Source organism: Medicago sativa, chromosome 5, assembly GCF_051527215.1.
Source record: "Medicago sativa cultivar Bolivia chromosome 5, Bolivia_mono, whole genome shotgun sequence".
NCBI classification, from domain to species: Eukaryota; Viridiplantae; Streptophyta; class Magnoliopsida; order Fabales; family Fabaceae; genus Medicago; species Medicago sativa.
The window spans coordinates 45,110,358-45,182,446 of NC_140753.1; the positions used below are offsets into that span (position 1 = coordinate 45,110,358).

General features: G+C 32.5%; 1 protein-coding gene, 2 long non-coding RNA genes and 1 pseudogene across 16 annotated transcripts; 1 reads left to right on the forward strand and 3 right to left on the reverse strand.

Moving 5' to 3' along the window:
• Window positions 1-4,360: 4,360 nt before the first annotated feature.
• On the reverse strand, window positions 4,361-5,842 carry LOC146922380 (uncharacterized). The gene is made up of 2 exons (XM_085715353.1): window positions 5,054-5,842; window positions 4,361-4,958 (listed from the first exon to the last, which is right to left on the reverse strand). Exons 1-2 carry the CDS (start codon window positions 5,747-5,749, stop codon window positions 4,815-4,817), a joined length of 840 nt encoding a protein of 279 aa, XP_085571479.1. The 5' UTR covers window positions 5,750-5,842; the 3' UTR covers window positions 4,361-4,814.
• Window positions 5,843-30,962: 25,120 nt separating this feature from the next.
• LOC146922381 (uncharacterized) lies at window positions 30,963-35,153 on the reverse strand. Of its 13 annotated transcripts, none has more exons than XR_015012449.1 (7): window positions 34,547-35,153; window positions 33,894-33,998; window positions 33,667-33,809; window positions 33,489-33,577; window positions 33,003-33,086; window positions 31,331-31,421; window positions 30,963-31,258 (listed from the first exon to the last, which is right to left on the reverse strand). It is a non-coding gene; the product is annotated as an uncharacterized LOC146922381 (long non-coding RNA). The 13 variants fall into 13 exon arrangements; XR_015012447.1 differs by having other exon boundaries at window positions 31,331-31,499; XR_015012443.1 differs by having other exon boundaries at window positions 33,003-33,090.
• A 21,679-nt stretch (window positions 35,154-56,832) lies between these two features.
• On the forward strand, window positions 56,833-58,649 carry LOC146922382 (uncharacterized). Its single transcript, XR_015010850.1, has 3 exons — window positions 56,833-56,901; window positions 57,896-58,066; window positions 58,408-58,649. It is a non-coding gene; the product is annotated as an uncharacterized LOC146922382 (long non-coding RNA).
• A 4,765-nt stretch (window positions 58,650-63,414) lies between these two features.
• Window positions 63,415-64,497, reverse strand: LOC146922383 (uncharacterized; annotated as a pseudogene). Its single transcript, XR_015010851.1, has 2 exons — window positions 63,781-64,497; window positions 63,415-63,685 (listed from the first exon to the last, which is right to left on the reverse strand). The product of XR_015010851.1 is annotated as an uncharacterized LOC146922383 (transcript).
• Between the last annotated feature and the right edge of the window lie 7,592 nt (window positions 64,498-72,089).

Below are 72,089 nucleotides of genomic sequence, written 5' to 3' on the forward strand. Positions count from 1 at the left end.
GGTCAATTATGGATGGTAATGTTTTTGAAGAAGCCACACAGTCAACAAATGTGGAAATATCTGAAGAAGATATTTTAGCTGCTGCTCCTAATGTTGGTGAGGAATTAAATAGTGAACCTTGTAAGGGGATGGAATTCAAATCTGTGGAAAAGGTTAGAGAATTTTACAATTCATTTGCAAAAAGGATGGGTTTTGGAGTACGTGTTCGCTCAACTAAACCAAAGAGAGCTGTCTTTGTATGTTGTAATGAAGGTCATCATATAGTGAAAAGTTCAATAAACAAAGAAATCCAAGATGACACAAATCAAACTAAAAGAAAGTGTTCTACTTCTCGAACTGGTTGTCTAGCCACACTTGTTGTTAAAAGAGGTACATTAGAAGGAAATTGGATTATATGTTCATTTAAGAATGATCATAACCATCCCATGGTTAGCCCTAAAAGTGTGTCTTATATGCGGTGTCATAAAAGCATGAATGGTGCTGCAAAAAGTCTTGTTGAACATTTTAAGGAAGAAGGTATACCGACAGGAAAGGTTGCTACAATGTTCAGTGAAGGGGACTTGGCTTTCTCTAATAGGGATTGTTGGAATCATGTCAGAAGTCTTCGAAGAAAGAATTTAGACGTTGGAGATGCTCAAGCTGTTTTCAATTATTGCAAACAAAAACAGGTAGAAAATTCAAACTTTTTCTATGAAATCCAATGTGATGAAGATTCTCGGATGATAAACTTTTTTTGGGTTGATGCTAGATCAAGATTAGCTTACCAACAATTTGGAGATGTAATATCTTTTGACACCACATATAAGACTAACAAGTATAGTATGCCATTTGCCCCGTTTGTTGGATTGGCAACACAAATAAAATATAAAATAAAGCATAATTAGCAAGTTGATTACCTCTATATTGAAAAGAAGGGCATGTGCTTAACAATGGATGTAGCAGGTGGAGGTGATAAAGCACATTGACAAATGACGATAACTGATGTGTTTTGTCGGAAAGATAATTGTGAATTGTTGTGTATTGGAAGATAAATGTGTGTAGATGTGGAGAGAGGAAAACACCCCACCTTAACAATTAAATTGAATTAATCACAGCCATTAATTATAATTAAAATGAATGGTCATGATTTGGAGTAAGTGTTTAGACTTACTCTTGGAGTCAATGGATCCCCACTCTTTAATCTATTCGAAATTTTAATAAACTTTTTACTTTTACAAATTTAACACCTTCAATTCAATTATTTCTTATACTTATTTTTCATATATCTGCCAATTCTTATTTGCCTTGCTGAATTATAATATATTTTTTTAATTGGGAAGGTTCAATTAATCATTAAAACTTTAGAATAATGTTACATTGACCCCCTTTATTTTCATACACACTTATACACCCCATGCACTAGGGAAAAAGAAGAGAATATGAAAGAGAAAATATGTTTTTATGGGGTCCACGTAGTTACGTGTTAGATTTTTATGTGGGTATCAAGGGGTGAATTGCCACCTAAGCATGTCTACGTATCATAGCTCAAAACTTTATGCTTAAGCACAAACTCACCGATTGGAAGATTATTTTTCTAACATTAAATGTCAAATTCGACACCCAATTATAATATCAAACTCGACACCCAATTATATGATATACCACATCTCGTAGCTGACCCCGCACATATCAAAGTCTAAGGGGGCGTTTGTTTCGAGAGATTCATAAATTAATCCGTTACTCGGCAATAAAGTAGTGGGAAGTTTATTCCCGAGTATTTTGAAAAAAAGTGTTTGGTTAGTATTCTAAATCCCCGTGAATCTTTTTAAAATAGTTCACATAAATAGCTGATTGATGTTTGGTTTGGAATATATATATTCGTAGAAAAACATGTTACGTATACCAAAATACCCCTACCTTGTTTCTAAATCAATTTGAATTTATTTTATTATATATCTTTATCATTATAATAACTTGAAGCATTTCGAGATACACCATAAAATAAAATTATGTTTTCATGTAGTTGATTGATAGAATAGAAAAATATTGTTGAAAAGTTGAATAGATATAAAGAAATATTATAACCGGGAAAGTGCATTCTCATTCTCATATTCCCATAAATAAATTTTATAACTGGGAAACAAACGCCCCCCAAAACAAATTTTACGATAAGGTAATTTTGAAGCTTTTATTTTATAAAGCAAACAAAAGACTAAAAACATAGAAGAGGCTTGAATCAAATACAAAGAGTTACATTTTAAGCTAATCTAATGGAAGGTAACCTAAACTATATCTCTCAAGCAAGGGCAAAATTAAACAAATAGAGGAGGCTTATCCCACCATTGAGAAGCACAATTAGCTAGACCTTGATCATTTTTAGCCAAGGCATCAGCTGCAATTTTTTTTTTCTATAATTTTGAAGCTTATAATAGTATTTTAGTAAAACTACTTGATTCTAATTTTAATTAAATTTTCATACATTTTAGTTACAAAATCATACGTTGAGCTAAAGTGCTCATTTTCATTTGATATTTCTTTTTCTACGGATAACAAAATCAACTTATTTAGTTTTTGTTGAGACAATATTTATTTAGTAGAACATGAGGTCTTTTTATAAAGTAATTTTTTATCAATATTAGAAATTGAGGCTTTTTATCAAGTAATTTATGAATTTTTTAAGGCCCGGACAATTTTTTTTGTTAACCTTCCAATTGATAGAGGAAGAGGGTTCTGATAATTCTAAGTTTGACCGAGAACTAAATATAGTCTCGATCAAGAATTAAACTCAACTCATTTCATTAATAATAATCGATTTAATACATAATGACATATAATCATAAACTAATTTTTTTTTTGACAATAATGTAATCATAAACTTAGTGATTAACATGCAACACTAATCACCTTACCGACAAATGAACGATATTGTTTACTTGTCTCCTACCGGAATTTATCCTATAATTTTAAAAAGTTTGAAACGTTTTATGGTGCAAAACAATAACACCAACTTCGAACCGAGAGTTAAGTTTACCGTATACATCGTCTAGAACTGGTTTATAATCTAGTTTGATAGACACATTGGTATTCTTAACTCACCAAAACGACATCATTTTAAAGCCACGCCTACCTTTGAAGAGGTCCTCCCATGGTAACGCCGCAATTAAATACACCACATCATCGTCACAAAGCCGAAAAAGCAATGGTGGATCTCCTTGGAGACCCGCGAGGTGCCACTTTGCATCCCCCAAATTTCCTATCGACATCATTTTAAAGCCACGCCTACCTTTGAAGAGGTCCTCCCATGGTAACGCTGCAATAAAATACACCACATCATCGTCACAAAGCTGAAAAAGCAATGGTGGATCTCCTTGGAGACCCGCAAGTAGGTGCCACCGCATCCCCCAAATTTCCTATAATTATCATATTATGCAAATTATTTTATACGTTACATTGGTGTCGCGGTGAATTGACGAACTTTGAAACCCTCATAGGGCGTTGGTTTGGTCCTCGGTACCTTCTTTTTTTATATTTTCTATTGTATTGATAATATTTTATGCAAAGAAAGAGGTCCAGTAGGGACTTGAACCATTGTTCTCTATAGTAGTTCCAAGAAATTAAACCACTACACCAATCCATAATTTTGTTAATTTCTTAAAACTCGTTTAATATATATTCTGAAAATATTTGGCACCCCCATTAAAAAAATTCAAGATCCGCCACAGTGAACAAGCAGTCACAAAGTCGTACGCACATATCAGAACAGTTTTTTTAGGGAACATATCACAGCTTTTGGCATAATAGCTTGAATTTTGTAACATCTGTGCTGGTACTAGGATTAAGGAATAATTCAAACTTCTTAGTACTTACTCAATAATAATCGACCATAGTAAACATTTATCTCAACAAAAATAAGAAAGAATATACCATTGAAATTCAAAAAGGCACGGTGGCACTCTCGATTTGAAAAATAACGAATACCGTAAAACAAAGCATTTTGTAACATAGCATACGTTTCAAAGACAGTAGGTATAGAAGACTTGATGGACTGGGAGATAAACATAGAAAATGTTACAATATACGTCATCTTCAGAATTCAGCAATCAATAACCCTTTGCCACAATGAACCTTTGTTGATATAAAAGGTTACACATTCAACACATTATAGAGGTGAAACTCATGAAGAGAAAAATTGTACTTGTAACTCTAATCCAAAACATTCCCAAAAATGTACTTGTAACTATAAAAGAGATCTAAAAACAATATTTTCACATAAAGAAAGTTTTAACCCGACACACATTTCTCATTGTGTAAGGTGAGCCAAACCAGTACAAATTAAGATAAAACAGTACTATTTATTACACGATGCAAGGGCTCAATGCAATTCACAAGTACCAGATTTAGCATTAAAGAACTAAGGAGTACTATTGTAACCAAAGTCAAATTTACACCAAACTTAGCAATACTAAGAAAAACTCATCAGTCATCAGTGAACAGAGTCATTGAGTCACAGACCAAACTTACACCAAATAGCAACATTAAGCATTAAAGGACTAAGGACTAAGGCACGTGCACATTGTGCATCATTGAAACATCAAACTTCAAAATTGTGACGCATTTGAACTGCATCATTGAACAGGGTCACCCACCAAAAAACTTGATATGCAAAGTACTAAAAAGTTAGCTTAACTAAATTCTAAAGCTATCTCATTTGTCACCAAATTTTTCAGTAGAGCACTATTCTTATAAACAAAAAGAATGAACTAAACCATATAATATCTATAAAAAAAACCCTAATATTAGCACCATCTCAGAGATTTAGAACCCAAAAAACAGTCTCAATCTGATTCATCATCATCATCATCATCATCCAACCAATTCCTTATCCCTTTCCTCTTCCCAGATTTCCCATTCTGATTTGTATCTTGAACCTCATACATTTCAGCATTAACCTCTCTTAACCACAATCCAGGAAAAACATTCTGCAAAAAAAAAAAAATCAAAACAAGGATTTATAATTAAACAAAATCAAATCAAGGATTAATGAATAATTTAAAAGGAAGAACATGCAACTTACATTTATCTGTCTCTGAACATTTCTGGGCCTCTTAGTGGGCCTTTTCCGAGGCCCACGGCCCATAAACGCCACGAAATCTTCCTCGATTTCCTTCGTTAATAGCTGAACAGAAAATTTTCGTCTTTCAATCTTATTACTGTTAATATTGATGTTACTTCTCAACCTCGACGATACATACTCGCCGCCGGGGACAGCGACGGTGACGGTGCTTTCAACCTTCGCCGGAGAACATGAATCACGTTGTTTCGCATTACCGGAGAAGGTAATCGGAGTTTTCATCTCTGTTTTTCGCCTCGTTCTCATACTCCACGACTTGAGAGTTTCTCTTTCTTCATCGCTTTCTTCTTCGATTATCCCTTTTCTCAAAATCGTGTCTTTCAATCTATCAGTATCGATTTTCAGATCATGCAACAGTTTCTTCCTCACAACCGCGATCCCTTCTTCATCATCATCATCATCGCCGCCAAAGCCGATGAAGACTCTTCGTCGTTGTACTGAACCACGATCGGCGGCGCCGCCGCTGGTTGAAGAAACGTTGCCGTCATGAATGGCGGCGTTAGAACATCTAAGGCTGCGTTGAGTACCCCACTTCAAGATTGGTAAGGTGAAATTGTGAAGGGGTTTACGTGGTTTGGGAATGGGTGAGATAGGTTCGGTTTCTTCGTCTTCTTCTTCTTCAATACCTCGTAAAACCATTTCGAAGAAGAAAGAAAAACGGTGGTTTTTGAGAAATTGGGTTTTTGTGTTGATGATGGTGAATTGTGAAGTGGCCGGAAAATGTAAAGTATATATAGTAGTGAAGAAATAAAGAGTCGAAGCGGTTTTAAACTTCGGGTTTGGGTTTTGGGTTTGGATCCTTTTTGTTGGGTTTGGATTAGTAAATTGAAGGAAGTTCTATAATCTGAGTTAATTCATATATATATTTTTTTCCTTCCATAAATGGACAAGCTGAGTTGAATTTAAAATATAAAATCCAACCTGTTGAATCTAAAACTTTTTTTCTTTTCTAAAGGTTAGATTCAATTACAATAATAGAGTTTAAAAAGAAAGGGTCTTGCTTACAAGTTGTTTTTTTTTTTTTTTTTTTTTTTTTTTATATGTTTCAAACTTTCAATGTGTTGAATATACAAATTTTAGGATAAAATTTTTATTTTAAATTTTTTATCAAGTGTCCCTTAAGGTATTTGTTAACATTTTTCAAAGAGAAAATAATGTTTGTTGATAAAATTTGCTATTGCCACTAGACAAGTAGCTTAATAGATATCCGCGAATAAAATAGACTGATATTTTAATACTTATTTTTTTGGTGTAAATTAGGTATTTTCGCATGCGCAATTATGAAGACTAATCTCTCAAATCATGTGAAACCTAAATGAGCAGCCAAACAAACTTCTAACTCATCCATCATTAAATTCAAAGTGCATATTTTCTTTTAAAGGGGAATTCAACTTCCATATTAGTATTTGATTAAATAGCCTTAATTTTCATCTAATTCATGCTCAAGGCTATAGCCTTTACTTTGTCGTTTTCCTTTCTAGCAAGGTATTTAGTTTCACATAAAGTAGAGTTCACAAGAAGGACAAGACAAAAACTTAATAAAATAGTGGTCTCAAGATTAGAACTTAATGAAACATACATGAAAATAATTACAAGGAACATCTAGTAAGAGCCTTGTGTCAAAAAAAATCTAGTAAGAGCCTTACACAAGTTTGGGTGAAAATAATGGCTTAAGATAAAGCTTGATGATCCCTTGAATGATGAGAAAGTCGAAGTGGAGGCTGTTTATTGTTTGTATGTTTGTGAAATAAGTACAAACAAAGGACCTAGGGTTTCAATGAGTGAAATCACTACAAATTATTTAACTTGGGTCAAGAGTTGGGTTCTATCTTATTTTATTTGTACTTATTTAACTTGAAATAAGTACAAACAAAGGACCTAGAGTTTCAATGAGTGAAATCACTACAAATTATTCTATCTTATTTTATTTTACCACTTATATAATTATTTTACCAAATCATTTTATTTTACACAAAGCATTCAATCTATAAAAAATTTCAAATATAAAAATTGCACAATCAAAGAAATCATCAATTAATTCAATTAATTTAGGGTTAAATATGTTTTTGGTCCCTATAAATATATCAAATTTTCGTCTTAATCCCTCTAAATTTTTCCTTCGATTTTTAGTCCCTATAAAATTTTCAATCACTACTTTTGGTCTCTATTTTTAAGTCAACTTTTATATTTTTTTAATGAAATTTTTCAGAAATGTGTAGAATCTTGTAAAAATCTCTCCCAAATTTTTTTACAAATTTTTAAAAAAGCATGCATAAAATATAAATTTTTAACCGCAAAACATATAAAAATTCATATTTAATTCATGTTTTGTTAGAAAATTCTAATTTTTTTGGGAGAGATTTTTATAATATTATAAATTTTTCTGCAAAAATTATTAAAAAAATGTGAATTCTACATATGAGTTTACTTTAAATGAGGGACCAAAAATGAAAATGAAAAACTTTTAGAGGACTAAAAGTCGAAGAAAAAAATTATAAGGATTAAAATTAAAATTAGGTATATTTATAAGGACTTAAAACATATTTAACCCATTAATTTAAGATGAGGATCTTATTTAAACTTTAAAAGTCGAAGAAAAAAATTATAAGGATTAAAATTAAAATTAGGTATATTTATAAGGACTTAAAACATATTTAACCCATTAATTTAAGATGAGGATCTTATTTAAACTTTAGAAGATGAGAACTAAAGAAGTTAGGATAAACGTTCGTAACGTATCCTATGGAATGGACATACTATCCGGATGATTATTAGTGTTGAGAATTGGTCTGATATACTAGATTGTATAGTGGATCCAGCCAAAAACAAGATTCAGCCAATAAACCTAAATAATCTAATTACTCACATCTGGGCAATCTAGATTGTATAGTGGATCCAGCCGAAAACAAGATTCTTTGAAGGTACACAATTGGTCTGCTATACTTTCAAGTTTCAAAGCTTTAAGCCTCCTATCCTCCAGATCAACATAATTTTCTTTTGAATATAACATCACATAACAAGAATTAACTAGTTAATTACGTCGTGAAGCCAATAACAACCGTCATATTGGCTGAACTACGAAGACATATACCCACCGAAGACTATCTTGATTGCATAATATATTACTATTGAGAATTGTCTCAAAATTGATGATTGAAGATTCGACAAAATCGTCTTCTTCATGTTTTGTGTATGCTTTAAGAGAGAGAAACTTGGAAAATCAAAGGAGGTAAGTTTAGGGTTGAGAGTATTTGGTGAAGGTTCTCTTGAGAGGTTTTGTTGGGTTGATAAACATTTGTAAACACCTTGGTGAGTGAAATCATTGAGTCTGTTGTTCTTGGGAAGAAATTGGGAAATGGTAGAAATTAGGTTTTGTTCTTGGAAAGGTTGTTGAAGGTGATTTGTTGTAACTCGAGTTGTACCTCTTTGTAAAGAACTAACTGACAGTGGATTAGAGAGATCAAACTCTCCCACAAAGTAGGTCATTGTTGGACCGAAATGGAAAACATTTCTTAGTGTGTTTGTTTCTCTCCTCTCTTTATCTTTTGCTTGTCATTTTGTGCTTTACACTTGATTCCTAGATTAGATCTATGTTTGTTATTGTTGTTGTTGCTTGATGTTATTTTGGTTACTACTTTCCTTTTACTCCACACATCTAAGTTTATTGGTGTGATTTTTTGAGTTTGTATTCACAACAATTACAGCCAAAAAACCACATCTTAGTGGTGAAATTTGTGATTTTTTTTCCTTTTTACTATGGTATCTCTAAAAAAATTTAAACAAAAAGCACTTGGGAGAAATGAAAGATGGAATGATAGAGATCGCGAGAGCCATTTAAATAATTATCACGGATCCTAAAAAATGAAGACGTAATTGGATACATATAGGATACCGATACTCCTACTCTTAGAAACGCATCCTAGAGGCGGGGCGGATCGAGTGCATGACGGGGGTGTGCACCTCGCACACCTTGAACTTGTAAAATTTTCATTGGTAACCCCCGGATCCGGGCAATACTTTCAAGTTTCAAAGCTTTAAGCCTCCTATCCTCCAGATCAACATAATTTTCTTTTGAATATAACATCACATAACAAGAATTAACTAGTTAATTTCGTCGTGAAGCCAATAACAACCGTCATATTGGCTGAACTACGAAGACATATACCCACGAGAAGACTATCTTGATTGCATAATATATTACTATTGAGAATTGTCTCAAAATTGATGATTGAAGATTCGACAAAATCGTCTTCTTCATGTTTTGTGTATGCTTTAAGAGAGAGAAACTTGGAAAATCAAAGGAGGTAAGTTTAGGGTTGAGAGTATTTGGTGAAGGTTCTCTTGAGAGGTTTTGTTGGGTTGATAAACATTTGTAAACACCTTGGTGAGTGAAATCATTGAGTCCGTTGTTCTTGGGAAGAAATTGGGAAATGGTAGAAATTAGGTTTTGTTCTTGGAAAGGTTGTTGAAGGTGATTTGTTGTAACTCGGTTGTACCTCTTTGTAAAGAACTAATCGACAAGGATTAGAGAGATCAAACTCTCCCACAAAGTAGGTCATTGTTGGACTGAAATGGAAAACATTTCTTAGTGTGTTTGTTTCTCTCCTCTCTTTATCTTTTGCTTGTCATTTTGTGCTTTACACTTGATTCCTAGATTAGATCTATGTTTGTTATTGTTGTTGTTGCTTGATGTTATTTTGGTTACTACTTTCCTTTTACTCCACACATCTAAGTTTATTGGTGTGATTTTTTGAGTTTGTATTCACAACAATTACAGCCAAAAAAACCACATCTTAGTGGTGAAATTTGTGATTTTTTTTCCTTTTTACTATGGTATCTCTAAAAAAAATTTAAACAAAAAGCACTTGGGAGAAATGAAAGATGGAATGATAGAGATCGCGAGAGCCATTTAAATAATTATCACGGATCCTAAAAAATGAAGACGTAATTGGATACATATAGGATACCGATACTCCTACTCTTAGAAACGCATCCTGTGAGCGGGGGCGGATCCGGTGCATGACGGGGGTGTGCACCTGCACACCTTGAACTTGTAAAATTTTCATTGGTAACCCCCCCGGATCCGGGCAATACTTTCAAGTTTCAAAGCTTTAAGCCTCCTATCCTCCAGATCAACATAATTTTCTTTTGAATATAACATCACATAACAAGAATTAACTAGTTAATTACGTCGTGAAGCCAATAACAACCGTCATATTGGCTGAACTACGAAGACATATACCCACCGAAGACTATCTTGATTGCATAATATATTACTATTGAGAATTGTCTCAAAATTGATGATTGAAGATTCGACAAAATCGTCTTCTTCATGTTTTGTGTATGCTTTAAGAGAGAGAAACTTGGAAAATCAAAGGAGGTAAGTTTAGGGTTGAGAGTATTTGGTGAAGGTTCTCTTGAGAGGTTTTGTTGGGTTGATAAACATTTGTAAACACCTTGGTGAGTGAAATCATTGAGTCCGTTGTTCTTGGGAAGAAATTGGGAAATGGTAGAAATTAGGTTTTGTTCTTGGAAAGGTTGTTGAAGGTGATTTGTTGTAACTCGGTTGTACCTCTTTGTAAAGAACTAATCGACAAGGATTAGAGAGATCAAACTCTCCCACAAAGTAGGTCATTGTTGGACCGAAATGGAAAACATTTCTTAGTGTGTTTGTTTCTCTCCTCTCTTTATCTTTTGCTTGTCATTTTGTGCTTTACACTTGATTCCTAGATTAGATCTATGTTTGTTATTGTTGTTGTTGCTTGATGTTATTTTGGTTACTACTTTCCTTTTACTCCACACATCTAAGTTTATTGGTGTGATTTTTTGAGTTTGTATTCACAACAATTACAGCCAAAAAACCACATCTTAGTGGTGAAATTTGTGATTTTTTTTCCTTTTTACTATGGTATCTCTAAAAAAAATTTAAACAAAAAGCACTTGGGAGAAATGAAAGATGGAATGATAGAGATCGCGAGAGCCATTTAAATAATTATCACGGATCCTAAAAAATGAAGACGTAATTGGATACATATAGGATACCGATACTCCTACTCTTAGAAACGCATCCTAGAGGCGAGGGCGGATCGAGTGCATGACGGGGGTGTGCACCTGCACACCTTGAACTTGTAAAATTTTCATTGGTAACCCCCCCCGTATCTGGGCAATACTTTCAAGTTTCAAAGCTTTAAGCCTCCTATCCTCCAGATCAACATAATTTTCTTTTGAATATAACATCACATAACAAGAATTAACTAGTTAATTTCGTCGTGAAGCCAATAACAACCGTCATATTGGCTGAACTACGAAGACATATACCCACCGAAGACTATCTTGATTGCATAATATATTACTATTGAGAATTGTCTCAAAATTGATGATTGAAGATTCGACAAAATCGTCTTCTTCATGTTTTGTGTATGCTTTAAGAGAGAGAAACTTGGAAAATCAAAGGAGGTAAGTTTAGGGTTGAGAGTATTTGGTGAAGGTTCTCTTGAGAGGTTTTGTTGGGTTGATAAACATTTGTAAACACCTTGGTGAGTGAAATCATTGAGTCTGTTGTTCTTGGGAAGAAATTGGGAAATGGTAGAAATTAGGTTTTGTTCTTGGAAAGGTTGTTGAAGGTGATTTGTTGTAACTCAGTTGTACCTCTTTGTAAAGAACTAACTGACGGTGGATTAGAGAGATCAAACTCTCCCACAAAGTAGGTCATTGTTGGACCGAAATGGAAAACATTTCTTAGTGTGTTTGTTTCTCTCCTCTCTTTATCTTTTGCTTGTCATTTTGTGCTTTACACTTGATTCCTAGATTAGATCTATGTTTGTTATTGTTGTTGTTGCTTGATGTTATTTTGGTTACTACTTTCCTTTTACTCCACACATCTAAGTTTATTGGTGTGATTTTTTGAGTTTGTATTCACAACAATTACAGCCAAAAAACCACATCTTAGTGGTGAAATTTGTGATTTTTTTTCCTTTTTACTATGGTATCTCTAAAAAAAATTTAAACAAAAAGCACTTGGGAGAAATGAAAGATGGAATGATAGAGATCGCGAGAGCCATTTAAATAATTATCACGGATCCTAAAAAATGAAGACGTAATTGGATACATATAGGATACCGATACTCCTACTCTTAGAAACGCATCCTAGAGGCGAGGGGCGGATCCAAAGGTGCATGACGGGGGTGTGCACCCGCACACCTTGAACTTGTAAAATTTTCATTGGTAACCCCCCCGGATCTGGGCAATACTTTCAAGTTTCAAAGCTTTAAGCCTCCTATCCTCCAGATCAACATAATTTTCTTTTGAATATAACATCACATAACAAGAATTAACTAGTTAATTACGTCGTGAAGCCAATAACAACCGTCATATTGGCTGAACTACGAAGACATATACCCACCGAAGACTATCTTGATTGCATAATATATTACTATTGAGAATTGTCTCAAAATTGATGATTGAAGATTCGACAAAATCGTCTTCTTCATGTTTTGTGTATGCTTTAAGAGAGAGAAACTTGGAAAATCAAAGGAGGTAAGTTTAGGGTTGAGAGTATTTGGTGAAGGTTCTCTTGAGAGGTTTTGTTGGGTTGATAAACATTTGTAAACACCTTGGTGAGTGAAATCATTGAGTCCGTTGTTCTTGGGAAGAAATTGGGAAATGGTAGAAATTAGGTTTTGTTCTTGGAAAGGTTGTTGAAGGTGATTTGTTGTAACTCGGTTGTACCTCTTTGTAAAGAACTAACTGACAAGGATTAGAGAGATCAAACTCTCCCACAAAGTAGGTCATTGTTGGACCGAAATGGAAAACATTTCTTAGTGTGTTTGTTTCTCTCCTCTCTTTATCTTTTGCTTGTCATTTTGTGCTTTACACTTGATTCCTAGATTAGATCTATGTTTGTTATTGTTGTTGTTGCTTGATGTTATTTTGGTTACTACTTTCCTTTTACTCCACACATCTAAGTTTATTGGTGTGATTTTTTGAGTTTGTATTCACAACAATTACAGCCAAAAAACCACATCTTAGTGGTGAAATTTGTGATTTTTTTTCCTTTTTACTATGGTATCTCTAAAAAAAATTTAAACAAAAAGCACTTGGGAGAAATGAAAGATGGAATGATAGAGATCGCGAGAGCCATTTAAATAATTATCACGGATCCTAAAAAATGAAGACGTAATTGGATACATATAGGATACCGATACTCCTACTCTTAGAAACGCATCCTAGAGGCAGGGGCGGATCGAGTGCATGACGGGGGTGTGCACTCGCACACCTTGAACTTGTAAAATTTTCATTGGTAACCCCCCGAGATCTGGGCAATACTTTCAAGTTTCAAAGCTTTAAGCCTCCTATCCTCCGGATCAACATAATTTTCTTTTGAATATAACATCACATAACAAGAATTAACTAGTTAATTACGTCGTGAAGCCAATAACAAGCTCGTCATATTGGCTGAACTACGAAGACATATACCCACCGAAGACTATCTTGATTGCATAATATATTACTATTGAGAATTGTCTCAAAATTGATGATTGAAGATTCGACAAAATCGTCTTCTTCATGTTTTGTGTATGCTTTAAGAGAGAGAAACTTGGAAAATCAAAGGAGGTAAGTTTAGGGTTGAGAGTATTTGGTGAAGGTTCTCTTGAGAGGTTTTGTTGGGTTGATAAACATTTGTAAACACCTTGGTGAGTGAAATCATTGAGTCTGTTGTTCTTGGGAAGAAATTGGGAAATGGTAGAAATTAGGTTTTGTTCTTGGAAAGGTTGTTGAAGGTGATTTGTTGTAACTCGAGTTGTACCTCTTTGTAAAGAACTAATCGACAAGTGGATTAGAGAGATCAAACTCTCCCACAAAGTAGGTCATTGTTGGACCGAAATGGAAAACATTTCTTAGTGTGTTTGTTTCTCTCCTCTCTTTATCTTTTGCTTGTCATTTTGTGCTTTACACTTGATTCCTAGATTAGATCTATGTTTGTTATTGTTGTTGTTGCTTGATGTTATTTTGGTTACTACTTTCCTTTTACTCCACACATCTAAGTTTATTGGTGTGATTTTTTGAGTTTGTATTCACAACAATTACGGCCAAAAAACCACATCTTAGTGGTGAAATTTGTGATTTTTTTCCTTTTTACTATGGTATCTCTAAAAAAAATTTAAACAAAAAGCACTTGGGAGAAATGAAAGATGGAATGATAGAGATCGCGAGAGCCATTTAAATAATTATCACGGATCCTAAAAAATGAAGACGTAATTGGATACATATAGGATACCGATACTCCTACTCTTAGAAACGCATCCTAGAGGCAGGGGCGGATCCGGTGCATGACGGGGGTGTGCACCCGCACACCTTGAACTTGTAAAATTTTCATTGGTAACCCCCCCCCCCCCCCCCCCCCCCTCCTTTTCTTGCATTCTTCACGCCACCGAATATTTTTGTTTGCACTTTGGAAAACACGGCCTAAGTCCGAAAAACTATTTTTACAATTTAATTACCGACTTCTCTCTAACTTCTCACTCTAATATTTCTCTCCTTTCATCTCCAAATTCTATACGATCCACACCACCGCAAGACTGGGTGGCCGCGCCACCACCGTTCACAACACTCCACCGGTCTCTCTCCTATCCCTTCACCGCACGAATCTTCTCCCCTTCTCGCATCTCACGGTGACAACAACAAGGGGCAATTTTTCGTGAGTGAATATTCTCTCCTATATCTCTTCGCAACTCGCGAGTCACTTTGGATCAAGGTAGCGAACCTTGATTTTAGGGTTTTCGAAACTTTCAATTGAGATTTTAGGATTTGGGGTTCAATTGATTAATTTGGGATTTTATGATTTAGGGGTCATTGTGTTCGTTAGTAATTGAAGTAATTGGAAGAGTAGTGATATTTGTACAACTATTTGTGACAACTTTCTTTTTCTCTCTTATTTTTGGTCAAACACAATGGAGAGAAAAAAGGATAGAAAGAATAAAATCATAATGTAAGTATGAGAGAGATGATTATTCAAAAGTTGTCACAAAATGAATGTTCAAATATCATTTCTCTAATTGAAAATTGGTTTTATTGTTTTGCTTTGATGTTGAAATATGAAGTGAGGGATCTTCCAAATTCTTGTTCATGGGAAAAGAAGATGATTATAATGCAAAGTAACTTAAGCTAAAGTTCTTATAAAATTTAACAAGATAATAAATATGAAAGGACTTAGCGTAATTCTATGAATGCTTTTAAAAAAAAATAATGGTAGCAAGTTAAGTCAATCACATTACATTACATTACGCTAAGTAATGTGAAAGGACTTCTCATTGTTTTTGTTATATAGAATATGTACATTGTTATTCCACAGAAGAGTTTTCCGCCTAAAATGTACATTGTATAGAGTTTCTCCGCCTAAAATGTCATATCCAGCTATTCTTCTCTTAATCATGATACTAAATAAATTTCACAACACACAAAAGTTTGAGTATTCTCCATAAAGCCTTCAATCTATACAAAAGTTCAAATAGAAAAATCATACAATCAAAGAAAGCATCAGTTAATTAATTTAAATAAGGGTCTTTATTAAACTTTAGAAGATGAGAACTAGAGAAGTTAGGATAAAGGTTCTTCCACCTGGTATTTGCAAAAAAATCTATCAAGCTTAGATGTAATGGACATACTATCCGGATGATTATTGGCCCAGGTGAAAGGGGAACCTTTAAAACCTAAATAATATGTTGTTTTTTGATTCCCAAACTGTTATATTTGGATTTCCAAATTCTATTATCTACCGAAGTTGTTACTAGGTTGAGTCACGACCAGGTCGCTCTCTTTAAGACGTTTCGTGGCACCGCCCAAAATTGTGCAAGACGAGACTATCAACCACGCCGCCTCCAAGATAAAACAAACACGGCTACAACTCGTTCGATTAACTACCGCACTATAGAAAACCGTTCGAGAATTACACCTCTAATATGGTACCAAGACCACTCTTTTAATACCGAAACAACTTTAATATGGTATTGTTACCACTCTATTATGGTGCCGAGACCACTCAAATATGGTGTTACCACCATTCTAATTATTGACTTCTCCAACTATGATACTATGATCATTCAAATATGGTTTTACACCATTCTAACGTTTAATTTCTTCAAGAGTTGAAGAATATATTTTAAGATCATTCATAATTTTGAAGGGACATTATACCGTAAAAGGGATTATGATATTAAATTATTATTTATTCCGAAGGACATAAAAATATCGAAGGGACTATGAAGTTAAGACCATTCTTAATTCCAAAGGGACATTAAACCGAAAAGAGACTATGGTCTTAAGAACACTATTAATTCCGAAGGGACAGAAAAAGGAGATGAAGAGAAGAAAGACTCGTCAACACAAGTCAAGAAAGGGAGAAGAGAGAAAGAGTTCCCGACAACTCAATGAAACTCTTTGGAATGATTTTTGAACTATGTGATCTCTCCTTTTATAGGGAGAGTTTGTAACTAATTTGGAGAAACTTAAGAATTAAGTAAACTTAAAAATTAAGCAACCCACAGATCAGCTCAAGTAAGAAACTAATCGGATAAGTTCAAAAAGAAACAAACCCACAAGATTAAGTTTGAAACAAACTAATGAAAGAAAGATAGGAAATTCAGTTGGATTCTACATATGGGAAGTGATATTCATGAATAAAGAATAATAATTATCATTATTTTCATCATTATCAGGTATTTAAAATTAAATACCACTATTTAAACACTACTAATGTGTGTGTTCTATTTTATGTGGACCCCCACACTCTATTTTTTCAATTCACACAACACTAGATCAAAGTTTAATTACTTCGTGTTTAATCTTCCAACCTTCCAATTTCTTTCCATATTCACACCAATGTTCCAACATAATCTAACTCACATCTGGCCAATCTAGATTGTATAGTAGTTCCAGCCAAAAACATAATTCTTTGAATATACACAATTGATCGGCTGTACTTTCAAAGCTTTAAGCCTCCTGTCCTCCAGATTAACATAATTTTCTTTTGAACATAACGTCACATAACAAGATTTAACTAGTTAATTCTGCCATGAACCCAATAACAACTATCATATTGGCTGAACTACGGATACATACCAACCGTAAGACTATCTTGATTGCATAATATACTTGCATCTTAGTGGCGAAATTCGTGTATTTTTTTTTCTTTCCTTTTTTACCGTAATATCTCTAAGTAATTAGAAACAGGAATCACTTGAGCAAAATGAAAGATGGAATAAGAGAGATCAGGAGAACCATATAAGATGAAGCCCGGATCCTAAAAAGTAAGACATATCCGACATATCCCGTATACGTATAATATGATACCGATACTCCTACTCTTGGAAACACGCCCTAGAGGTATCGATTTTTTTCTTTTTCTTTTCGTTTTTAAGAAGTATTTTATCAGATATTTATAAAATACTTCATAGATACACACATACGATTTATAAAATACTTCATAGATACACACATACATATAGAAAAACATAAAGGGTGTAAAAAGAAAAGTGAAACAATATTGTGAGATTTCAATGATGTAGATGATTCAATTCAAGATGACACTAAATTTTTAAAATTAATAGGAGTTGTCTCTTGAATTGAATGTCATATTTTATGGATGGTGGTAATGAGAGAGAGAAGATAATTTACATATCTATGATGATTTGGTAATGATGATTTTGTTGATATTCTAACACAGGGATGAAATAGATTATGAATTCTATGAAAACTCTACTCTTCATGTTTGATCGCAAGTATTTGTAACTGAATAATATTCTCACAAATAGCAAGTAAATTGTAACAGACACTTCAATTCGTTATGGCCAAAATCGGAAGTTGAATTTGTGGGCGTTAAAACAACCACAAATGATTTTGCAAGAATTTTTTTCATCTGTGTCCAGATATTTCGTCACAAATAATGATGAAATTTTTAGTAACCATTGAATTTATGGCAGTTTAATCGGACACAAATACTTAAGATTAACCCTTTAACTTCTTAATACAAATGTGAGAAAGAAAAAAAAAACCGATAAGTAGAGAAGAGTTATAGAAGACAAACATATATATAGCAGAAATTCCAATGTATCAGAGCCAAAAAAATATGGCAACATAAAAAAATTGTCAGGTGCAATGATAAAGTACAACTTGTAAAGCCTAGTTACAAAATAAACTTAAGGTTTAAGCGTGGAAAGTATCTCCAAAATCAGGGCTAACTGCTGGTTGTTCATTTTTTTGTAGTCCTCAAAGTCTTTTTGTAGGCCTCATAGTCTTCCTTAGTCACAAACTGCTGTGAAGTAGAAGGAGAGGCAACGTATGCAACTTCGTTCACACACTGAGAGGGAAGATATCCACACTTATTCTTACACTGAGAAATTTCTGTTAAAACTTGTTGCATTTCTGGTCTGAAGGGAGTAACTACAGTTTCCCTTAGAACAAACTCAGGAATGGGTGTTGTCCTGGAAGAATTTCCTTCAGAAGGGAAAAATCCAGAAGTGTCTTTAAGCATTTTTGCATTCTTTCTTTCTTGTGCTTCCTTTACATTTAACGCCAAATTATAAAGAGTTTCCATTGTTTGCTTAAATGTTGCAGTGTTTTTATTAGCTGCATAAGAGCCATATGCCTTATTTTCCTCAATCCACTTTTCAACATAAGACAAACATTCAGCCCATTCGACGTCAACTTCTTCAAGATTGAGGGTGCTCAGGTTATGATTCCTGATCCTATTGACTTTTTTAATAAAAACGTGAATAAATTCATCTAGATTAGGAAAGCCAATGGAAACAGATGGAATTGATGGTGTAATAGTTGATTGAGTTGCAAAGGTAAGTTCAGGTTCATATTCTGTTTGAAGAGGGGAGTATGGTATACCAATTGGTGTCTCGTCCATTTCTTCACCTATTTCACGATTAGCAATAGTTCCGTTACTAATTTGATTGGCTATGGCAATGGGGTCAGGTGAAGATGGATCACTTGAAGAGGAAGTAAAGGGGTTAGATTGTTCAGGTTGAGGTTGTTGTTCATGAAGTTGAACTTCAAGTGGATGGGGTTTGAGTGTATAATTTAGGGTTTCCCTCCTTTGTTCAAATCCCTCAAAATTAGATGGTTCATAAGTGTGAGATGATGAGAGTTCAGAGATTTGAGTGGTTTCGAGAAGGTGGTAAGATGAAACAGTTTCACCGGAAGAATTTTTAACAAGAGTATCACCTCTTATCCTTAATAGCTTTGACAAGGTCATATCATCTTCATTATTGACCACCAATACGTCTTCCATGAGAGCTTTCTTGCCTTTCCCTTTATTCTTGCACTCTTTTTCGTTGACAACTATATTTTCTTCTTGTCTACTCATAGCCTTCTTAGTTGCATTTACAAATCAATAAATAAATTATTATTTTTAACTAAATCAAAGAAAATAATTATCAATCAAAAGGAAAACATTCAACCAACCATTAACGGTTTCTCCGAGCTTTAGGCATCTTTGTAGACCTTTGACTTGGTTGACAACCCTCCGGGAGCCTCTTCTTGCCGCCAGCAACGGCACCATCAATTCTAGTAGGAGAGGTGAAATTGTGTTTCACATTACCAAAGGTTGTAATCGGTGCTTTCATATTTGTTTTTGTAGAAGGGCTGATTGAAGCGCCAGCTGGTATTGATAATGGTGGTGTTGCAGCATGTGAGATTGCGTTGAACACCCCACTTCGGTAATGGTAAAGTGAAATTGTGAAAGGGTGTACGTCTTTTGGGACTCGAAGACATAGGTTTGGTGGTGTGAGAAACTATTTGGAGGATGCAGAAGAAGAATAGGGTTTGGTACTTGTGTTAAAAAAAGATTAGGGTTTGGTGGTGGTTATGCAAAGTGGCTGTGTGTATTTTATAAATGATATTAGATGTGATATTGCATGTGGTATAATGATTAGATTGAGTATATAGACTCATGATTTCAATGTTGATTATTTGAATGAACAATCATGTATTCTAAAATATCTAAAAAGTAATTTGGATATTATATTTTGACGATTGTTTATCTTAGAAGGAATTTATATTGTAAATTGGATCTCCAATAAGGATGAGGCGAGTTCCATTGCGAAACACTTATTTATTTCATGATGATGTGGTATTTCTTGGAAATAAATAAGCAAAATATGCATGGTGAAATTTACTAATGGAATCAAAATCACGAGCTCTTGAATTTGCAGGTCAAGAAGCATAGTAGATGAAAAACTTGGTGTTAATGAGATACCTTTGTTGAGGAGATCCACACCTACTAAATATTTTGTGTTCACAAGCTATAAGTTATGTGACTAATAATAGTGTCTACAAGAGACGACACAAATTCTTTTGTGAAAAGAATTAAAATAATCTTATCTCACTATATGATAAGTGAGAAAAGGGAAGAAAAAAAAAACTTAAGATCCTTATATGAAAGGATTAACCAGGAAAGTTGTCCCTGGATACGTCGAGGGGGATGAATTAAAGCCTTGAGTGGAGGAAAATATGGTTGATACCCAATTTGTGGTCAAACGAAGCTATATGAATACTCCTATATGCACTACATTTTTCATCCCTATGGCGTGTGGTAGTGCTTAATGTGAGGTTGAGCTTTTAGCTCTTAAATGAGTTCATAGCCCTAATTTTTGGGTGGTCCTTATGAGACGGACTTGATGAACTCGCCACTGTTTAAATTTGAGGTTGAACATTTTCTTATGTTCTTAATAAATTCATAGCCTTTTATGGTGGTGCTTTTGAGACGCACTTGATGAATTTACCTACTTGAGTGTGAAGGCTTAGACCACCTTCTATGAAAGACTTGGGCAATCTTTCTAGAGCACTCATGAGCGACCCAAGGTGTTGAAGGTCTTAATTATGATGAAAATAATTATCGCGGAGCTATCACAATTTTAAAGGTAAAAGTGCGTGTTGTGGGGGTCTCATCTAAAATCTATTAAGTTCAAGAGTAATTTCACTTAATAGATTTAAGGTGTTGCCTCACTTCACTACGTGTTAATTCAATCCTCGTGACATTAACACTTAAGCATGAAAAAAACCTTTCTTTGCCCAAGATTTCAATCTCTTTTCTTTGTCAAGTTTTCGATTCCTTTTCTTTGATTGTCATTAGTGGGGGATTGTAGGATTTAATGACAATCAAGTGTCCTTTACTACTACAAATGTGTGTCTCATTAAAACTATATAACTATTTGGTTTTATGGCTTACCGTTGTAAAACAAATATTCAACCGTTCTTGGGTGTTTATGGCCATCAATATATGTCATTGATTGTGCTGTGAGAATGTGGCAACGGTAATATGAGGATATTCTTCACTATGTGGCCACTTGCACAAGATATATATAGCAATATATATGGAAACAATGGCGCAAGGAAAATAGGGGAGAATATCAGGTTCACTATATATTCTCAATTCAATCTCTTCTTTCCTTTGTTCTTCAGTAATTATGGGCATTGTTTGTGAGGCTCCAACGTGTTGGCCTCGAGTGCACGAGTTCTCGACACGTAGTTGTGTAAACATTGGGGAGCAAAACCGGACATTGGGTTGCACCGGAGGTCCACCGGAAATTTGCTTTCGGGCGGTGATTTTTGTCACGGCACAACAACTCTCTTCTATCTTTTTTAACTCTCTCAATTCTAGTTTACTCTTAATATTTCCAACAAGTACTACGAGTTAAAACTCTATAAATTAATAATGTCGGGACGGGAGAAATTTATTAATTTAGAGAGTTATTAATTTATCGATAAATTAATAATTATTAATTTAAAGAGTTTTTAAATAATTATACTGTACATACCAAACAAAAAGGCAAATTAGTCTATGCCTCTTAGAATTACGTTGCAGTGAACCTTGAGACTCAACGTAAATTAGTAACTACCGTGTTCATATGCATTAGAAATCAATAATGACTTTTGAAGTACGGTAAATGTAAATAAGAGGAACAAATGTGTTCAATGTATTCTTAATATATTTTTTTTTTCAGTTTCTATGAATTATTAATTTATGATTTTCTTGGGACCGAAAATTATAAAGGGATCTCCCGAAAAATTATTATCTTATTATTTTATCGAGTTTTTCAATTTTTTACATTGACCCAAGTCGGGACCGGACAAATTTATTATTTTAGAGAGTTTATTAATTTACCGAGTATTAATTCAAAGAGTTTCTACCGTATATATAATACCGAGGACGCTGATTTATTGATTTTGACATTTTAGGCAAGTTTTCCGTTTTCTTCGCAAACTATTTTCTGCCTTAATCAAAATTGTGCACATTTCAGGAAACTTTTATTTATTTTGCACGGTATAATAATTTTACAGCCTTTAAAAACCTGACTTATATGAAAGAGGTTTAATAATCACTGCTTACGTGTTTTTTCTAGTACATAATAAAAAATGTGTACATATTTCAGGCAATTTTTAAATTTTCTAGTATTAATTTTACAGCATTTAAAAACTTGACTTATAAGTTATATGAAAAGGTTGAATAATTACTGCATTTATAAACTTACTGAATAAGCATCCCATATATCACACGTGTTTTTTTAATATACCAATATCACATCATCTATATGATGTAAAACTAATTTTAAATCACACAATGCTAATACATCTTTTTAATTCATAAAGAAATAAAATCATACTGTATAACGTTTCGAATGTAATTTTGACTGCTTTTTAATGAATTTAGGTTTTTTGTTATTTATAAAAAACTTTTATATGATATAAACTTTTCAAATAAGCAAAGAATCTCATAATATATGTATGAATTTTAATGACAATAATGTACATTAACTGAACGAATTCAATTCCAATTATTAATGATTAACCAAAAATCTGATTTCTCCAAAGTGGCAAGGAGCTCCTTCCAAGGACGTACCCGGGGAATCCGGGTTCGATTCCCAGGAGGAACAACGCTTGGCCAGTGCGCATGCCTCTACGCATGAGCCGGATTAGTCGTCCACTTTTGGTGGGTCGGAAACCGGTGCGAAAGCCAAAAAAAAATCTGATTTCGTTAACCAAACAAGAGTTTAAGTGGGAAATGAGTTTCATCAACGACGAGAACCGAGTTTGATTTTTTAGTGGAACAATTTTTGATCATATTCAATTCTTATCTTACAGTCGAACTTCAAATTACTAGAGGCACTTCTCTAAGATCCGAGGGTTAACGCAAAAAAAATGATTTCGTTTTTTTTCTATTCATTTTTTCACTAGTTTTTTTTTTTTTAAGTTCTTCCTGCTAAACCTAGTGATGAAAAAGTTAAAACCAGTTAATATATTAGTACATAATTATTTTTATATCAGAGTATAAATGGGTCAATTTCTATAGGGTAATTCGAGTTTTCATCTACGTTTAAATGGGCTATCGACAAGTGAATCGCGGATCGGTCTCTCCAATTAGTCGCTCTTTATATCGAATACCGATTTTCCAAAAAAATAAATAATTGTTATTTTAAATTTTTTATTTTAAATGCTAATGATATATTCATACAATAACTATATTTAGTTTAAAAAAGGCTTAATACATGCTTTGGTCCCTTAACTTATTTTCGGATTTCATTTTGGTCCATTAACTTTAAAGCTCTGTCTCAATTTGATCCCTTAAATCTTACACCGTTTACTATTATGGTCCTCTCCGTTAGTTTTTTTGTAAAAACGGTTAACCTTTGCCACATGTCGGTTTTGATTGGTGATCAATGGTTGGATTTGAAAAGCACACACTAGCATACCGTGGACTCACATCATATGATCATTCTTACTTTTTTAAAAAACACAAGGATTCTCGCTCTCTCTCTCAAAAGTCACGTTCTGGAAAAGGAAGATGAAAGTTCATCTTCAAGCTCAACTCCGGCGAGCTACTTGAACGCCGGTGCGGCGGCCGCCGGCCTAACGGGGCGGCGCCACCGCGCCGGAAAATCCAAACGCCTCCCTTTTCAAAAATAACTTCGGATCTAGAAATCCTTTTTTACGTACGGTCGAATCCGGCCTTAGTTTTTCAAAATCAAAGTAAAACTCCCTAGATCTACATTTTATTTTTGATTTTTTTTTTTACAAAGATGAACAAAAACAAATAACAAACACGGCGGTGTAAGAGGGAAAAAAAGAAAGGGGAAGCGGCGAAACAACAAAGTGGCTTGATGGTGCTAGATCCGGTTTTGCTACCGAGTGTTTGTACCTTTGTGTTGTTGAATATCTTGGATCCAAAAATGGATTACTAGAAAAGAAAGGGGAAGCGGCGAAACAACAAAGTGGCGGTATCACAGGTGATACCAATGGGTTGTGGAAATGGGCTTGGACGGATGATGGAAATAGTGTTGGTAGAAGCAGTTGTGGCTACATTGATATTAACGGCTAAACACTTCATTCCACAAGCGAGACAACATCGGGATACATATTATTATTGTTGCCGGAAACAACCACAAAATTGCGTTGTTGTTATTAATGCAAAGATCATATAATTATCATTGCATTGTTTGGTGTCACACAAATCAATGGTTGAAGGTTGCAGCAACACATAAACAACTAGAGATGAATCAAATTAATTTTTCAAATTTTTTAGATTTTTTAGAATTTTTTTAATTTTTGAAAATTAATTTTGTTATTGATTGTTGTTGTTGATGATTGTAGTTGTTGATTGTTTCGATATTGTGGTGATGATGATGAATTTCTGGATTTTGGATTGTTGTTGATGATTTTGTTGTTGATTGTGATGAAGATGAAGTTGATGTTTTTTCTTTTAATGAAATAATAATAATAATAATAATAATAATAATAATAATAATAATAATAATAATAATAAGAATGATCATATGATGTGAGTCCACGGTATACTAGTGTGTGTGCTTTTCAAATCCAACCATTGATCACCAATCAAAACCGACATGTGGCAAAAGTTAACAGCTTTTTACAAAAAAACTAACGGAGAGGACCATAATAGTAAACGGTGTAAGATTTAAGGGACCAAATTGAGACAGTTTAAAGTTAAGGGACCAAAATGAAATCCGAAAATAAGTTAAGGGACCAAAGCATGTATTAAGCCTTTAAAAAAAATGTGTTTTCAATCTTTAATTTTTGCATTGTAACTTTTTTTTCATGCGGTGTAACTTGTGTCGGCTATTGACAAAAACAAAACAATATTCATTCATTCAAATTGATAAAGTATATCATTCAACACCGCTAAAAACGTAAATGATGAATCTCGCAGACAAACTCACAACATCCAAATTAATAACATACTAGTATAGTGACCCGTGCCAAGCACGGGAAATAAAAAATTTAGATCAAATGAATAGATTTTATATTATGTTATCTTAAAGTTATAAGTGTGGTTATAATTTAAATTTGATATGGAAAAAATATCATCTTAATTTTGTTAATTTTGTATATATTTTGAAATATCTAAACATTACACATAACGATTAAAGTATTTGGATTTATACTTATACTAATTATTTGTAGTATAAGATGTACTCATTGTTAAACTTAACATATGTAATATTTTTGAAAAAATACGCCGACGTGTTGTATATTATTATTTGTTGACATAATGTATTTTATTAATCATAAAAACTAAAAAATTTGTATTTTTTTATATAATAGTCGGTGTCGGATGTATACACCTAGTCCGTGAATGCAAAAGTTAAATTTTTTACGGGTGTGGATAAATATAGTACGGGCTACGTAAACGCCGATTGTTATTAGTTTTTATTTTTTACAAAACAAATGGTCTAATGTAAATATTGTATTTTAGGGTAACAACGATGTAAAAAAAAAAAAATCCCGCGTATTGTTATACCTGAAAAGTGCATCAATTAAAAAGTCAATGGCGGGAGGATCTCGCTTTATATAGAAATTGCATGTCCCGTAATGACCGATACGCATTACAAAGAAATTAAAAAAAACGACTTCCAAACAATATGCAACTTTAGTTTTCTAAATTATAGCAACAACAATTCTAAAACATAACCAATGATCATACTTTTTGAAAAACTTCACGATACACAACATTTGTTGTCTCCTTGCAAACATTATTATCTTCATCCAAGATGAGTAGCTTCAAACCTTTTCTAGAAGTAACTCGAGAGACAACGACATTGAGTTGTCCATGCGTGAACACGGGCTTAGGAAGATAAACTCTCACTCGAGATAAAGATTGACCCGGACTTTTATTTATTGTCATTGCAAAACAATGCGTCAATGGAAATTGCTTGCGCCCGAATTTGAAGGGTAGTCCTAGATCACTCGGAATAAGATTCATCCTAGGAATGACTACCTCGGTACCTGCCCTTTTTCCCGTAATTACGGTAGCAGCTATCGTGCTCTTCCCTTGATGTGTAGCTGTCGGCCTCGTACAATTACACGGTCCATTGGCTGATCGATGTTTCTCATCGGCATAACCGGACATCCCACCCTTAGTTTCAACCGGTGATTTAGAATTCCGAGACTCTTAATACCATTAAGAAATTCCCGTGAACCACTCGCTCTGGACATCATAATTTTTGCCCGATCGACAAACAGAATCGGGGCTTAAATACTCTTTCTCTTCACTGGAATAAGTGACATCATATATTCGTTAACATGCTCAACCGAATCAAGCGTTGGTGCGAGTATTCCCCTTTCTTGGAAAAATAGCGGGTCACCAAGGTTATCATTCAAATTGAGATACACAAAGTCTATAAGTGACATCAACGGATTTGTTGTGTACGATATGAGCAAATCTTTAGGAATTTCTACCTTCATTTCTTCTACCTTTCTGCAGTACCGAAGATGCACCCAATCTCATATTAACGGTAAGCCCCGACACATTACAATAAGCCCATATCTTTGATGAATTGAGTGAGGCATCAACAATATCCTACCTCATTCCTTTTCGTACAACAGGCAATATACGCCCGAAATCACCACCTAAAACTACCGTCATTCCACCAAAAGGTCTAAACTCGTTTAGGGGATCATTCTTGGACATGATATCACACAATGATCGGTCAACTGCACTCAAAACACCATTGGTGCATCATTGGAGCCTCATCCCAAATTATCAACTTTGCGGCACGCACCAGGTCTTCCCTAGGACTATCCTTTTCCATCGTAAGCGATGATGCCTCATTAATCTCAATAGGACTGTCGGCGTCAAGTGTGCGGTTCTTCCACACAGTAATAGAAGAGCCGCTATATCGTTTGATGGAGCATTCAATACAATTAACCCCTTCGATCTAATAACGGTCGACAATGTTTTCCATATGAAGGTTTTTCCGGTACTAACGTAACCATATAAGAAAAAGAAACCAACGTCGTCGGAGAACCAACGGACTCCATGATCTTGTCATGCACACATCTTTGTTCTTCGGTAACATATCGGTGTGTGTCTTTTCCAGTTCATCTTTGTTGTAATTTAGCTCATCAACGATATGCTTGTTTGTGAAAGTTGGCACGTCTGCTGCGTTTGGCCCGGGCATAGATTTGAAGTCGGTAAGCGACCGTCCATTTTCCTGAAGCGGCATTTCAATTTCAATCAAACACGGTGTTCTTCAAGTCATCGTCACCGATACGCAGATTTGCATATTAAATGTAAAGTCACGAAATTAATATTAACACCGAAGAAAAATGATAGCAAGAAATATATGCAATGCAACCTTTTCAATGAAATATCAATGAACTTTATATTATTTTCCTAGTGTGATACCCGTGCAAAGCACGGGAAATAAGCGTACTTATTTTTTATTTTACTCAAGAAATTAATTTATTGATTAATGTTTAATAAAATTTGTTTTAAATTGAAAATTAATTTACTCAAAGTTAGTGAATATTTAAGTTGTTTGATATATAAATCGGTATAAATTATAAAGTTTTTTTGACAAAAAATATAACTTGTTATATTGTGTAGTTTTTGTAAAAAAATATATACTATATAGTTGTATTAAGATATTTGTGTTTACAAATATAAAGTATATATGTAGTTTACAACTATATTTTATTTTTAATTATTATTTTTATCCTAACTAATAAATTGTTTTGGGGGTTGAGTAGTTCAAATGATTTGAGTTAAGGAATAAGGACTTGGAGGTACTGGGTCAAACTCAAATGAATGAGTAAATATTAATCTAACAACTAATTACTATTAGTTGTCATCAAAAAAAAGGACAATTGTTTTGATCTCTCCAACATAATATAATATTTGCCCCAAGAATATATTACATTGACATTAAAAAAAAAAACTTAGATTTACTATTGTCAAATTCACCTTTTGAAAATGGTTTTTTGATAATATCTATGGTAGCCCATGTTCCTATTATGATTGGCAAGTCTCTAAAGATATAGATACTCACTTTGAACTTGTACCGAATGTAGAAATATATTGATATGTAATATGCAAGACTCTAAATATTATCCATACTTTTGAGATATTCTTGAACTTTTAATCACCGTAATCTTACCCTAGTTTGAAATTGAGCAATTACCTTATGGAGATGTCCGTTTGATATCAAATATGGTGTTGTATGTTTTCCTAACTAAATGGATTAGATTAATAAAAAAAATGGTGGATATTAATTTACGGTAATATGTTTGGGTTTGGGGAAAATTTTAAGTTTGGGGCGGGTTCAGGTTTGAGGACGAAATTTCCCAAAGAATTTTTCATACTTCAATAGGTATCTATATTCAAGCCCAACTTTGCCTTATTGTTTACTCATCTGTTTCAACACTTCTTTTACCCCGTGTTCTTGAATCCGATGATAGTAGTTATATTTTTTATACTCCTCTCTAATGTATATCATGTTTGAGTATGGTTATATATATATATATATATATATATATATATATATATATATATATATATATATATATATAACCTTCATTAAATACTACTTCTATTTACCATTTATATCTCTTTTCTTCGAACAATAAATTCACTATCTCCTTTTTAATACACTTCACTTGATCCATATATCTTTTCTTTCTTTCTTGTCCCTTAACAAAAATATATATATAAACTTTCTTCGTCGTTGGTGTGTAAGGATTATTATAACCCATCAAAAGCTTGTGTTCTTGCATGCCTTCTTGCCCCTTTTCTTAGCTCTCTTTAAATATTTATACTTTTACACCTATACCACACTTAAAAATATCCCCTTTTGATTCTCATTTTAATTTGAACATGTTAGTTTCACCAAGATTCTTTACTTCTATCTAGGTCCAAAATCAAAATTCTTTGCTTCTTTTCTAATCTCATATGTCATCTTGTTCCACATGTCATTTTCACTTCTATGTAGCTTCACGCAGCCTTCCTTTAAAATATTTTGTAGGAAAACACTTTGTTTTTCATCCTTTAAATGTCACCACTTGATCCTTGTATCCCAACTGGGGCATATCCTTTCACTCTTTTCTTAACTCTTGCATCCATAACCAATATTATATGTTGGATAGTCAAACTCTCTCTATGTAAAACTTTAAGTTCAAACAAATCTTTCGTCAGTAATTACTAATAAGAAAGAGATCTATTTGAAAATATGACATCTCACTCTTGTATGTAATAAGATTCTCTTTTGTTTTCTTAAAGTAAGATCAAAAGACAACAAAAAATCTATGATGATGTTACCCTTTGCATTTATCTCCCCGAGGCTATACCCTCGTTTACGCCTTCAAAACTTATCAAACACTCCTTACATGCCCATTTAGATCCACTCCTAAAAAATATTTTCTTCTTGTGGTATATATTGAATTAAGTCTTTTAAATCCTTTCAAAATTTTACTTAAGGATATTCTTCCAACCCTACCTAAGGTGCGTAAACACTAATACCATTAAAGTCGTCTTACTCCCTCCGGTCCTTAATATAAGCAACTTTTCAAAAAAATGTTTGGTCCTTAATATAAGAAAAAGTACAATTTTGAGTCCATATTTATTGACTAAATACCACTTTTACCCTTATTTAAATCCTACTATTAAATGACGTTTGGTCCTTAATATAAGAAAAAGTACAATTTTGAGTCCATATTTATTGACTAAATACCACTTTTACCCTTATTTAAATCCTACTATTAAATGTCATATTTATTGATTCAATTTGTTTTAAATTTTAGTGTGTTGATCTAATTTAATCCACTACAAGAAAAACATTGATTTGGGACGGAATTTTCCGTCGCACAATAATGTAAATTTCCGTCCCAATTAAAATCTGGGACGGAATTTGCGACAAAATTCTTTAGTCGCAAAATCGACTGTCGCAAATTGATGGGGACGGAATTTTATCATCTGTCACAGATTTGGGACGGAATTTGGGACGGAAATAATTATTTGTTTTAATACAACTTTTTAATTCCGTCCCAATATTGTGACGAAATTCTATGATTCCGTCCCATTGTGGTGACGAATTTTGTGACGGAATTCGTTAATTTTCAATTTGATTTATATTTTAAAATAATTGTTGGGACAAATTTATATAAAATATTTCTCACAAATATATTATGTGTGACAGATGTTATTTATAATATTCTGCCAAAATTTTAATATTTTTATATCATGCTAATTAAATTGTGTGATATCCAATTCAAAAATTCATTCCAAATTACAAATCAATGTGTAAACATCAATTGTTACATAAAGAACATATAATATCTAATATCTAAGTATCTCGAATAACAAAATGTATTATCAACATATCCAACTTCCAAATGTTGAAGTTCTAATCACTTGTATGTCTACAAAATATCAAACTCAATATTTTGTAAATTCCAAAGCCATCAATTAACTCATCTGCATCTATACCATCATTTCCATTGTTTCCACGAGTAGCATTACCAATAGAAGGATCATCATCCAAATACACACCACACGACAAAAAAAAAATAAACAAGCAGCAAATCCATAAAACTAAACTAAGACCAGTAATGCAGCAACAAAAAACCATAAGGCCAAAACTTGATTCTAAAACTTCCTCTTCAACCCTCTATTAACACCTATAAGATTTTTTTTGATGAACCTATAATTTTATTTTACCAAGCCTATGTGTAATTTTGTCATACCATAGTTGGATTACCAAGCTTATGCAGTATAAGAAAATCCGTTAAGTTGGATAGTAGCTCATTTGAAGAAAGCTTGAAGAAGAACACCCAAATTACAGCCAAACATGCAAACTACAAAAGAATTTGGATTCAGTATAAACTCTGCCTTAATTGAAGTGGCATAAAATTACAATATAAACTCACAATTAAGATGTTACACTATACGCTTCCAGTCAATCGATTCCACTGTTTCCAATTTCGTAAGAAAACTCCTTTCAGCCTTGCTTCTTGGTTTCTGCAACGTTAATGAAAAACTCAAGTAATTTCAATAGTACTTGAGGTTGCTGCAGCTCTAACAAGTGGAATCAAAAACCTAAATTTAGAAAACTGTAAAGATCAGTAGAACGTAGTAAACAAACAAATAGTGACCTTCATTTCATACAACAAAAAATCCTTTTAAGTTCTTTACTCAAGAATATGAAAATTTCAAGTAAAGTGTGTGAGTTATGCTAATGGAATACTTTATATTCAAGTTTAATCAGATCTAAGAGTAACTAAAGCAGGCAAAACATGATTTGGTACACCCTAGTAGAAAAAGATCATGCATAAATCATTCTCAACCCAAATAATCCCTGCATAAACCAGTCCCAAAATCCTACACATTAGCTATGTCCAAAGCACTGTTGATACACCCCAGTAGCAACCAAAGAAGTAAAAATTCAACGTGCCTAATGAAACTATTGAATAGTAATTATGTGCCAACTTAACAAGCAGCAACCTTGTCAAAATTTTCAAATTCAAGGTAACAAACCCCTTCACATTATTTATTGTAATGTTACTTATTATGTCATAAAATACATCATAATCACCCACACTACCTCATACACAACCACAGATAGAAGCTTAGTTAAAATTCAAACAAACTATCACATTTGGAATGACAAATCACAACTGATAAACAAAGTTTCATATGATTATACCTTCTCAACAAGCAAATGAAATTAAGTCTTAGCAAAAAAAACATCACAACAACATAAGAGATTTGAGGGAAAAAAATAGGAGTGAGGATGAAAGTAACATATGTCAAAATTACTATCATTATCTAGTAAGTTGTCAATTTGTTCAACTTTAGGAGTAACCGGTAACACTTGCACGTTCTCAACTTTTTGGAAAGCATTTGTCTAACTTATTTCACAGCCTCTTGCATTGATTGTGCTTCTTGCCTTTGTCTTGATAACCACCAACCAGTTTGTATTATCACGTTCTTTAGGAGTAACCAGATTGTAGCTCACAACATTTACTTTTATCTTCTTTGTTTCAAACTAATATCAGCTACCAAGAAGAAGCAAAAAGAAAGCAGGCACTAAACTAAAACTATCATCCTTTTTGAAATGGCAGGTCTAATTTATCATTCTCAAAAATCCTAGACAAACTTGTAAATTATATAACAAAACTTTGGTCATCATGACAAGAGAATCGAAGAACCATTGCAGTCAGTTCACCTATTTTCATTACATTTCATTTGGTCATTTGTATTCACTATTTATGTCATGAATGGTTACAAAAACAACCCTACAACTTGTATATAATTTACAACTATATTTGTAATTGAATAAAGTTAACCAAAACTCATAGTGTCGTATCTACGTCAATTCAGCTCAAATGAAAAAAACAGAAGCACAAATAGATTTGGGGCGTCATGGAACAACATTAAACACCAAATATAAACCTCCTACACATACTAAACACCCAAGACACTTGAAAAAATGCAGCAGAGGCAGAAACATAGAGAAATCAAAACAAAGAAAACAAAACTAATATGAAAAAATTATCATAATAAAAGAGGTGAAAGTAAAGAATGAAAAAGTTGGAAGACCTGGGTTTAGAGCTTCCATCACCGGTCGTGTTTAGCTAGATTAGGAGCTTTAAATCTTTCTCCTTTCTATTGGATTTAGACGGTCTTCCTTGAACTCAAAACAAACGAAAACAAACGAAAATTAGTGGCAGAAAAGTGACACTTAATTTCAACAAATTAATAAACAAACAATCAATATTGACTAGTGACTCGAGTATGCAAACAAAGCTACCCAAATTCATCATTGTACAACCCATATTCAATGCTACCATTTTATCTAGTTAAAGCTCTAATGGTAATATTGTTATTGATGTTACTCTGTTCAAAACCTTATTGACGTTACTCTGTTCAACATTTGAATTAGCACGTATATTAATTCAAAACAGGCCCCCGCACAAGCAAACATAAAAGATTGGCTAAGTATATAACTGATTTGAAGGATTTAAAAGTATATAATCACAATTAACTTGGCAAAAATACAATCGTGATTCTCAGACTAGTCAATACCTCAAGCTTGTTTTCCCAATCAGAGCTAAATCGATTGCTTAAAATTGGATCAGCCTTGACAACAAACCGAGGAAGTTCTTTGAAAAAATCTGCAATGTTGTTCAATACAAGATAAACATAACAGTTAATAAAAGACCAAACTACAAACTCTAATACTAGATAAAGGTCAGAAAAATACTTAAGCTTTGCTGTTCTCAGTATTCGACACAAGGTAAGACCAGTATTCTCAATCTCATCTTTTTCACTCTCCTCATTTTTCTGAGTCAGCCTCTTGATAGAGTATAAAATAAAAGCAAACCAGCACTGCTCTGCTTCTTCTGTCTGAAAAGATTTATAAACCTCATGACTTCAAATAAAAACTTCAACGACAAGTGGATTTCGTACGAGAGTTATGTACATACGTACCGTTCCATTTCCGATTGATGAAACATTTGCCATGAGAAGATGTTTGGTTTCTCCAAACAGATCCATTGCTTCTTTACAGGTTTTCTCCTCCAATGCTAGCTCATTCTGCTACAAAAAAAGAGAGAAAGTCACAATATATAAAAATTATCCTGTCACAAAAATATTATATTATCTCGTAGGATTATCTCGTAACACCAAAACAACCTAACAGCACAAAACTGAAACACCAAAAGGCCAAACAGCAGAAGCATCAAAAGCCAGTCGAGAGCTATAACAGCAGAAAACTTAAAACTGCTAAGCTGCCACTAAAACACCAAAAACCTGCCACTGTCCACAAACACAAATGCAGTCTATATCCTCAAATTACGTCCTGAGCAACCCATCAAAGTAAAAATTAATATCATGAAAGGGAAAGATACAAGAAACTTACATGAATCAAAATGAAGTAACTAACTTTGTGAAAAATAAATTTTTTGATTAACCCACTAACCAAACTCTAATTTTCAACAAATTCGTTTATCAAAAACCAAAATTTCAACAAACCCATTTCATTAAAAACAAAAATTTCAATACAGAGCATACAAATAACAAATAGAAAATTGAACATCTCCTATATTGGGGAACAAAGCTGACAAAGAGAGGAAATGACGAACCTGAGATTGCACAGAACAAATATGTCAAACATGAAACGGAGAGAACGAATAAACCGTGAAATGGCGGAGAAGGGAACGATGTGGTCAGAGATGAGAAGGAGATAGCGATGGAGACAAGAGAGCCTTCAGTGGAGTAGATTGAGAGAGTGAGATGGAAGTTGGGGATATTAGGGTTTCAATGGGAGAGAGATGAACGATACAGAGAGAGAAAGTTAAATGAATTGGTATTGAGTTTTTTGATACTTTTATCTTAAAGGATTTTTTTTTCATTTAAATTAATAATTAATATATCAATTGTGACAGAAAATAAAATAACATTCCGTCACAACAGTGGCGCCAATATTCCCGCTTCCGATTTCCACTAAATTTTGAATTAAAATAGCCTCGGTTGAGACGGAAATACAAATTCCGTCCCAAATTTGCGACTAAAACTTCAATCCGTCTTAAATTGGGGACGGAATTTTGATTCCGTCTCAAATAAAGTAAATAAATTAAAATAAAATATTTGTAATAGAAAGGCGTCGCAAATTCCGTCCCGATTTAATTAATTTGGGACGGAAAATAAATTCCGTCACGAAGTTTCGTCTCAATTTGACAGTTTTCTTGTAGTGATCCTATAAGCGTGTTTTTTAAGTTGGAATATGAAAAGAATATGGCTAGCCACTTATAAATCAAATTGCTCTAGATTGTTCCGCAATTTAATTAAACTACGTACAATGTGTAGTTAATAATGTCTATCCCTTTTTTAAGTGTTGCTTATTTGGATTTGGTAACATTATATATTTAATGAGGACATATCCGGAAATTTGTTAACAAAATTACATTAGTTAATGTGCTCTTTGGTCTTGATGATTTTTGGTTTTCTTTATTATATCAAGGACCGAAGGGAGTATTTCCTTTCAATTTTTTAAAGATGTTTTATTCAACCGCAAATTTGTAGGCTACAATTCAATCTCATATCATCTTTACATCCACAATATCCTTTTTCATTCTTTATCCACAATAATGTCTACACCATTTCTCTATTTAATGTTTCCGGTGTACGAATGTTTAAATCTTGAATTATCTAATTCTTCCATGTACCAATGGTGAGAGAGCGATAGTTTGGGGACTAATTTCACTGTTTATTCCTCGAAAAATGGTCATAGATAACTCGTTGAAAACCAAAATTGTGACGACATAGTGATTGATTATAAGATGTTTCTCAACATCAATATAATATTATAAAGCTAAGGTTTGTAATTTGTCATTTGATTTGCATGTTTGATGAGTAAATCTCTTAGTTTGTCATTTGAAATCGTTAACACTTAATATTGTATATTATGTATTTAATGTTTTGGAAAAGAAAAAAAAATTTGGACGGTGAAGTGTCATGTCACTAAGCTCTTGTTGAAAGAATGTCACCAAGCTTTGTTGTGATCGAAAGTTGAGATAAAATACATTGAATATTTTGCTTTGTTAAAAAAATCTAATTCATTAATAGCTTAGATGATAGCAAATTGAGTTAACTTTTCACTATTAACAATTTCTTCACTTTTTCTTTTGCTATTATTAATAATAGCTTAGATGATAGCAAATTGAGTTAACTTTTCACTATCAACAATTTCTCCACTTTTTATTTAGCTATTGTTTCAAATAAAATGGTTGAAAGAGAATATCAAATTACCAACAATTGCACTACATCAATGTTGTTACCTCCACATTGAAATTGCCATTAATGATTTTTATTCATTTAAAACATAATTAACATTTTTTTAATGACACACTTCTTAGTTCCTTTATAATGACATTATGAAGATGATACAATTGATGTACAATTAAGTGGAAAAATCATTTCATTACCCATATATGTAAAATAATATATTCTTTTTCCTAAAAAAAATATATATTCTTTTCACTTTTTTTATTACTTTCTTTCTTTTCACCTTTTCTCTTTTATATGATAGAAAATAATGTTACAATTTCTCTAGGTGCTTGGGTATTCAACCGAGTTTCTCATGTTGAAGAGAGAAACTCTCTACCAAGTGACTTCTTGGGAGACAATATTACAATTTAAAAATGACATTAATGATTTTAAAATGATATATTCTTTTCACTTTTAACTTTTTATCCGTAATTTTTTTTTTGATGAAACTTTAAAATATCACTTTATGATTTATTACAAAATATTCATGAATGACTATTATACATTTAAAGTGAAAATAACACAATTTTTGTTGCATTTTTTCCACAAACAATGTCAATTTGGATTAGAAAGAGAACATCAAGTTTGAATTCGGATTAAAAAACGTAATATTTAAATAAAAAAGTTACCATATTGATTTATGGGGTTTTCAACCTCAATATTTTGATTTGTGAGTTAATGGTAATAATTAACATTAATATGCTAATTAAAAAGAATTTAATGGTAATTTATAAATAATCATATATTTTGATATTTTTTTCTTTGACAAAATGCAAATAAATATTTTAATATTTTCACGATTCAATGACAATTAAAAAATGAAAAATAGACATAAATCATGACAATTCATAATGGCTCCTAATCTATAAAAAAATTGCATAATTAAAAATCACGAAAATAACAAAAAATTGCATATGATTAGTTTATATCACAAAAGTAGCCATGAAATTCTTGTGTTTGTTTAAAAAACGACTTAATCGTAAAAAATATAAATATAAATAAATCATATACACTTTTTTCTTAGAAAACATGACATTAAAAAAATGCTTTTTTTTTAAAAAATAATGGAAAAAATATGACTAACGTTAAATCAATAAAAAAATAATGGAAAAAATATGACTAACGTTAGATCAAAAAATTAACATGCTAATAAATCATAAATTAACCTTGTTATCCGTCAAAAAACCATTACCAAAGAATAGGAAAGTTTGTCTTGTACATGTCTCTCACAACAATAAGCAAACATTTTTTTTTTTTGAAGAAAAACGATTTGAACCATGATATTCCAATTTTCTTTAAAATGGAATACATTAGAACATAATCACACTTGATGTCATTTGGTTTTACAAAGCAACAAACAACAAATAATGAAAAACAAAGAGGTGAAAAAAAGTAGGATAGAAGCATGTGATGTGCAATGTTGTTGATATGGATATCTAATTTATACACATATATTGTGGGGTAGTTTAGACATTATTATTTTTATTTTATGCATATTAGGTAATTACGAACTAAAATAAAACTTTTGGACAAACATTAAAATGCGTTTAAAGTGCATTATTTTCTATTGAATGTATTGATGTGTTGACCTGCATTTTTTTGTAGACACAAAAAAAAAAAAACTCATTTAAAGTACATATTAATGTACGGATTCTCACAAACCAAAGACGAATAATTCGAATCCCGATATTCCAACTTTCTTTGGAAGGGGATGCATCGAAACCTAGTCGATCTTTAGGGCCATTTTGATTTGATAGAGAGATACGAAGTTGACAAAAAGAAAAAGAAATAAAATAGAAAAACAATCGACGTTTTCTTGATAAACTAATTGTGGTATACTTTTTAGTCCAATAAAAATAGTCACTATTAATTTACGTATCCGACATTAACAAAATAATCTTTTTTTCGGTGCCAAAAAAAATGGTTCTATTTACTTAAAAAAAATGGTTCTATTTGAAAGTAACTAATGCACCTATTCAATTTAGAAAAAAAAAAAACTTAGGTACAATTTCTTAGGTGCTTTTCGTACGGTTCTTAACTAAATATAATTCACTTTGATTTCTTTAAATTCATAATTTTCTCAGAGTTTATTATATCCAAAAAATTTGTAGTTTTATTTAAGAACCATACCAAAGGCACCAAAAAATTGTACCTAAGTTTTCCGCGGGCTTCTTCGATTTGTAGTAAAAAAATCATTTTTTTCTAAGAATGTCTAACAAACTTGTTGCCGTCACAAAAAATTAAAAATATTTAATCTATTTAATGTCATTATTAATAATATATTAAACAACCATTATAAGATGACTATTTATTCTCAATCTCCATTTATAATTGAATTAACATATTTTTTATAATATAAATTATAATATAAATGATATATATGGTTACAAATATAAATATAGAAAGTTATTGAAATCCAAATGCTTGAGGATGCTTGGTTTCTCAAGAGTGTTTTTTAAGAGTGCCACATGTCAATACCATATTGAAACTTGAAAAAAGGGTCCTAAATTTATATAACTAGTATGGACACCCGTGCCAAGCACGGGCTAGAATTTAGTCATACTTAAGGGAAATGATATTGTGATGTATCAAATTTCATTTAAAGCTCAATATTGAATGAAAGAGTGCACGTTGAACCACAAATAAGCGACAAAATACATACTTAAGTCTTAATTTTTTTTATGAAGATGTGGTATCACTCTTAATTGTGTGGTTGTTCTTTCTCAAATGTGTCAATCCACACCAGCTGTTGGCTCCCTAAGGCCCAACAGGTGTATGATGTCCGGTTTAACATTGTGGGGTAGCAGGATTGGTTCTTAGTGGCAATGGTGGAGCCCTTCATGGGCTAGGGTGGGCCACGGCCCACTCGAAAAAATTAAAAAATTATCTATCATAGGTCTATTTTGTGAGATTTTATACAATTTTGTGTCGGTTTTAGGTTTCGGCTGATCCAAATTTCCACAAAATGGTGTAGTGGCCCACCCGAAAAATTTAAATAATTGAATTATAGATCTATTTTGCGAGACTTTAAATAATTTTTCAACGGTTATAGTTTTCCACGGTTTCAAAAGTGGCGTATGTTATTTTTGTGATGCTTATCCTTGGCATGTTAGCGGAGACTTATAGAACTTCAAATTTGCATGAGTTTCAAATCTCCCGCATATTGTCTGTCAATTGAAAATTCTCTCGGTTAAAAGTTGTAATGTACAAAAAAAGTTTCATAATTTATAGTAGTTTTTAAATATGTAATTATTTAAGTATCCATCCTAACTTTTTAGTCATACTCCGTCATTTCAACTTCGTAATTAATGCTTATTACAACTTTAATTTGTGTTAAAATATTGTAATTAATTTTAGTGGCCCACCCGAGCTTTTTTCGGCTCGCACATCGCTTGGTGGTGGATCACGACCACGAAGAGTCGACACTTAATGGAGAGATGTTAGTGTGTCAAGTGAGTTAAAATTATAGTGTAAGAAGATTAGATGTTGAAAAACATATAAGTAAGTTGACTCATATACTTAATGCCTTAAGATTTTATAGGAAGATACGATGTCAATCTCACTTGTGTGGTTGCTCTCTGCCTAATATCATGATATAATTTATTTTAGGCTCCCTCAAAACATTAAGATGAATTATTTGGTTAGTTTTTTGATGTCATTTGTTTAATTTTTATATTCAATTAAATATTTTGGATTTGAATCGTTTTCATGCAACATTTTTTTAATCAATCTCTATTTTTTAAATTCCTTCACTTTTGGTCTTTGTTAGAATTTGACCAAATAAAAACGCACTTTTGGTCTTTTTTTATATTCAAAATTATATATGCGCTTATTATATATTTTTAAATGTTGTGCCATTTTTTGAATTCGTCTATTTTTTTTAGTAAATTAATCATCAAAAAATCTTCACTTGTTCAATAAACCCATAAAATTACCAGCAACTCACTCAATCTCTCAATTTAAAGTTTCTTTTTCATTAGACATATTTCTCAATCCCCAGTTTCTTTTTCATCTTCTTTCTTTTTCTAGTTTTCATTTTCTTTTCTCACGAAAGAGAAGAACATAAACCCCTTATATTAAATTAAAATCAAATCACCATTTTGACCATGTTGTGCCTTCGTTTTATTTTATTTGGCTATGTCACATAATTACGTACACGGAAAGTCGTACACTTGAGGGAGATATGTTAATGTGTCAAATTTGAGTTAAATTTCTACAATGGATGAAATAGTAGATGTTGAATAACATATAAGTGAGATGATCATATACATGTACATAAAAAATTTAAATGAAAATGTGATGTCAATCTAAAATTTGATAAAATATGTGTTATGTTGAGTCAACAAAATACATGTTTATTAGACATTTGAAATTGATGTCATATTTGTATAATGAGTCTTATATTTTGGTATCATTATTATCCAACAATCTCCAACTCCTTCAACAAACTCATAAAATTATCGGTAACTCATTGTTTTTCCCTTATCATTTCTTTATTGTTCAAATTCCTTTTTCATTTTATTTTCTTTTCTAATTTACTTTCTCTTTTCTTATGAAAGAAAAGAGCAAAAACATCCTCTATGAAACCGCCACCAACCCATATTTTTTTACCATTTGTACCTACGACACCTTATTCGAGATATTTCACCAAATCATAAACACAGAGAGTCTCACATTTAAGGGAGAGGTGTAAATGTGTTATGTGTAATTTAAACTTCTTTATTAGATGCAATAGTAGATATTGAGTGACATATAAGTGAGATGACCAATAAACCAAATGTGTTAAGTTTTTGGTTGAAGATGTGTTGTCAGTCTAATTTACGGGGTTTCTCTTAGCTAAATACAATGACCAACCAATTGTAGACTCCCTAAGAGCTTCGGACTTTGTATGGACTGATTTGTTGGTTTTTGAATTACACATGTGCTTAATTTTTTTTTATTAAATATAAAAAATTATTTCAAATTAGTTCACATTTGGTCTTTTGTTGTGATATAACCATGAAAAATGTTAATTTGTTATGTTGAGTTGACAAAATGAGTGCTTATTAGACTTCTTAATGATTGATAAATTTCGAAAATAATTTGATGGTGTGTACGAAAAAAAATTGTCTTCGTTAGATGAAATATGTGGAAATACAAATGAAGAAAATAATGGTTATTATTTCAAATAAAAAAGTTTAAAGTCGAGAGGTTCCGCGTTTGATCCATGAAATCTAACATTTTCCCCTCCCCTCGAACAACCTACTAATAATCAATATTTTTCTATCAAAAACAAAGGAAAAAATATCACAAAGGTGAAATGGATAAGTGGAACAAAAAATTTCTCTACAAATCGGTTGTTATTAGTTAAGAACTAATTACTAATTTTAAAGTTTGTTTATAAGACTAATTATTTGAGTAGAAAAATAAATTTTTGGAAGTATATGAGGAAAATAAACATTGAAGTTATTTCAGTAATTTATTTTCACATAAATGGAAATGGGATATAGAATAGGCTAAACTGCACTTTTCGCACCCTAAGTTTCAAAATGTTGCGATTTTGGCCCCTATTAAAAAAAAAGGCAAAAGTGACCCCCCATGTTTAGGGAAATATGTTATTTTTACCCTCTAACATAAGAGAAATATGCTTTTTGACCCCTTATCTTTACAAAAAGTGGCAATTATGACCCCTTTTTTGGGACATGTGGCGTCTTCTTAGCAATTTTGGGACGAAATGGGCCAAAATCGCATTTTTAAATAGAGAACCAAAATCGCTACATTTTAAAACTTAGGAGGCGAAAAGTGCAATTTAGCCTATACAATAATCTAATTGTAGCCAATACAATTTGCTGATTTTCTTTATGTATATCATTTTTTTAGAAATTTTTCTATGTATATAATAAATTAAATAAATAAAAATGCATTAATTGAGATGGGGAATGTGAATATGTTGCATATACTTTTGAATTGAATCAAGACAAATGTTTATCATAAATACATAGATATAGGAATTCACCAAAAAAATCTTGATTTAACCAAAAAAGAAAATAGCGTATATCGGTTCTAGTTTTTGTTCATAAAGTGTCAACGTAGTAGTAGAAATTTGACTACAAATTCATTATTTAAGAATTGTAAAATGACAATTAATATATAACGTAACAGAAAAATGACAATATCAAAGACATTGTTATTAATAATAGTAATTTCCCATTATCCAAACTTTTTACTATAAAAATCTATTTTGATCATCAACTCATCTAATAAAATTTATCAACAATAGTATCAATTTTGATTATAATTACAACTATAATATGGTTTGTTTTAATGCATGTAAAGAAATTAAATTTTGAATCAATTTAAACATAGATTTTGAAATTGCTTATTTTATTTTACCTAGGTATTGGACGGAAGAGATGCCCACCAACATAATGTTTGTCACTCGGGAAACAATAAAGTCCAGATTATAGAATGCATCGCAACAAACAATGTCCGTGGCATTTTTTTAAGAGGATTTTTAATGCACTATTGTATTTATTTACGCTACTTCACTTGTACAAAAAGAGGCTTAACATTAGCGTTAGTGGCGAGAAAAAAGATTAAAAATGTATGCATTATCTTTCTTGGATTGATTTGTCAAAAAAAAAATCTTTCTTGGATTGAAAACTCAAAGTCAAACATAGATTGTTAACAAACTACAAAATCAAGGTGTGCAAAAACTTACTTTGCCCTCATACATAAATTGAAAAAGAAAAGAAAAAAGAACGGGCAATAGAGTACAATTTCATTCACTTAATAATGTATTTCTCGGTGACTAATGATAGTAACTATACATATCTATAACCTTGTATCATCTTCTCATATAAATAACTTTTCTTCTTCCTATCTTTTCAAAAATGCTTCAAGGAGTATATTTGGTTAATCACATGTATCCATCATTTCCCCACTAAAAAACAATCACTAAATCAACGAATGCAACAAAATGACATAAACCACAATATTAAGTATATCAATTCTCGGTGATTCAAAAACAATTAAGGGGACACATGATGGAGATGATATTTTCTATAATAAAACTAAATAAAAATGTAAGTCAAAATAAAGTAGTGGTTATAAGTTAAAATGTAAATGAAGTGTAGATAATAGAGAAATGAAAAATATAGGCAGTTCCTACTTAAATCAAAGAAAGACAATAACCAACTGAAATAGGAGAATTAGGTAAAGAAATGACAATGTAACAATAACCGAAAATAGAATTTTAGAGAAAACTTTCAACAATATAAATTTTGAATCAAAAGTGTTGTGAAAAGTATGGGAGCAAAAACCAAAATTTTAGAGCCAAAGACATCATAATCAAAATAACCATTCATTTTATTCATGATGTAATAAATGAAAAACAATACAATATTTTAATGTTCATCAATTCATACATATCAACTTAGAAAAAATCTCGAAATTCAAAACCACGATTTTATGATATTGATTCTATTTATTTGACATTTACATTTTTTGAGGGACCTTTACACACCTTACTTTTTGGACAAATATAGATAAAATGAACAATCGAGAGGTGTCTACCGCATATAACAATGCATTGGCCCCGCCAACAAAGCTATGTTCACGGGGACATTGGTTTACATATTAAAAGATGACAAAGTCATAAAATTTGATTTGTTTACTTATTTGTATAATACATTTGGAAAAAAATATCTATAGTAGTAAAAAAAATAAGCAAACGATTTTTTGGGATTTTGTAAAAAAATCGATGCCGGTATAAGTAAATTACAATTTGAACAAATACTAAAAAATACGATACAAATAAACTATAGGATAAAATCCGATTAGTTTATCTATATAAATAGTGCACATGTTACACTATAACTGATTTAAATATTAAAAGGTGACTATGTCATGACTCAAAGACTCCGTATGAGAAACTTTTATTTTAATTGTCTAATGATGTAAATTGGTTAAATTGAGTTAAATTGTAAGTAATTATGAAAGCTTCATCACAATAAATATAATTTTCTTTTTGGAATAGCAATAAAAGACATTTTCCTTTCTTAAACATAACATAGTTTTTTTTACAGGGAACAAACATAATAGAGTTGACATTTTCTTTCATTAACATCACATCTTTTAATTTATATCATTTTTGAACACGGTCTCCCGAATTTTTCTTCATTTTTTCCACTAAAAGATAAGCTAATGAATTTATATAAGTCTTATATAATATGAACATTTCATATTATTTATCTCTATTAGAAAGAAAAATAATTAAAAAATTTATGGAATTATTTAATTAACTTACTATTTTTCTCATAACATTAAGAATGATTTTTTACATACCATTAAGCCATCTTTTTTGTAGCCAAGAACAAAACAAACACTGACCATGACTACCTTAATCATATTATTTCTTTTCCCTGTAATATAATAGTATTAACATAATATTTTTTTAAAAAATAATTAAGGTAATAAATTATCATTTGAATTCAAAATATTGATTCAGACATTCTCATGCCAAAGGAAATAATATGGTAGTTAATGCATTGAAATTGTGTAATTAATTTATAAAAAGTCAAAAATAGTTTCATTTTATGGTAATAATTTCCTTTTTTGGTATGCTTAACCAAAGGTGCCGGGAACCGATTAGCATGACCCTATATTTTATGAGGTGGAGTAGACTTTAATGCTCGTTAGAAATCAAGAGTACCATGTGTACTTAAAAAACTGTGCAAGTCAATTGTTTTAGAAATAAGGAGTACCATGTTTACTTGAAAAATTGTGCAAGTAACTAGTATGAAACCCGTGCCATGCACGGGAAAATTACATCATTATGTGTGTGTATATATATTATACTCTTTTGATGGAAAATTATATAACTAAAAAGTTTATTCCAAACTATTTGAATATGTTTGTTCACATTGTCGAATGATAAACGATCTTCAACACCAAAATTTAATAGTTTACTTTTTCCAACTTCCAACCTTCTTACACATCCTATCTACACATTAGTAATTCAAAAAATTAAAGTGTTTTTTCAATGTATTATATGTTGTTTAATAGAGTAAATTACACTCGCTTTCCCTATGAGAAATTTGAATTACACTCTTTTCTCCTCTTATATTAAAATATACACTATATTTCATTGAAAAATAAAGTTTATACTTCATCTCCTATAAGATGTTTGAATTACAATTCTCTCACTTAATAATTAAATATGGATCACACTTTAATCTATTTTAACATAAATAAATATTTTATTTTATAAACAAATATTGAACCACCATTCAAATAACATAAATAAATATTTTTATTATATAAACTAATTTTCGCTCAAACAAAATTATATAAAATAATTTCTAACCTATATAAATTTCCAATGAAGAAAAAAGAAACCATGGAACAAAAAAAAATACGTTAATTCCTAAGGTGGTAAAATAATAACAAAAAGAAGAAGAAACATAGTATGGTTTCTTATCCTCTCGCATCCAAGTGGCGGATCTTGTCCAAAAAGTTAGGGGGAGTGGCAAATACTATCTAAGATATTTTTTTTATCATGACCTAGTTCAAACTGTAAATATTATTTATGTACTAATTTTAGAACAATAACCGAGAATTTATGTGCTATAAATCTAGATTTAGAAATAAGAACTAAGAATTGATTCGAACTCTCTCTTATATGTTAGAAAGAATATTTGCTATTAGAAAAGTGTTCGGTCGCAAACACAAAAAGACTTTTTTAATAAAATGACCTAGTAGTGAAGCATTTTTCTATGGTCATAAACATAAATGAACAATGTTTGTTCACAAACACAAAAAAGTTTTTTCCCCAAAATACTAAATCATTTTATTATTTTTTATTATTTGAGAAAGTCTTCTAATATATGTGTCAAAAACTGTTCATTCATGTTTGTGACCATTGTAGCATTCCTCTTCAAAAAAAAATGTTATAAAACAATAGATAAATAATTAAAGGTTTAAGGAAAAAAAAGCAATAGAGCAGCTTCCTAAAAACTAATTAAAAAGTAGAAGAAAGAGAACGAGAAGAAGGGGAAAAAGCAACCGAGAAGCTTCCATCTCGGTTATTCCGATTCTCTTTTGTGTTGCTGCACATTGCAATCCAACATCATCCCAACATCAACAATCCATATAGGAACTTTATTACACCGCAATCTAAACTGTAAATATTAGGAACTTTAATTGAGATTTAGTGTGGATGGTGAAGGAATTGAACTGTATGTGGGGGTGCCGTGAGAATAAGGTCACGGTAAGCATTGCAGTTGTTGTTCTGAAAGAAAAAAAAATTTGGGGGAGCCATGGCTACCCCCGCTCCCATGAAGATCCGCCTGCTCGGATCCAATAAGAAGAATGGTAACCAAGAAGAAAAATTGCAAAATACTTGTCATCCATTAAACTGAGTCGTTAGTTCTTGTTTTGTCGGAAATTTCGAATCGATGCGTAATGGCGATCGACTTTTCATTATGGGTTGCTTGCTTGTTTCGAATCGGATTGCATTAAGTTGCCGTAGTGGGTAACTAATCTACAATGTCAAACATCCGCCCTTGTAATCCAAGGTAATAATTGTAGAATGCTATTAATTATGTTCATCATCAGTTTTATTTCCAAACAATTTCACTCAATTTCATAAACAATATATCTACTCTGTGAGATATATGGCGATTAGAATAGCTTGAGTTCAGCTTCCATTATATTTTAGTTAAATTTACGACGTGGTTATCCATGTCGCAAGTAGCAATAATTCCGTAATGTGTAACCCGACCAACATGATCATCCTCTCTCACAAAAGTTAGATTTAACTCGTTAAACTTAATAATTTGGGGAATATGGTCGAATTAAGAGTCATAGACTTATCCGGCATGTTGTTGTGAATTACTATAATCATATAGTTTGAAGATACTTTTGTAAATAGTAATTAGTATAACATGAAGACTATATATGTAAATTGCAATAACTATAATAAAATTATATAATCATCCGCAATTGCCAATATCAACATAATTATAAAAACGTCGAGTTGCGTACGAATGTTAAAATTGACTACAAAATGAAATTAGATATAACTTGTTGTATCCCTTGATCCGTAGATATTGATTGTTTCCCGTGAAATCTTGAACCTACATGTCGTAGATATATATATATCTGTGAGTTGGATTTATGTGTGGGAAAACAATTTTCAATAAAACACACACTCAAACAATCGTAAGCATGTGGATTGTCTATATGATTTAGAATATAAACATACCTGAGAATCGGTCAAACGTTGTCAAAAACCTCACGTAAACAACATTCGAGTTGTAGTGCGGACTTTTGTCATCATCTAAAATCAAAATCTTGAGTCCCTTTCTTGTCTTGACCCGAGATAACGCCACATACAATTGACCGTGAGTGAAAACAGGCTTCGGGAGATAAATACCTACATGAGATAGTGACTGGCCCCGACTCTTATTAATTGTCATTGCAAAACATAGTTGCAAAGGAAATTGTCTCCCGCTGAACTTAAAAGGCAACCCAGGATCACTTGGGATTAAGTTCATCCTTGCAAGTAAAATTTTATCCCCTATGTTTGTGCCCGTAAGCACCGTTGCGTATATAACATTTTTACCCAAACTCGTGATCAAGAGTCTAGTTCCATTGCATAATCCGGCGGATTGATCAATGTTCCTCATCGGCATGACAGGCACACCAACCTTAAGTACCAACCTATGGTTTGGAATTCCCGAACATTTAATTTCATTCGAAACTCGGTAGTGAACCATCCACCTTCAACTTCGGTGTCTTCATCCGAATGACACACCGAGTCACTACTCGTATACTCTACTTCATCACCAGGAATTTGTGAAATAATCAACTCATTTACCTCTTGTACAACATCAAGAGTAGGAGCAAGTATCGCTCTCTCATTAAAATAATCTTGTGTTTCCATATTCTTTAGTATCTCGGGATATGCAAAATTGATCAATGTTTGTAACGGTGTCTCAGCATCCTGTATCAACATATCGTATGGAATGTCAATGTCACTACGACCATACTCGTTAGAAACTCTATCACCATCACCTATCTTAAGCAGCCATTCGCCAAAATTTTTGATATCCTCCCCGCGCCGAATCTCCCGTAGTTACATTGTAGCCTCATGTTCTTCGTGAGCCTCAAAACCTTGCATGTGTCCCATATCTTTGAAGAATTTACAACAGACGAAACAATATCCTCCCTATTTGCTTTCACGATCACCGGCAAAATTTGTCCGAAATCACCACCTAAAACCACCACTTTACCACCAAACGGTTTGTCCTTGTTGTTTTCATCTTGAATGCTCATAATATCCCGCAAAGTACGATCCAAAGCTTCGAAACAAAACTGTTCATCATCGGAGCTTCGTCCCATATGATAAGCTTGGTATGCGTAAGCAATTTTGCTCTTGGGCTTTGTTTATCTATATTGCAAAGAGGAAGCCTCATGAATTACCAAAGGAATTGAAAACGTTGAATGAGCGAGTTCGACCTCTAGGCAACAATAATGAAGCAATTCCGCTTGAAGCTACATTCAAAACAATGAACTTTTGTGACCGTAAACCCTGTGATAAAGTCTTCCACAAAAATGTTTTTCCAGTACCACCATATCCATAAACAAAAAAGAGACCACCGGATCCTCCGACGACGAAGACATGATCTCGTTGTAAACCTCTTCTGTTCTCCGTTAACTTATCCATCAAATCTGCATGAGTTTTTTCCAATTCTCCCGTATCATACCGCGGCTCTTCCGCAATTAGCCTATTATTGAATTCGTTCATGTCTGATACTACCGGAAACGGCATGGTCTTAAATTCGGATAAAGACCTCCCACTTGAACACAATAAATTTTCCAATTCAATCAAACATAGGTTTTTTAACTCGGCATCGAGAGATTTGTAGGTCCGCACATGTAATTATTAATTAATGACTAATATTTTATTACAAAAAAAAAGTAATATTAGATATGTTTAAACCTAAAACGTATAACATAAATAAATCATATTGTTTATCTAAACTACCCATTGTTGTCGAGCTCAATAACATTAATTTTTGAACTCACGCCATTAAGACCCCAATCACATACGATAAACAAAACCAAGTTATTAGTACAAAATTACAATTAAAATGTATATTTTCAAAAATATTCAATAGACAAAATTACTAACCGACTAAATAATCACGATCAAAACCATCTTCAAATATATCGGCGAGGTGTTGTGAAATTATAGATGGTTAATGGAACAACACCACTATCAGCTCTCTCAAACTTAGTGTCGTAAATAATATCAATCTTAAAATTGTGATGTGTGGTCTTATATTCCCCCGTGTTTTTTACAACATTAAAGAGAGAAACATTATAAACGACACCCTCTTTGAGCCGTTTTTTGAAACCTATATATCGTTGTCTTCTTGGCGCTTGCATGAATTCTGTTACCCTATATGTATACATTAAATCAAAACGATTTAGTGCAAGTAATAATATATATAAAAAAAAACACAACAAAAATTCATAATATTTTAATCAACCTCACGATCTTGCAAAACCAACTCGAGTGAGTGGGATTTACGAGAATTCGAGAACTCGGGCACAAGCCACATTCTCACAACCCTCACGGTTAACACCAAATTGTGGGCTTTTTCGGTAACATCGGAGATCAAGACGTTTTTGGCCATTTGAAAAACAAACAAAGAGACAGAAAAAAGATGTGATGGAAAGTGAATGAAGAATCATCCTATTTATAGGACAATTGGGAACACGGTCTTGTCAAACATATCAATTATTGTAATTATTGCATTGTCTCTTGATTTTTCCAAGGTCAAAATAACACAATAAAACAATAATTGTAATTATTGTATTGTCTTTCATTGTAATTATTGTATTGTCTTTCATTTTTGTTTGACTCTGGAGTAAAGGATGGTCTTCAAAAAAATTAAAACAACGTTGATTAATTTTCACAAATCATTGCGGCCATGCGACCAATTTTCCAAAATTTTAATTTCAAAGAATGAGGAGACAAAACAATTTTCATATAGGAATATTAAAGGTTGATTTGAATATACTATTAAAACAAAGTCTCACCTTCGATACTCATTGTGTCTATTTAGATGGAAAAATTTAGTTTTTTTAAAAAAAAAATATTTTGCCAAAAAAAATATGGTGCTAAAACAAAAAAAAGTCGGTATGAATCTTGCGTTGACAACTGAAAATTAATTTATGATTTCAAATACTTATCAATATTTCCAAATAATTGAGGAAGTAAAATTATTTCATGCAAATTGCTTTCATTATCAATTAAGTCATTACTTTACAATTTCAAAGGAGTATGGTCTTCATATAAATCGGGAAGGAAAAAAATTATGTGATACAACATAAATATTTAAAGCACTAATCGAGACATTAATTTAGTATCAATTTTTTTTAGCTTGACTTTTGTAATCAGTAACCAAAAAAACCAATCAATAATTATCAAATACTAATCAAAATAACTATTGTTGGTCAAATAGAGTTAGAATTCTTAGAATTATTGTCCCGTTAAAGATATCAATTATTGTAATTATTGTCCCGTCTCTTGATTTTTCTAAGGTCAAAATGATATCAGAAATAAAATATTTTATTTTGTTTGATAATAAAGATAATTCACTTTAGTCTATGGTCCTCGAGTTTTTTTTTTTACGACGAATGACCACGATTTTGTAGGGTCTATTCTATTTTATTTAAGTGATTATAATATATTGTTAGAATATGTGCCTTCTTTTTTTCAAATAAAAAACTAATTATTTTATATGCTAGATAGACATATAAATTATTGTGACTCTTTTTTTCTGAAAGGATTTTCAAAAATTATTAGAATTACTTTTTTTTGTTTTATCAAGGATTTTCAAAATTATTAGAATTACTTTATTTTTGTTTTATCAAACAAAAGTAAAACAAATATTTTAAATCACAACGGATGAAGCAACATCATAGAGAGAAGAAGCATTATGTAGAATTTTTTAAATGTAATATAATACTGCCTTATGTAGATTTTTTTTTTGGTGGTAGTTGCCTTACGTAGATATGTGCAAGGAAAATTGTTAAATATAACATAGATATGCCAAGTGGCACAATTGCATATGTGGACAGGCTAGATAGAAAAAGCATTTATTATTGGCCATTGTAAAACATTTGTATTTGTATATAATATAGATTTGTTTATTATAAAGATTTTTTTTTTGAGAAATATGCAAATATTAATTTTTTATTATGAATTTTTTAAATACTCGTAATATGTATGATTTTAACTATATGATTTTTTTGGTATTGAATAAGGTAGAATTAAAAACAACAATTAAGGTAGCAGATTAATAGAGATTGTCATGCAACATAGACATTTTTTTAAGGAATTGTCGTGCAACACGGACATGATTACATGTACATTGACTTGAAATATGGATCATATGTGTACACATTTTTATGAGATGGAGAAGATATTAATGCTCTTTAGAATTTTAAATCGACATGTGTACTTTTGATTCATCGTCACTCGCATCAATCTTTTATAGTTTTTCTTCGTATGAAACAATCAAACGTCTCAAATAACCAAAATAAATTGATTTTATACACTAAAAAAATTGAACGAAAAATAAGAGAAATTGATTCAACGTGTTGTGCTATGAAAAATTAAGATGATCAAAGTAAGAAACTAAATTTGTGTTGATATGTGGATGCAATTAATGATATTAAGAAAAAAAATAACATGTGTATTATGATCCTTTTTTAAATCACATTAATGGTAAGATGAAGGAGAATAAGATTATTGTGGGAGTGTCGTTTGTAACAATTAAACTTACACTATAAATCCTTCAAAAAAAAAAATTAAACTTGCACTATAAAGAATAAAGAATATAATTAAGCTTAAAAAATTGGCGTGTCGTTTAAAAATGTGTACAATTTTCCTATAAATATCTTATTTAATATGAATTATTATAAATAAAAAATTGGTGTGTCGTTTAAAAATGTGTACAATTTTCCTATAAATATCTTATTTAATATGGATTATTATAAATAAAAATATGAACTTTTATTTTAGAGGAAAAAATATATGAACTACTGAGATATAAGTGATTGCGATTTTGGTGCTAAGGTGTAGTGAATTTCTTTGTTCAAGTTTATAGTAATAATCCCTAAAAAAAATTATAAGTGATTGCGATTTTGGTGCTAAGGTGTAGTGAATTTCTTTGTTCAAGTTTATAGTAATAATCCCTAAAAAAAATTATAGTAATAAGTATATGTCTTAATTGAGTTTATTATTGATTTTGAATGTGGTCGATTATTACACATTTATAGCAAACATTGAAAACAAAATCATTAAGAGGAGATGGTACACCGATAAATATGGAATGTTTGATCGAAAAAATAGCATTAGATGCTCAAAATTTAAAGCAAAGTTTTTATTATTATTTAAATATTTTAAATTTAAACCTTTCAATCATGATCGAACGGTCAGATCACTCCTATTGCAAAAATAAATCTGAGCATCTGCAACATCTAGAAAAAAATTGATGAAAAAGGGAGAAGAGGAATCTCCAGTTCCGCCACTACCATTAAGGTCTGTCTTCTAATACAAAGCAGCCTCTTTTTATCTCTAGAGTTTCGCTCTATGGTGGCAGACCCTTGATGAATAATTATTTGAGAAAACCCAAAACTTGTACCTTCCACCAATATGAAGAAAAATATTAAAGTAATAAAAATTAATTAAAAGAAAATAAAATAATGAATTGAGTAAGCACCAACCAAAACCCCTTTTCGATATTCTTTCAAATCTTTAAACATGCAAGCCATGAAGAACTAAATAATTTCATTAATTAATTCGAGAAATCGGCTGAAGGTAAGTTCATCGTTGTTGCTTCTAAAACAGTGAATTTTTTTAATGAATAAGAAATTTCGATATACATAAATAAAACAAAAGAGTATGATTCAAACACACTTTTAAAACTCTTTTACTTCATAGCAAACGTTATACACAAATATCAATAAGTCATTATAGTGTTATGCTTTTACATGATCTACATCAAAACAAAAATGACTAAAATGAATACAACAAATGATTCACATCAAAATAAATAGCACCAACTATCTATAGAAGACATTTTTCTATTATTTAGACATTAAGGCATCCATCGAACCATATCTTGTGAGTAAGGTGTGTCACCATTGATAAAATTTGCACGGTTACTCAAAGAGTAGACCTTTCCCTCCCCGCAGGTCCTTCTCAAATTTGTAAATCAAAGTTCTTCTTATAGTTGCGTGAATTTTGTTTCCCTAAAAACGCAAAGATAAAATAATCAATAATACAACACAAAAAATTAATAATAAAAAAAGCAATGTAATATACTCACAAATGCATCCATGAGAACCATGTCGAGAGAAAACAGAGATGTCCGTCGCGATTGATGTCATGAACAAACTAAGCACGGACAATCCGTACAACTATGCTCCAAGATTCCTTCACCGGATCGATCTCAAAGATGTTATCTCGATCTTAGAGCCATTATAACGTTTTTTTCTTTCGGTTGAGAGGAAAGAGTAGTAGGCGTACGATTAAACGAAGAAAACATTGGTATATATAGGCTAATTGCATAAATAAAATATTATTAGAAGAAATGTAAAAATTAAAAATATGACAAAATAACATCAAATCCTTGCAATGTGATTGGTTTTAAAAAAATGACATTGACACATGTCAATGTAATATTGGAGTAAAATTTACAAATGACGTGAATATCTAAGGCTAGTAACACGTGAATCAAGCATACCATTGAATTCTAATTATTTTCCTTAAAAAAAAAACAATGAATTGTGCTCATTTTTTCCTCTCTCTATGAAACCGTATAACTCAGTTATGGAAATATCAATGATTTCTAAATAAGTTTTTTTTTTTGAAGTCAACGCTTCCTTAGTAGTCACTACAACATTTTGGCCCTACGACAACGCCTAAATTTTGGAAGGTAAAAAAACCGTCTCGGTAGAGTCCCTTGGACAACGATTTTCTCGATTTGGTTGTAATAGGGTATAATATTTTTTCAATTTATTCGTAACGACTCAAAAGCGTTCGGGTATAAGAAACGAGAACGGATTTTTGTTTATTATTTTCGTCAACACGTATTAACCGTTCTCGGTATAATTTTTAATTATTTTTAATAAAAATAGGAGTAACTACTTTGTTAAATACCGTTCTTAAAAATTGTAACAAAAAATCTTAATATAACAAAAAAATACCGTTCTAAAAACACAAATAACTAGAGCTATTTTTGGTGAAATATAATTTTCCTCAAAAATATCCCACAGCCGTTTAGACAAAAATAAAAAAAAACAAACAAAAAGCCTCAAAAAAAAAAAAAAACCAATTTCCTCTTAAAAGAAAAAAAACGCTTTTGTCAAAAATAAAAACAAACAAAAACGCGATTAATCAAGTAAAACCAATAAGGACAGCCAAACGCATAAGCTATTCTCAAAAGCGAACTTCGAAGCTTCGAACCTCAATATTCTCGAACCCGTTCAAACGCTCAAGCCATTCGAAAATCGAAAACCCTCAACCCTTTTACTTGTGTTCGTGTTTACGTATTCTTCCCAATCTCACCACCGTAAGTCTTTTTTACTCTCAATCAATAACTGTAATCTCTCAATTCGATTTGGTTTGTTTTTGTGGTGTTTTTATTGCTTAAATTTAGATTTTGTTAATGCCGAACTATTAGGATTATGTATTTGATCGAATCCAATGAAGAGTCATATGTAATTTCAAGTGTTTAGTTTCCCTTTTCTATTATATATGTTTTCTTTGTGGGGATTACGGTCTCGTCGAACATGTTTTTGGGATCATCATGTATTTGGCTTGTATTGTATCATTTAGAGTTCTAGAACAAAATCTTGTGAATTTAGAGTTTGTGGGTATTGACTCGAAACGTGATAGTAGAAGTTGCCTTTATAACCAAACCATACATAAATTATATCGAGAGTAATTCGTCTCATGAAAACATTATTGCACCTAATTGACTTATGTCCTTTTTTTTGCTTATAATAAGGCATGTAGATTAAAATTCATTAAAATTATATAAGTTGGGGTTGGGCATGTTCTAAATGAGTAATGATTGCTTTACATATTACTCTTTACACGGTATTCACATCTCTATCTTTTCAGCCAAAACCCAAAGTAAGTTACTTTGCAAGGTAGCTATCTTGGGTTAATTATTCCTTGATTAATAAAGGCTTATTTTAAATAGACAACAACTTTTTTGGAAAAAATGTGGAACAACAATTGAGCTATATATATATATATATATATATATATATATATATATATATATATATATATATATATATATATATATTGAATTAAAAGTTTTGACCTACAGTGCCTTCTAAATTAGCCTACTTCCTACAAACATGACCTTACTTTTCATTGAACGGCTCAATTGAAAGAAATTACATATCACTTGAAATTACAATGTTAATTCAATCCTCTTTATTATGTAAAATATTAAGCTACGGTTGGTGTTTAGTTGATGGGTTTCTTTATTTTTAATTAATATAAGTTTTTAGTGAGTATTTGGAACCTATGTTGATAGCTGTAGTTTACTCGATGCATGCATTTTTTGTGATTTATGTGTAAATTTTATGGATTTAATTCATATGCATTGTCGGTGTAAAGGTTTTTTTTTATATTTTCAATGAGTACTAAGAATGTAATTTGTACTCGATTATTGGTGTGATGTGATATAAGAGTTAGAGTTGTATTAGATGAAAGGCATTTTCACATAATTTGTAACGGGTGGGTTTAGGTCTTGTCGGCGAGAGGGCATGCAGGGAATTGTTTCGGGTTTTTTGGGATGCTGGTTGTGGACTTGGCCTATTTTTAATCCGAGTGCAGCTGATGTGGTGATTTGTGCAGGTTGGCTTATTAGTGGCTGTCACTTCGTAGGTGCGGGTGTGTTCCTTTTCTTGGGGCTGATTTTGGGTGCCAATTAGGTGCTTTTAGTTTCATCTCGTTAGATGTTTCTTTGTGGGTGTTTGTTTTTTTGGGGCATGCTTTAGTTTTATTGTGTAAGAAAGGACACCCTTTATCTCGTGTATTGCTCGCTTTCGCTTCCGTCACGTCTTGTGTGTTTATGTTTTTTGATGTATATGTATGGTGTAGGCTTTTAACAAGTTTGGATTCAGTTTTATTCGTTCTAGATCAAGTTTAGTTTTTTGTTTTTGGGTTGTGTTTGAACTCCTCTTTTATTATGGTTTTTTCTAGCTACTGTCGTGGCAGTTTTTTGTAATTTCTTGCATGTATTTGGATACTCCTTGCTGCTATAATTATATTAAAGTTAGTGCTGAAATGATGAGTTTTTCTCTCGCGATAAAGGTTCAACTATTAGCATTATCGTAATAATAAAGTGCTCATAGTCCTTAAAAATTTGAGTTATGTTTGTTTAAAGAGAAGTTGTTGGTGTGATGATTCTCATGAATGAAACGGTGAGAAGTTTTTTCTTAAGTTGTGAATGATTCTCCTTGATTAATTTAAATAAAATTTCCACTTAACTCTTTTATTTACAGTTTTCGTCGTTTCGTGTCGCTAGACTCCCTTGAAACAAAGAGCCACATAGTGGAGCTGTGTTGGAAAAATAATAATTGAAAGGTATCTTTAAGTCAGTCTTGTAGGTGATAATCCTTGCCTATGGTAGGGGGTACATACTCCTATTGGGGGAACTTCCCGTTTGTGCTTGCGTGGTTCGTACTTGGTTTTCATTATCTCGTTATTATATTGTATCAAACTCTTCACTATAGTGTGTTTGGTAGTACTTGTGTTTGACATCTAAATAAATTCTTGTGCATATAGAAACAAAGTTCCTCAAACTCTTTTAGTGTCTTCCCACATTATTTTTGTTTTTTAATTGAAATTGAGAAATGAGATTCGGTTAAAAGAGTAAGATTTTCTACAATTCAAAATATTGTAATATGTCGATAGAAGATTGTATGTTGGATAATATAGAAGATAATAAGGAAAAATGACTTATTTTTATAAGGGAATTTATAGCCACTCATACTCAAATGCATATAGATTTCTCGCATGTTATAGTTTAAATGCTTTTAAGGGAATATATATCGCTTAGGAACAACCTTTTACTTCGTTGTAATTAATGGTGATAAGATATTATATACAAGCATGCAAATGCCTACCTTTAGGTATATATGATGAATATTTGTAGCCTACTAGCTCAAATCTCTACTAGTATTGTTTTTAATATATATTCAAATCTATATTGTGTTATTTATATATTGTATTTGACATTAGGTAGTTGAGAATCAAAGTTAAGTGGATGGTGTCCTTTACTTTTTTGTTAACAATAGTTTATAGGCTAATTGATTACAATTGAGGTTTGAATTAGTGTTGCACTTTCATTTTGTGCCGGCTCGGTTTGTAATTTTGTACAAGGTCTTTTGTCGTTATTTTTTGGCTGATTTTTGCTTTGGGTTTCCTACCGACCCGTAGCATTTCGGTTGTGGTGTTTGGCACGGGGGCTGTTTGTGCGGCCTGCTACATCCCGTTATTGTATCTTTCTTAGTGTTCACTCTTGTTAGTCTTGTGCTTGAAGATGCAATTTTAATAAATCTCTATGTTTCAAATAAAGAAAACGCGATGAAGTTTGGCCTACTCTTGCTGCATGAAAACCATGTTGAGTTAAAACACCACTCGGTTGGATTGATAGAGGGGCTCGACAACTTTGATAACAACTCATGCGGCTGATGCTAGAAGTGATTTGCGTTATTCTACATCAACACATGCTTTAAATGATAATGAGGTAAGATTAAACTATATTTTATGATTTATAGTTTTATTTTTTTTCGTGCAATGTTTTTAATGTATTTTACGAATGTTATGTGATGTTTTTGATGACTTGATGTATTGGTTGTATAATTGCGTTAGTATTTAATGACCAATATTACAAAATACTAGTAGATTGAATCACAATTTGAAGAAAAAATAATTAGGGAATAAGAAATAGAGTTAGTTTCTTCAAAAAGAAAAGAGTTAGTGCGGTGTCCGGTCGGGTTATTTGATGCATTTACTATTTGAAAGTTGTTTTTTACAAGGCAATGTTTGTATATATTATTTATTGAACAATTTTATTTTATTTTGTAGATGAATAATGATGATTTTGATGAAAAACTTGAAGATTTGGAAGAACAAGATGGAGATATACATGTGAAGTTTCTTATTTTAAAGATGTTGATGGTTTTTAGGAAGATGTTATTTTGATTGTGATAAATGTTAAGTTATACATTAAAGATCCAAACATTTTATTTTGAACAATGTAATTTTGATATATATATATATTTGACAAGTATTTAATTTTGTTATATAATTTTTTAATTTAAGTATTACTTATAAATTATTGTATGAAGATTATTTTTCTATTAAAATCAAATTATAATGATGAAAAGGTTTAAAAAAAAATGCTTCACACCACATTTTTAAGATTAACCAAAATAATTGGTTGATAAATCGTTACTAAGAACGGTGAAAAAGCATAGCGGTAGCTTATGAAGTTAGCTTATAAAAGTACTTCTATAAGAACGGTTTTCTTAACCTCCACGGTCTGCAGCTGTTCTGATAGGCCAAAATTAACCGTTCTTCAATTAAGAGATTTAACTACGGTGTTTATGTGCAACAATCAAAAACCGTTGCATTATAAAAGTTTTAAAACCGTTCTGCAATTATTCTTTAACCTACGGTTTTCTCTTGGCCGTTGCCGTTAGTGACAAAAACCGTACCAAAAAGCAAGCACAACGCCTCGGTTTGCCACGCTAATAAAACCGTTCTGGTACCCTACCACAACGGTTTTTTAGCATTTCACCACATTTTTTTGGCGTAGTTATAGGACCAAAATGTTGTAGTGAGTTAAGGAAATGTTTATTAAAAAAATAATAATAAGAATCTCATTAACCCATCGGTTGCGGCTTATCGTAGTAATTCAACATGTAAATTTTTGGTTTTCATATTGGTGCATTAAATACTCCAACAAATTTTGGCAAATAACATTTTGATGTTTATGTGAAATAAAACATTAAATGCTCTTTTGAATATAACGTTGCCACGTGTATTTTTAAAAAAAATAGCGCAAATATATATAATAGAGATAGAGATAGAGATTCCTATAATTTCGATGTCATAACTATTATTTATTCTTTTTTTGGTACATTATTTATTCTTCTTTACCATCGAGTCCCAAATACAAAAAAAGGAAATAGCGGACAAAGAATCTACACTTCTATAATTATAAACGAAAAAAGCGTAAATAAATCAACCATGATTCGACCATTGATACTCCAAGTTTTTTGATGCGAATGGGAGACATCGGAAACGAATTCAAATGGTATCATTTTTATTGATAAAAAAAGAAATCATCTATTATAAATGCGGATAAAAAAATATAAAAACAAAAAACAGACGGAAAAAAATGATGTAATAGAAAAGAGGATATAAAAATATAAAAAACAAAAATATGAAGTCAAACAACCTTATTGTCCATTAGAACCATTTCCAAGGAGTAAGGAAGCTTGTCTTTGTTCATATCCCTCACAAAACAAAGGCGAACGACTCGAACCCCGATATTCCAACTTTCTTTGGAAGGGAATATATCGTAAACCGTAACGCCCATACTAAACTTATCTAGAATATTTAGTATTCAGTCAAAATTTTTATTATTCTAATTTTAATGTATCCAAGATTAAATTTAACGCACATTCTAAATATTCTAGATAAGTTTAGTATGGGCGTTACGAAACCAAGTCGATCTTTGGGACCATTTTGATTTGATAGAGAGATACGAAGTTGACACAAAGAAAAAGAAATTAAATAGAAAGTCAACTGCAAAATTGTTGTTGTGGTGTGAAGAAAATGTTGGACAATAGGTCTAATTTATAGTAGATTTCATAGGACAATTTTGTAAAACAACCACATTTAATTTGGCCAATCATATTTGAGCTCATATCTTAGCTATTAAGCAAAATATAATAATGTTTTTTTGTTTGTTTTGCTAAACGATTTTTTTAATTCAAAAATACTCATTAATTTAATAACATAAAGCCATTTATTCACTTTTAATTCAAATCAGCTCTAATTGCATTTTTTCTCCAATCACTTTTATGTTATTATTTTTCCTGTTTCATAACCCCATGTAAACCTCTGTATTCTTTCCCTTCTCTATTTCTTCTTTTCAAATTAAGCTAACCATTTGTCAACACAAAATCAATTAGGCAAAAATATTAAATTATTGATTGATTTTTGTTTACGAAAAGAAACACCAAAAATACTTTGATATCAATTATGAAATATATGATAATAAAATTATCTCACAATAGTATTAGTACATTATCATCATGAAAATAAGAATAAAAGTTAGTTCATTTCATTAATTTAATTACCGCATAAAAAAACATTATCGATTGGCCAAAATAAAACTGATAGGGTATCAATATGTCAATGTTACAATAATATTTTGTATCGAAAAAGATATTATTAATACTAATATTGCATTTAATTATAATAATATAAATGAAATGATATATATGGTTACAAATATAAATATGGAATGTTATTGAAATCCAAATGCTTGAGGATGTTATATGGAAGGTTATTGAAATCCAAATGCTTGAGGCTGCTTGGTTTCTCAAGAGTGTTTATAAGAGTGCCACATGTCACTTCCATATTGAAACTTGAAAAAAGGGTCCTAAATTTATATAATATAGATATAGATAACGGCATAATGCTTAAAAAAATATATGATAAAATTAAAGTAAATCCTTAACTTGTGTCAGCTACTATTGATAACAATTTAGGGTTTATTGTTTTTTTTTTTTTTGAGAGAATTTAGGGTTTATTGTTATAATCGTATAATTTTCATGCATTGATTTTTTTTGACAAATGCATTGAAACTTTTTTGTTTTTTGTGTTGGTTAAATTGGGAAATATTCATGTCAAACTAACAAATTTTTGCACAAATTGATTTCATATTAAAAGTTTCCAAAAATATAAATTTATTTTTATAAAAGAAAAAAATAAATTTATAATAATAACATGAAATAAGTATCAAAATTTTCACCAATCAGGAAATGAAAATAAAATATATGCCATAAAATATGAATTGGCACCCGGGTATCAAAATAACATGAATAAAAAATCAACAAACAATGTCCACAAGTTATCTTTTAAAAAAAAATGTGCACTAGTCATAACTCAACTCATAAAGTATTAACGTAAATTCTGGTATGAAAATGTTTGGCATTCTGAACCTGGCTTCAAGGAACTTGTGGCCGAGTCTTGGCATACTCATCCGGCAAACTCGGTTATATCTAAATTATCTTCTTGTGCGGAGGATATTGTGGTTTGGAGTAGAGATCACTGTAACGAGATCGAAGTTAGATATTAAAGATTGTAGGCGTCAGATACAAAATGTTGATTGAATAGTTATGGTCCTAGTCAAGAGTCTCTGTTGAGTTTACGAAAGAAAATGAGTCGACTTCTTTCTCGGGAAGATGCCTATTGGCGTCAACGGGCCAAAACTCACCGGTACAAAGATGGAGACCGCAACACAAAAAATGTACATGCTTCGCAACTGCTAGGAAAAAGGTTGATCATATTCTTTCTCTTGATGATGATGCCGGTAATAAAATTGTTGATAGTGCAGGTATGTGTGCCGTTGCAAGAAATTATTTTTTAAAAATATTTCGAAACATGCTAGTGCCATGACTTTTGTCCTTAATGTTATCCGCCAGTCCGTTTGAGTGGAAGATAACAAAATGCTTACTGCGCCATTTACAAAGGAAGAATTCCGGTTGGCAATGTTTTCCATGCATCCCGATAAATGCCCCGTACCCGATGGTTTTAATCCGGGCTTTTATCACCGTTTTGGAACCTTTGTGGTGATGATATTTTTAAGGAGTGTTGTCTACGGCTTGACACAAGTTATTTCCCTCTTGATTTTAATATGACGAATATTGCTCTCATTCTCGAAAGGTAACAATCGACATTTATGAAAGATCGGTGCCCTATAGCCCTTTGTAACGTCTTGTACAAGCTCATTGATAAAGATCATGCAACCGACTCAAGTTAATTCTTCATAAATGCATTTATAATAATCAATCAACTTTTGTTCCCGGTAGATCAATCCTAGATAATGCAATGGTAGCTATTGAAGTCATTCATTTTATGAAGACAACAACTAGAGGTCGAGATAAGTATGTTGCCTCGAAGCTTAATATTAGTAAAGCCTATGACGAATGGAATGGGACTATCTTAAGGAGGTTATAGTTAAAATGGGCTTCAATCGAAGTTGATTCAATGGATGGTCATGTGCATAGAATCCCTTGACTATAGTGGTCTTGTCAATGGGGAGCATGTTGGTCCGGTTATTTCGGGTCGCAGGTTGTGTCAAGGGGATCCACTCTCATCGTATCTCTTTATCATTTCCTCTCTTATTCGGGATGCAAAAGAGCGTCAAGTAATATCGAGTACTAGTATATGTCGTGGGGCTCCCCTCTTAACAAAAATAAGAATAAATATCGTATAGGTGACCAAATCAATGATCTAATATAGTATCTTCATAGTTCTTACTCAACAATCTTACACATAATTGCTTCAAAAAAAATCTTAAAACATAATTGAAATTCAGTTGACCAAATCAACGACCTAATATACCATCTTTAAAGTTCAGCAATCAATAACCTTTGCCACAAATAGGAATAGGCTACACATGAGCCTTTGCTGATAAAAAAGATTTCACATACATTGGGTTTCTATTACATGATAGAGGTGTAACTCAGGAAAAAAAAATTGTACTTGTAACTCTTCTCACGATGCAATGGCCCAATGCAATTCACAAGCACTAGATTAAACATTAAAGGACCAAGGTGTAGTATTGTACACCCACCAAACTTGGCAATACTAAGAAAAACTCATCAGTGAACAGAGTCATTGAGTCACAGACCAAACTTACGCCAAATAGCAACATTAAGCATTAATTAAATGACTAAGGAGGCACATGCACTGCACTTGTCTACAAAATTCGAATTGTTACACATGTGAACTGCATCATTGAACAGAGTCACACACCAAAAAACTTGATATGCAAAGTACTAAAAAGTTAGCTTAACTAAAGTCAAAATCTATCTCATTTGTCACCAAGTTTTCCAGTAGAGATCTATTCTTATAAACAAAAAGAACTAACTAACCATATTATATCTATCAAAAAACCTAATATTAGCATCATATATTACTGTGAAGAAGAAATAGTTGATTCTTCATCATCCAACCAATTCCTTATCCCTTTCCTCTTCCCAGATTTCCCATTCTGATTTGTATCATGAACCTCATACATTTCAGCACTAACCTCCCTTAACCACAATCCAGGAAAAAGTTTCTGCAAAAAAATAAAAAAATAGATACAATGAAAAATTCAAACAGAGCAATGTTAGAGAGATTAATCTTTGATTAAAAACAAAACATGCAACTAACGTCAATCTGTTTCTGAACATTTCTGGGCCTCTTAGTGGGCCTTTGCCTTGGCCCACGGCCCATCAACACCATGCAATCTTCCTCGATTTCCTTCCTCAAAAGCTGAACACAAAAACTTGGGTCTTTTGAATCTTATTACTCTTAATATTACTTCTCAATCTCAACAAAACATGATCAAAAGTGTCACCGGCGGCATCGTCGATTCTCGCCGGAGAAGCTAAATCACGCTTCGCATTACCGGAGGAGTTAATCGGAGGTTTAAACTCTCTTTTTTGCTTCATTTTTATATTCCATGACTCAAGAGTTTCGTTTTCTTCACCAAAAATCGATTCTTTCATTCTATCCGCATCATTTTCCAGCTCATGCAACAGCTTCTCTCCCACAACCGCGACCCCTTCAACCACTTGTCTTCGTTCCGTTGATTGGTGGAAGTTAGACAATGAAAACCGGCGATCGGTGCTGGTTGAAGCACCGTCGGTACCAGTAATGGCGGTGTTGGAGCATGTGAGATTGCGTTGAGTACCCCATTTCGGTAATGGTAAAGTGAAATTGTGAATGGGTTTACGTCTTTTGGGACTCGGAGTCGGAGACATAGGTTCGGTATCTTCGTCTTCTTCTTCTTCTACACCTCGTAACACCATTTAGATGAAGAAAAAACAGGGAAAAAAGGTGGTTTAGACCGTGAAGCGGTGGTGGGAGAGAGAAAATGGGTTTGGGTTTGTGTTGGTGAGTGTGCAAAGTGGCCGGAAAAAGTAAAGTATATAGTAGTAGAGAAGAAGAAAGGACGCGGTTTTGTGAACATTTGGGTTTGGATTCTTTTTTTCTTTGGGTTGAAAATGGGTGGGTCATTACCCGGTTCATTTTCCTTCTAAATTGCACTTTTTGACAAAATGTTAGTAACTTAGTTTTTATGTCAATCCCCATGTCGTTTTCAAGCAGTGTTTATTAAAGACATGAAGGAGTTTTTAGTAAAAAAACAAGTGAGAGTAGGCTTGCTAACTTACTCCTTCATGTTTTTAGGTGGGAGTAAGTTAGCAACCCCTAAGTCCGGATCTGCTCCATTTGTAAATATGTCCAAGTTACCGGTTCTTTTCTCGGATACGTGACACGTGGCCACAAATAGTTTAATGGTTCGGATTAAAAGTTAGATATGTGCTCCACCGTGCTCCTCTCGCAATCCCTTTCTCTCTCTCGTTGTCGTCTTCTCTCTTATTGCTTACCCTTTTTGCGTACGATTGTGCTTTTTTTTCTCGCCTTCATAATAAAAGCATTCTCCATTTCAATATTGGTTCTCGATTCGTTTTTTTTTTCCTCCATTAATAATAAAACCGGCTTGAATTTTAATTTCATTTATATCATATCGTGCATGATTCTTGTTACTCGGTTGCCAGAAGTTTTTAAGAAAAACGAAATCGGTAACTCAACATTTGGGATAAATCACGGAAAAGGTAAATTGAAGGAATTAAGAGGCACCGATGTGAAATTTGAAGGTGAAAGGGGATACATGTTGCGAATCACAATCCTTTTTGTTTAATTAGTAATACGATTTCGAGTTTCAGTTGAAAAGAATTGCTTTGTTCACGAATTGGGGAATTTGGAACGCGGCGAGACGGTGGTGCTCTCAAGTAATCCTCTATTTTTTCAATTAAACAATCTTGGTTTTCAGTTTTAATCCAAGCCATTGAACTTGTAATTGCCACGTGTCACGTATCCGAGAAAAGAAGCTGGGTAAAATCGGACATATTTACAAATGGAGCAGATCCGGACTCCCCCATTTTGTCACGGTAACCATTTTGTGTCTATCTCTTTTCAAATTGTATCATCCATTTATTTTTATAAATAGAGAAGATCTTTTACCCATATTTGATTGTCTCATGAGTTTTTTTTTTTTTTTTTAAAGTCTCATGAGTTCTTTTAAAGTGGTTATTCAAATAACATACTCTCTCCATCTTACACTAGATGACTATTTTGAGATTTTCATTGTTATTAAAGAAATAATTTGAAAGATTAATTTCAATGATAAAATGTGTTTTGTTCACAAAAATATCTTTATTAATTATAATTAGCGAAGTAGTTAAATGATTGAAATGCAATAAATAGGTGTATGTTAGTAGAAAAAAATAATAAATGATGTTTTGGTATCATAAAAGTGATAAATAATTTGAGGGAAAAAAAGGGTAAAAAGAACACCTTAAATTTAATCATAAAAACTGATTGTACCTGATCATAAGGTAACTATCGGAGCTCCTTTAATGCGGTGGTTGATGGTAGTGAGAATGCGTTAGTGATTACCGGAACGGCCGGGGTGTACCTGCAGACACTCCGACGCTCAAGTCGCAGAGGTTCGTAATGAGGGTTTAGAAGTGAAAAAGATTCTACCTTGGAGGTTGCGGGGAGCCTCCTATTTATAGAGGTGGGTGAATGCAGAGCCGTTGTAATGCTACACGTGCGTCCGGCGGTTACAAAATCGGGGAAGTTTAACCACTAGTGAGATATTCGTGGGAACGTGGGAAAAGAGATGTTATAGCTCGTTTGAACCAAAGGTGTCGATTGCTCCGTGCACCCCTCTCGCGGGGAAGGGGTGTGTTGCGAGTAAAAAGCCAAATGCAGCATTTGGACTTGATTTGTTATTGGGCCTAGGTCTTTGACCGGTCCTGAACGCAGCCCCCAAGTCGTGGTTCTTGGTAAAGAGTGATGACTTAAGACCGCGCGAGGGAACCGATCGCGGAGGCCTTATGAAGAGGTTTGGAACATACCCCGCCGAAGTGGATAACGTTGATATGTGCTCGTATGTTTGTGTGGGAGCCTTTCTCGCATCTTGGCGACCGAGTAGTGTTTGCTCGTCATGAGATGCTTTGTAGGTTCTACAATGAGCGGATCGGATGGATAGAGGACGTAAGGATTCCTCGTAACCTATCACATCAGCGATTATGTTGGTTTGGGCTAACAATGTTGTTCACAAGAATACGGTCGTTAGGACATTGGATAAGCTCGCCCGTGACGGATGTTCGTTCGACGTATCCACAATAGAACCATATGGTTTTCGAGGAATGCCGCACAAATTATACCATGAGCGGTACGGTTGGTCGGACTTATCTCAAGACTTAGCATTTTGGCAACCGTATCGACATCGGGGTTAACGGTGTAGTGCACATGATTTGTGCTTGCCAACCCTTTGAGTGTGTTCGCCATCCAATGTAAGAGTTGCAATGCGATGACCCGTGTTCGGCTTTCTATTGTACTGCCCATGCCGTGCGAAGTGGAAAAGATTCCCTCGTCGGAGAGTTGGTCGTTTGTCATTGAGTAATTAATGCCCACGTTTTGATGGTGAGACCGAAGGAACATGACCTTTGGTTTCTTGGTGCCACGTGTAAAGGCTACGATAGTACTTGATTACCTAGCGCCTTGAGGGCGTCTCGAGTTACGTTTCCAAGGTACCATCATAACCATTGATCTGATCTTGACGTTTGGGAATCCGGTGCATTTGATCGAATCGTGGGTTGCGCGAATAGGTATGATCTGGATCGTTGCTTTGCTTTGCTAATGAATGGTTGCATGTGAAGGGCTGCACCGGTCCACATTCGTAGTGTTCGAAAGGTTTTGAGGGAAATATAAATAGTTTCAAACACATGTTTGGAAACACTTTATCATTTTCGCATTTTTAGTAATCCAGAAGACTCCAGATTATTTTCAAGTTCTCGTTTTATCTTGGTTTTTCGGGTGTCAAACATTGATTACGTTTGAACCTTTTTAACCTTTGATATCTCATTTTTCTTGGGAAGGTAAAAATAAGAAAAACCCTTGAGAATCGAGGTCCGGGAGTTGTTTTCGTTATGGGAAGGTGTTAGGCACCCATAACGACTATAGTATCCTATAGGAACCGTCTTTACTTTCTATACGCGCGCTTTATTTTTAAATGCTATTTGAAAGTGTTATTCACACCTAAGGGTTTTGCTAGGTTAAGAATTGGAGGGAGAAGAATGTTTTTGGATTTTTGTTTTATTGGAATTGGAGAAGTTTTGACTTCTTGCCTACATACCCTTTTAAGGGATCAAAATCCATGTAGTTCTCTTCCAAGAAATATTTTTTGTTTTTGTTGGTTGATTTTAATTTTGTAAATGGAATTTTGAAGAATGAGAGAGAGAGAGAGGTCTCAAGGACATAAGATTTGGAAAATGTGAGGTGGAATTAGTTATTTTGCAAAAAGAAGTCTAAGTATGATTAAAGTTCATTAAAGTCTTTGTTTAAGAAAGTAAAGGGAAAATTCAATGGGACTTTGACCCCAAGGTTTCTTTGGAAAATCATTTGAGTGAAGTTGTTCATGTTTTTTTTGGAAAAGAGAATTTTTCTAAGTATCATGATTCCTAAGCATACATCTAAAGCATACATTCCCTAAGCATACATCTAAAGCATACATTCCCTAAGCATACATCTAAAGTATCCATGTGATGTGTGTGCATGTGTCGGTGCTTGTGTCGGTGTACATCATTAGAGTCCATTGTCCTTTACATAGGCCCTAGTTTACATGCTATGGCCTTGCAAGAATTTAAATTGCATAAAAGAAATTACAAAATACCTAAGTTTTACATGCTAAGCCTTGGCAAAATTTAAAGTGCAAGAAACAAAAGCTAAAAATATAAGATGGAGGATGAGATGCTTATGGATGGATGAAACATGAAATGAGAGGGTTAGTAGCATAAGGCATAATAGGAATTGAAATAGAGGCAAGTAAAAATAGCATAGTAAAGTGATGAAACTTGACCAAAAAGTAACAAAACTTAGCACAAAAAAGTGGTAAAATGTGCCTAAACTTTGTCATAAGATTCACACAAACATAAGGCCTATAATTTTCATGCCATGACAATATTCAAAGAGTTGTATTTCAGCTATGACATGAAAATTATGAGACAATATTAAGCCAAGAATTATGACACATTTTAAGCACATTTCACACTTTATTTTTACATAGAAATATTCACATAACTTGTAAAACAAGAAACTAACAAATCAAACTTCAAAACAGTAAAGGATAGCACCAAAGCGAGAGGCATACACATTGTAAATTCTCATACCAAGGATCAATATACCATAGCAAGATTTTAGGATCAAGAACATGCAAAAATTTCACAAAAAATTAACAAAAAGTAACACAAAAATCACAAGAAAACCCCACATATATTTTTATCAATTTTGACATGCCAAAATATCATAAGAAAACAAGTTTCCGTATCAAAAACGATTGCAAGAAAGTCCACAAGATTTTTAGAAATTTTTAACAAGATTTTTAATGAAAAAGAATTGAATTAAGAAAGAACAAACCATTTCCTTGTATTTTTGATCAATGCCTAACATGTAAACACATCAAGATTCATCAAAAATATCAAGAAAATCATTGAACAATTTTTAGGAATTTTTAAGAGTTTTTTCAACACAATGGTGTAATTATCAAAAAGCAGTGTTAAAATAGCAAGAATATTACAAAAGGACGAAATCCAATGCAACGAAGCCTGAGCCCAAGATCCCGGATGGATCTGGATTATCCAAACGCATCAGGAGCGTTGGATTGATCCGATTCCTCCTAACCCTAGATCTAACGGTTAACACGCATCCTAGAGGCTTATATAAGCCTAACCTCACCGTTGTCCTCACTTTCCTCTCTTCTTTCTCTCTCTAACTTCTCTCCTAGTGAGAGAAGCTCTGCAACTATCTCTTCTCCGATCATCTTTCACCGCCGGTTTCGGAATGAAACGGTGGAGAAGATGAAGATTCATCGAGAATCTTCAACGTCACCGCCGTGAATTCCGATTCCGCAAGTCCTAAACAACTCCGATCTGAATGGATCTAAACCCTAACTTACTCTACTTTTCACACGATTACGAATATGAACGTAGTTTTGCAAAATAAACGGTGAAACATTGTAGATCTACGTTTGAAGTTACGGTTTCAAATCTTTTTCGATCTTTTCAAAGTTTTTTCGAAGTGAAATGTTTCTAAGTCACCGATCCACTTCGATTCACCGTTTATTCGTATGTATAGACCTTCGTTGAGCTTTTTGCAATTAAAACAAGAAGGTTTTATGAAGTTACCCGGTTTTAATCGGAGATTCGAACGAGAAGATCCTCAAGAACGATTCGATTCTTCGGTAAGTGTTTGAAACTTCGGAAACCGAAAATAAATCGGTGAATCTCTTTTTCTTCTTCGCCGGTTCAAAATTTTACTTCGATCCTTCTTCTTCTCTTTTCAAACTTTTCTTCGTGATCGTGGCGAATTCGTCACGGACGCTGATGAATTCACACTTGAATTGCGAAAAACGATTCGGTGATGAAGATTCGATGATGAATCTGCCGAGAATCGTTGCAATTTTGCTGAAATTGGATTGAATTTGTGGTTCTGGAATTCTAGGGTTTTGATTTGGGGATGAACTTTTCTTCGGAAAATTGTTGTGTTTTTGATCGTAATCGCCAAGAGAGAGAAAATGTGATTCGTTTCGTGATTTTTGATGAGTTGGCGAAATCCGAATGGTGATCCCCGACACACGTGATGAGTTGGCTTGTATTTATAGGCCAACTCGTGATTTTTGACCCAATGAGCTTCGACACTTGTACCGGACTGAAATGGCTCGGCCTTGGACTTGAAATTCGACTTGGGACCTTTTTTGCAATTTTTGGAAATTGAAGGACCGTTCGCAATTATCTAAAAGACAAGGACTAAATTGCAACACAATACAAGGACTGGACAGCCAAAATAAAGACTAAAGGACTACAAGGCAATTATCGAAATTGGAGGACTAAAAAGAAAAATAACAAAAAGGACTAAAATGAAAATAAAAGAAAAATAGGGACTAAAAATGAAAAATAATAATGAAATTTGTTAAAATTGGTAACTTGAAAATAACGTAAAGTGAAACCAATAAAAAACACAAAAAGGACTAAAATGAACCAACTACACAAATGAGGTACTTTAAAGTAACCTCTCTCGTCAAAATTTCATGTGAAATGACCAAAATGCCCCTAGGGACTAAACTCGACTCACAATGACTCAAATGCAATTTTTGAAATGGATTTTAACATGGAATTGAAACAAGGATTTATACAAACAAGTTGAAAAGACTCAGAGACAACTTTCAAGGACTAAAAATGAGTTTGAATGCAGGAAATGACTAAAATGCCCTTTTTCATGAACTTTTGCAAATAACATTGAAATAAGATGCAGAGAAATATGCAGTTGATCGAGACAATTCAAAATGACTTGATATGCAAGAGAAACATTTTGGATGGCTTGAAATGCAAGAAAACATAGACAAAGTCACAATTGAAAATTTTTCAAAACAAAGACAGTAAAACATGCAAACCTAAAACATAGCAAAATATCGGGGTAAACATTATCAAATTGGCAACCACTCAATAGTATTAGACACATATCGTAGATGGAAAATATTTTGAGCAAGTATTTTTAGGTCCAAAATTAGGGTATAACAGTTGCCCCTATTTAAGTTTCTTTGTCCGGAGAGTCAAGAGACGAAGTCTTTGATTTGACGGACGAAGATACTTAAATATAAACATTTGCACCGTTTTTGGACATAAAAATACGCTCTCACATTTGCAAAAACATGAATGCCATGCAACATTTTGATTATGAATGCAAGACAAACAATTGGAGTCTACAGAGCATGTCATATCACTCGGGGATCTAGGTGGACATTGACGGGGTAGACAAACTAGGGGACAACAGGTAGGTACAAGCCGTTCTTTGAAGCGAACTAGCCACTTGTCCAAGTAATACAAACAAAAGGTGAGTACAAGCTGTTCTTCGCATCGAACTTGCTACTTGACCGGGGATAGAAGACAGTACAAGTTGTTCTTCGGATCGAACTTGTCACTTGACCGGAAACATAGACATATAGGTAGATACAAGCCGTTCTTTGGATCGAACTTGCTACTTGATCAATAACACAAACAGATAGACGGTACAAAGCTGTTCTTTGGATCGAACTTCTTGTTTGACCTTGGAGACATAGACAAAAGGCCGATACAAGTCGTTCTTTGGATCGAACTTGTCACCCGACCGAAAACATAGACATATAGATAGATACAAGCCGTTCTTTGGATCGAACTTTCTACTTGATCAATATCACAACATGCCGGGCAGTGCAAACTGTTCTTTGGATCGAACTTGTCGTTTGACCGATAACAAAACATAAGCGAGTGGTACAACCTGTTCTTTGGATCGAACTTGTCGTTTGACCGGAAACGCAGGCATATAAGCGAGTGTACAAGTTGTTCTTTGGATCGAACTAGCCACTTGATCAA

Coding starts and splice junctions, on each gene's coding strand:
- LOC146922380 (XM_085715353.1), bottom strand. CDS start 5,749: ATGGTTTTACGAGGTATTGAAGAAGAAGAAGACGAAGAAACCGAACCT. Junction 4,959..5,053: donor ATGTTCAGAGACAGATAAAT/GTAAGTTGCATG, acceptor TTTTTTTTGCAG/AATGTTTTTCCTGGATTGTG.